The 72,089-nt window shown below is 42.1% G+C and overlaps 1 protein-coding gene across 1 annotated transcript; it reads left to right on the forward strand.

Annotated features, from left to right (window-relative positions):
- Window positions 1-3,383: 3,383 nt before the first annotated feature.
- Window positions 3,384-40,660, forward strand: LOC308313994 (RNA polymerase II elongation factor ELL-like). Its single transcript, XM_080761346.1, has 12 exons — window positions 3,384-3,534; window positions 9,922-9,969; window positions 28,451-28,584; window positions 31,077-31,240; window positions 31,723-31,967; window positions 32,977-33,128; window positions 35,717-35,819; window positions 36,155-36,713; window positions 37,438-37,495; window positions 37,907-38,078; window positions 39,299-39,343; window positions 39,634-40,660. The coding sequence occupies exons 1-12, from the start codon at window positions 3,400-3,402 to the stop codon at window positions 39,742-39,744; spliced, it is 1,926 nt and encodes a 641-aa protein (XP_080617472.1). The 5' UTR covers window positions 3,384-3,399; the 3' UTR covers window positions 39,745-40,660.
- The last annotated feature ends 31,429 nt before the right edge of the window (window positions 40,661-72,089 follow it).

Consider the following 72,089-nt stretch of genomic DNA (forward strand, 5'->3'; position numbering starts at 1 on the left):
TACTAAAATGCACATAGTACAGGACAGAATAAATAAAGAATAAAAGAAATGGGAGAGGAAATTACAGTATAAGCAAAGAAGAGAGACAGAGTTATTAAAATGTGAACAAGACATTGTAACTGTTGTCGTTGATTTGGTCAGTCTATGTCAGTCATCACTGTGTCTTGACAGCAAACAAGTATTTTTTATGCGAGTAGGCTAACGTTTCGTATTGACCTTCATCAGGTAAGGTCAAATAAGCAACATGACGGAATGGAGGGTATGCATGCGTATGCATTGACCTCAATCTCAACTCTACATGCCTTATCCTAACCCTGACCACAACCTAACCCCTAAATGCCTTATCCTAACCCTGACCACAACCTAACCCCTAAATGCCTTATCCTAACCCTGACCACAACCTGAATCTGTTCCTACAGAACTATTTTGAAATATATGATATTGAAACTGAGTTGATGATGCCATCTGATAGTATGATTAGGCTATTATGATTATTACAATTTTATGACTGGGCATTATACTATGCTGGCCCTTCAAAAACGACTGATTCATGAAATCAAGGCATGACATGTAAGGATTCACTGCAGCCACCTGTTCTCTGCTAACCTGCATTAACCAGAGCCCCCCCCCCCCCCCCCCCCCCCCACACACACACACACACACACATCCATCCGTTCTATAGGAGTAGCTTAAGTAGGCTTAACTAGTCAGACACATCTTCGCATTATCTCATACTTATACAGTTCACTTCAGGGGAAAAGGCACGCTCTATACTCAGACAGTTTTATACAGTTTCAGGCGTGTGCTGGGTGCAGATTCCAAAAGAACACATAGAAAATGAATACTTAAATACAAACACTGCAATCGGGCTGTACTAGGAAATACTTTGAGGAAGGTCACCTTTCCTATCACCTTTAAAATAAAATAAAATACTTGAAATGATGATCTGATCTGCTCCAGTGTCCTATATCCTTCTTCACCAAAATATGCTGTTCAGTGGTTCTCAAAATGGGGTCCATTTACAGGCCTGTAACTCTGAGAGAGTCCAAATTGGATTCTTTCCGAGTTATGGGGGTACTTGACATTAAAAAGGTTAGAGAAACACTGGTTTAGTTTAATATCAGATTTCGCTGTCCCAATTCTCAGGAAATATCTTACTTTCAAAGTGTATATCGTTGGGTGGAAGCCTCGTATGTCCAAAACTCGTACTTTTCAGGATTCAAATTAAAAAACAGAAGTACAAAAGTACAAAAGTAGCAGATCTACAAGCTCGAGAACGAGTCGCTTTGCACCGTGTTTTGATCTGGGGGGGATCTGCTACTTTTATATTTTTGTGTGATCATGTTAGTTGTTAGGACACAGACAGTTTGAATATGGAGATGAGAGGTTAGTTTCTGCCCCGACAGCAACGATATGAGATGAGTGTCAGAAAAGTGGATAACTATAATCCCATTAACAATCAGGATAAGTATCTTTGCTCTCTGGGATTATTCTGCTTGTAAACTGACCCACTTTTCCCCCTTGGCATTGCCCTTTAATGTCTGCTTTAATTGACTGTCTCTGTTAACTTATTACCAGGCATTGATTTACTCAACTCACGATGAGATTCGAATCACGGTACTTATAGGTTCATGATACGACTTCTCACGATTCTTTAAACACACAATTATTTTCCAGACAAAAATCCAATATTTTCTTTCTCTTTTAATGTTCTTCTCCTCTTTTCAATACAAAAACTATTTTTTTTTAATTAATTATCTTACAAAAGATCCTGTATTTTCTTCTCTCTTTTTTTAACGTGCCCTCTGCCGTTTGCGATTTAATCGCAATTTAAATTGTCACCCGTTTGAATCGATTTAAGATTTGCATCGTTACATGCCTACTTATTATTGATTAGCATCATAAGCTGCTACTCACATAACATACTGTTGGTGTCTGTCCTCCTCATCAAGTATCCCTTGTATGTTTTATAATGAAACCATGTTGTCAGAAGCCATGTGGTATCTTCACAATGTAGGGTTAGGGTTATGTTTTTAATGAAACCATGGTGTCAGAAGCCATGTGGTATCTTCACAATGTAGGGTTAGGGTTAGGGTTATGTTTTTAATGAAACCATGGTGTCAGAAGCCATGTGGTATCTTCACAATGTAGGGTTAGGGTTAGGGTTATGTTTTTAATGAAACCATGGTGTCAGAAGCCATGTGGTATCTTCACAATGTAGGGTTAGGGTTATGTTTTTAATGAAACCATGGTGTCAGAAGCCATGTGGTATCTTCACAATGTAGGGTTAGGGTTAGGGTTATGTTTTTAATTAAACCATGGTGTCAGAAGCCATGTGGTATCTTCACAATGTAGGACAGTGGCTCTCAAAGTGGGTGGTCCAGGGACCGCCAGGGGTTTCCGACTCCCCAGCTAAATTATAATGTAAAAATCAGTTGCACCACTTTAACCCTAGTAGGTTACATGGAATGACTTGCATCGTTCTCGACATGGTTGGACGACCCCATAGGCCTAGTGGATCCTTGACATTATACAGTTATAGTATTATACAGTACAGTATAGTATTATACAGTACAGTATAGTATTATACAGTACAGTATAGTAGGCCTATTATACAGTACAGTAGGACGAGTGTTTTCAGACCTTTTCATGCCACAGATTGCCAATCACCAAACCTCCTCCATCAGGCCGGGCCCCCCATTTCAAATTATTCTGTCATAGGACATTAAAATATGTTTTTGTTTAAATTACATTGATTTGCAATGAATTGATTCATCAATTCGTGGTGATTTTTTTTTAACATTATTTATACTATGGTGGTTCGGGCATCGGGTGTTATAGGATGCCTCTCGAGCGTCTCCCTGGGGAGGTCCTCAATGCACGCCCGTACTGGGAGGAGACCCCTAGGGAGGTCCTCAATGCACGCCCGTACTGGGAGGAGACCCCCGGGCAGACCAAGGATGAGATGGAGGAATTATATTTCCAAAATCTGCAGGGAACGCCTCAGGATCCCTCAGAATGAAGTTACTATAATGGTGCAGTGGAGAGGTCTGGATCTCTCTGGTGGAGCTGTTGCCCCTGCGACCCGGCTATGGATAAGCGGTTGAAGATGAATGGACTATTGATTTTGAATAGTACACTGACTGCACTCTGGAAACCCTAATGGACCACTTTGGAAACCCTAATGGGGGTTCCCCCTTCCCGGACCGCACTTTGGAAACCTTAATTGGGGTTCCCCTTCCCCGGACCGCACTTTGGAAACCACAGGCAGCTGGGCACGCAGCCCCGCCCACCAGTCCGTGACGTAATGTCGTGGTGTGTCTGAGCAGTGAGCTCTGAGCTGTAGTGTAGTAATCATTAGACGTGGTGGTGGCGGTGAATGAATGGTGATGATGGTGAATGATGGCTTCACTCATACAGCAGCACCGTTATGGCTTAAAGAACAACCTAAACAACGGCCACAGCAACACGCTATTTCACGTCAAACTCACCGACAGCGCCCTGCGCTCCCTGGAAGCCTTCCAGAACCTCAAGGTAAAGAAAGACCCGTATTTTTTGCTTCATATAGGCTTGTTAACGTTTCTTATATGTCTTAGTTGTCAAAGTTGTTGCCCTGTTTTATGTTTTAAGGTTGAATGTAACTTATTATGACGCTGTGTTGTTATCGTGATTGCAGTTTTATTTTTTTATTTTTTTATTGGCGTGCTGCTGTAGCCTGTGTTGAGTTGCTGTCTTGCTGACTGTCGCTCCAACAAGTTTTGCCACAGCAGCTCGATCAGTGCGTTAAGTCCGATCTGCAAGCCCACAGTGGCTCTTCAGTGCGTTAAATCCGATCTGCAAGCCCACAGTGGCTCTTCAGTGCGTTAAATCCGATCTGCAAGCCCACGGCAGCTCTTCATTCCGTTAAATCCGATCTCCAAGCCCACGGCAGCTCTTCAGTGCGTTAAGTCCGATCTGCAAGCCCACAGCAGCCCGATCTGCAAGCCCACATGAGTGGCTTGAAGGAGCCTTTAGTTTTCTGTAAAGTGAAAGAAACGGTTGTGTATTTTAGGCTACAATCTGAATCTATAGGCATTTATAGACGCTCTTGTGACTTGTCCAGAGAAACGTGCACGTGTGAGATCAGAATACTAAGCCGCGAGTGTTTACGGCCTGGCTACGTAAACATAAACGGTAGTCGGTAGCTAGTCCATAATCAACGGTAATTAAAGTTAATTACCTAATTAATTAAAGGTAATTTAAGTGCAGAGACTCTGTTGTCTGTTTGTTTGGACATAGCCTAGCTAATAGCTATAAGAGGCATATGCTACTAAAGTATTACAAATTACGAATTACACTTTTTTTGTATAAGTATATGGTCAATGCTTTGCTGTGTGGAAATGTAGAAAATAGTGAATATCATATCTGCAATTTGGCTCACAATGCGTTAGATCAGCAGCTATCTCACTTTGATATAGGGCTGAAGTGCAAAAAGAAAAAACTAAAAAAATTCAAGTACAGTAGGCTACTTACTAGTTAGTAGTTACACCTAGTATCCTATAGTAGACAGTATTTACCTTGTATCCTATAGTAGACAGTATTTACCTTGTATCCTAGTAGACAGTATTTACCTTGTATCCTATAGTAGACAGTATTTACCTTGTATCCTATAGTAGACAGTATTTACCTTGTATCCTATAGTAGACAGTATTTACCTTGTATCCTATAGTAGACAGTATTTACCTTGTATCCTATAGTAGACAGTATTTACCTTGTATCCTATAGTAGACAGTATTTACCTTGTATCCTAGTAGACAGTATTTACCTTGTATCCTATAGTAGACAGTATTTACCTTGTATCCTATAGTAGACAGTATTTACCTTGTATCCTAGTAGACAGTATTTACCTTGTATCCTATAGTAGACAGTATTTACCTTGTATCCTATAGTAGACAGTATTTACCTTGTATCCTATAGTAGACAGTATTTACCTTGTATCCTATAGTAGACAGTATTTACCTTGTATCCTATAGTAGACAGTATTTACCTTGTATCCTATAGTAGACAGTATTTACCTTGTATCCTAGTAGACAGTATTTACCTTGTATCCTATAGTAGACAGTATTTACCTTGTATCCTAGTAGACAGTATTTACCTTGTATCCTAGTAGACAGTATTTACCTTGTATCCTATAGTAGACAGTATTTACCTTGTATCCTATAGTAGACAGTATTTACCTTGTATCCTATAGTAGACAGTATTTACCTTGTATCCTATAGTAGACAGTATTTACCTTGTATCCTAGTAGACAGTATTTACCTTGTATCCTATAGTAGACAGTATTTACCTTGTATCCTATAGTAGACAGTATTTACCTTGTATCCTATAGTAGACAGTATTTACCTTGTATCCTATAGTAGACAGTATTTACCTTGTATCCTATAGTAGACAGTATTTACCTTGTATCCTATAGTAGACAGTATTTACCTTGTATCCTATAGTAGACAGTATTTACCTTGTATCCTAGTAGACAGTATTTACCTTGTATCCTATAGTAGACAGTATTTACCTTGTATCCTATAGTAGACAGTATTTACCTTGTATCCTATAGTAGACAGTATTTACCTTGTATCCTAGTAGACAGTATTTACCTTGTATCCTAGTAGACAGTATTTACCTTGTATCCTATAGTAGACAGTATTTACCTTGTATCCTATAGTAGACAGTATTTACCTTGTATCCTATAGTAGACAGTATTTACCTTGTATCCTATAGTAGACAGTATTTACCTTGTATCCTATAGTAGACAGTATTTACCTTGTATCCTAGTAGACAGTATTTACCTTGTATCCTAGTAGACAGTATTTACCTTGTATCCTATAGTAGACAGTATTTACCTTGTATCCTATAGTAGACAGTATTTACCTTGTATCCTAGTAGACAGTATTTACCTTGTATCCTATAGTAGACAGTATTTACCTTGTATCCTATAGTAGACAGTATTTACCTTGTATCCTATAGTAGACAGTATTTACCTTGTATCCTATAGTAGACAGTATTTACCTTGTATCCTATAGTAGACAGTATTTACCTTGTATCCTATAGTAGACAGTATTTACCTTGTATCCTATAGTAGACAGTATTTACCTTGTATCCTATAGTAGACAGTATTTACCTTGTATCCTATAGTAGACAGTATTTACCTTGTATCCTATAGTAGACAGTATTTACCTTGTATCCTATAGTAGACAGTATTTACCTTGTATCCTATAGTAGACAGTATTTACCTTGTATCCTATAGTAGACAGTATTTACCTTGTATCCTATAGTAGACAGTATTTACCTTGTATCCTATAGTAGACAGTATTTACCTTGTATCCTATAGTAGACAGTATTTACCTTGTATCCTATAGTAGACAGTATTTACCTTGTATCCTATAGTAGACAGTATTTACCTTGTATCCTATAGTAGACAGTATTTACCTTGTATCCTATAGTAGACAGTATTTACCTTGTATCCTATAGTAGACAGTATTTACCTTGTATCCTAGTAGACAGTATTTACCTTGTATCCTATAGTAGACAGTATTTACCTTGTATCCTAGTAGACAGTATTTACCTTGTATCCTATAGTAGACAGTATTTACCTTGTATCCTAGACAGTATTTACCTTGTATCCTATAGTAGACAGTATTTACCTTGTATCCTATAGTAGACAGTATTTACCTTGTATCCTAGTAGACAGTATTTACCTTGTATCCTAGTAGACAGTATTTACCTTGTATCCTATAGTAGACAGTATTTACCTTGTATCCTATAGTAGACAGTATTTACCTTGTATCCTATAGTAGACAGTATTTACCTTGTATCCTAGACAGTATTTACCTTGTATCCTATAGTAGACAGTATTTACCTTGTATCCTATAGTAGACAGTATTTACCTTGTATCCTATAGTAGACAGTATTTACCTTGTATCCTATAGTAGACAGTATTTACCTTGTATCCTATAGTAGACAGTATTTACCTTGTATCCTATAGTAGACAGTATTTACCTTGTATCCTAGACAGTATTTACCTTGTATCCTATAGTAGACAGTATTTACCTTGTATCCTATAGTAGACAGTATTTACCTTGTATCCTATAGTAGACAGTATTTACCTTGTATCCTAGTAGACAGTATTTACCTTGTATCCTATAGTAGACAGTATTTACCTTGTATCCTATAGTAGACAGTATTTACCTTGTATCCTAGTAGACAGTATTTACCTTGTATCCTAGTAGACAGTATTTACCTTGTATCCTATAGTAGACAGTATTTACCTTGTATCCTATAGTAGACAGTATTTACCTTGTATCCTATAGTAGACAGTATTTACCTTGTATCCTATAGTAGACAGTATTTACCTTGTATCCTATAGTAGACAGTATTTACCTTGTATCCTAGTAGACAGTATTTACCTTGTATCCTATAGTAGACAGTATTTACCTTGTATCCTATAGTAGACAGTATTTACCTTGTATCCTATAGTAGACAGTATTTACCTTGTATCCTATAGTAGACAGTATTTACCTTGTATCCTATAGTAGACAGTATTTACCTTGTATCCTAGTAGACAGTATTTACCTTGTATCCTAGACAGTATTTACCTTGTATCCTAGTAGACAGTATTTACCTTGTATCCTATAGTAGACAGTATTTACCTTGTATCCTATAGTAGACAGTATTTACCTTGTATCCTATAGTAGACAGTATTTACCTTGTATCCTATAGTAGACAGTATTTACCTTGTATCCTATAGTAGACAGTATTTACCTTGTATCCTATAGTAGACAGTATTTACCTTGTATCCTATAGTAGACAGTATTTACCTTGTATCCTAGACAGTATTTACCTTGTATCCTATAGTAGACAGTATTTACCTTGTATCCTAGTAGACAGTATTTACCTTGTATCCTAGACAGTATTTACCTTGTATCCTATAGTAGACAGTATTTACCTTGTATCCTATAGTAGACAGTATTTACCTTGTATCCTATAGTAGACAGTATTTACCTTGTATCCTAGTAGACAGTATTTACCTTGTATCCTATAGTAGACAGTATTTACCTTGTATCCTATAGTAGACAGTATTTACCTTGTATCCTATAGTAGACAGTATTTACCTTGTATCCTATAGTAGACAGTATTTACCTTGTATCCTATAGTAGACAGTATTTACCTTGTATCCTATAGTAGACAGTATTTACCTTGTATCCTATAGTAGACAGTATTTACCTTGTATCCTATAGTAGACAGTATTTACCTTGTATCCTATAGTAGACAGTATTTACCTTGTATCCTATAGTAGACAGTATTTACCTTGTATCCTAGTAGACAGTATTTACCTTGTATCCTAGTAGACAGTATTTACCTTGTATCCTATAGTAGACAGTATTTACCTTGTATCCTATAGTAGACAGTATTTACCTTGTATCCTATAGTAGACAGTATTTACCTTGTATCCTATAGTAGACAGTATTTACCTTGTATCCTATAGTAGACAGTATTTACCTTGTATCCTAGTAGACAGTATTTACCTTGTATCCTATAGTAGACAGTATTTACCTTGTATCCTATAGTAGACAGTATTTACCTTGTATCCTAGTAGACAGTATTTACCTTGTATCCTATAGTAGACAGTATTTACCTTGTATCCTATAGTAGACAGTATTTACCTTGTATCCTATAGTAGACAGTATTTACCTTGTATCCTATAGTAGACAGTATTTACCTTGTATCCTATAGTAGACAGTATTTACCTTGTATCCTATAGTAGACAGTATTTACCTTGTATCCTATAGTAGACAGTATTTACCTTGTATCCTATAGTAGACAGTATTTACCTTGTATCCTATAGTAGACAGTATTTACCTTGTATCCTATAGTAGACAGTATTTACCTTGTATCCTATAGTAGACAGTATTTACCTTGTATCCTAGTAGACAGTATTTACCTTGTATCCTAGTAGACAGTATTTACCTTGTATCCTATAGTAGACAGTATTTACCTTGTATCCTAGTAGACAGTATTTACCTTGTATCCTATAGTAGACAGTATTTACCTTGTATCCTATAGTAGACAGTATTTACCTTGTATCCTATAGTAGACAGTATTTACCTTGTATCCTATAGTAGACAGTATTTACCTTGTATCCTATAGTAGACAGTATTTACTGTCTACTATAGGATACAAGGTAAATATTTTATCCTCATAATCCATATTTCAACTTTCTATGTCTATTGTTTTTCTTAAATGAATAAGTAGACGACCTACAAGCTCTGTTGCAATGCAATGGTTTGAATCCATTTTGACCTGAGATCAGATTCTAAAAATGTCTTCTACATCCTGACAGTTTTCTGAAAAAGCCACAGTATGTTGTCAGTCGTTCTTCGGTTTTTCAAAAATAGCAGACCGCTATAACGAGCTTGTAGATCTGCAATTTTTCTTTTGGCTCAGCGGTAGAGTGACCGGATGGGAACTCATGCAAGGTTCTCAGTTCGAACCCGGGCTCCTCCAGAGTTGGTGTCAAAGTGTCCTTGAGCAAGTCAGTCTGAACCCCTAATTGCTCCCGATGTGCAGGTTGGTGCCTTGCATGGTTTCCTCCGGCATCGGTGTATGAATGAATGGGCGAATGTAATGCACAATCAATCTCTGTGAAGTGCCTTAATTGGATAAAGGCGCTATATACAGTAGATGCACCATTTAAAGTGTGTGTGTTTTTTTTTTACATTTCCTGAAAAGTTCCACCTGACATGCAACAATTTATTCTGCAGCACGCTAGTACCCTCTGCTTCCACATGAAAGATCAAAACTCATGTTTGAAAAGTGGACTTATTTGAGATATGACTATGAATCCTGTGCTGAAACGTGTGTCTCTCTCTTCTTGTCTCGTCTCTGCAGGGATCCTTACCAGGTCAGCCCTCTATCTGTTTCAAAGGAAACCAAGGGGTAAGTTCTAGGGAAAGGGGGTCTTTATTATTGTTTTTTACACAAGTGCTACAACACTGCTGCTACTTGGCTGTGTTTTGACATACTGTACACGGCACATTGTCTTTACTGTCTACTATCCGTCTACTGTATAAAAACGTACAATTTTGTGCAGTTAAAACTTTTTTTTTAAAGCCAATGTTTTGTTGAACCAGCTATCTGTTGAAACTGGACCAGTGGTGTTGACATTAATGCATCCTCTCTGGCACTCCCTCTGAATTGAAGGAGGTATTTTCAGCCCGAGACCCAAAAGAGGTGTTTGTCAAATGTACAAAAATACATTAACCGCTTTATTAATTAAACAATAGTGGAAATAGCCTATCTACAAGCATTCCAATTTTCGAATGTTTTTTTTTTTGTTGTAGGGAAGAAAAAATAAAGATTTGCTACACATAATAATTGCTCAACCGTGCGTGCGTGCGTGCGTGCGTGCGTGCGTGCGTGCGCGTGTGTGTGTGTGTGTGTGCGTGTGTGTGTGTGCGTGCGTGCGTGCGCGTGCGCGCGTGTGTGTGCGTGCGCGCAGGTTAGTGGGTCAGGGTCATCCTGCAGGCTGTGAAGAGGCTTTGTTAGATGAGCGAGCAGCACTGCCTGGGAAAATGAGACTGGAGGGGGCAGGGTGGAGAGAGAGACAGACAGACAGACAGACAGACAGACAGACAGACAGGCTGGTGTCGTCCTATAGAATAGTCTATACTATAGTATCACAGTATGGTGGTGTTTGTGATGTGGAAGCTATACAGTATGTAACCTAATCTGTACAGACATAACCCAGATCATCTGCAAGGCTACAGGCCTGAACAGTCAAATCCAATTGGAATGAGTTCACTTTTGTCTCATATTTTCTGGACAATAATATTCTTGACTGAGTAGAAGCTTTAGGAAGACTGCTGTCGTGTATAGAGTAGTGTTTGTGTTGGGACCCACTGTAAATATATTTATTATTTTCACTATTGTAGGTACAATAATACTTAATAATTCCAATTGGGGTTAGCATTGCATTGCCAACGGTCCCACGGTTCATGAGCTGTTCGCGCTCAAAGTTTGGCATTTTCAATTGAGTGCTATAGCGCCACCCTTTGGCCAATGGTCATGGGCTTCGTATAGTGTATATGTTTCGCGAAAACCGACTGCACGGTTCAGCCAGAACTTCTATTTTTGGCGGAAGAAGGAGGAGAAGAAAATAAAAGACAAAAACAATAAGTGTCAAGTTCCTTCGGGACTTATTGGTCCCTTAATAACTTAACAATAAAAAGAGTACAGTACAGTAACCATCACAATAAAAGTATAGTTGCACCTCTCAGTTCACACAGGTGTGATTTCGGCAATGTTGTTAGTTTTAGTCTGCTACAATAACCCTGTTCAGCGGTGTCACGGTGTGACGCTTCCCCATGTGACATCAGCTACAATAACCCTGTTCAGCGGTGTCACGGTGTGACGCTTCCCCGTGTGACATCAGCTACAATAACCCTGTTCAGCGGTGTCACGGTGTTACGCTTCCCCATGTGACATCAGCTACAATAACCCTGTTCAGCGGTGTCACGGTGTGACGCTTCCCCATGTGACATCAGCTACAATAACCCTGTTCAGCGGTGTCACGGTGTGACGCTTCCCCATGTGACATCGGCTACAATAACACTGTTCAGCGGTGTCACGGTGTTACGCTTCCCCATGTGACATCAGCTACAATAACCCTGTTCAGCGGTGTCACGGTGTGACGCTTCCCCATGTGACATCAGCTACAATAACCCTGTTCAGCGGTGTCACGGTGTGACGCTTCCCCATGTGACATCAGCTACAATAACCCTGTTCAGCGGTGTCACGGTGTGACGCTTCCCCATGTGACATCAGCTACAATAACCCTGTTCAGCGGTGTCACAGTGTTACGCTTCCCCATGTGGCATCAGCTACAATAACCCTGTTCAGCGGTGTGACGCTTCCCCATGTGACCTATTCAACGGTGTCACGGTGTGACGCTTCCCCATGTGACCTATTTATTTATTTATTTGACAGGGACAAAGCTCATTAATCAACATGTCAGTTTTCACATCAATGTAAATGGGCCAGAGTTAGCCGAAGCTAAATTTCATCTGTAGTCCCTGGGCAGGCTCTTAAAAAATGAATGATAAAAAAGAGGAACAAAGTGTAGTGTGCCTGCACACAACACCATGCGTTGATGCCATGTGTGCATATGTGCAAGCACCCAACACTACGTCCATTTAAGATCTTAAAAATGAGGCAGGCATCTGCAAAGTGTTTAAAGCCGTCAAAATTAAATAAGTTGTACTTTTGAACTATATGGCAATGGTGGTAACAACCTATTCAACGGTGTGACGCTTCCCCACGTGACCTGTTCAACGGTGTCACGGTGTGACGCTTCCCCATGTGACCTGTTCAACGGTGTCACGGTGTGACGCTTCCCCATGTGACCTGTTCAACGGTGTCACGGTGTGACGCTTCCCCATGTGACCTGTTCAACGGTGTCACGGTGTGACGCTTCCCCATGTGACTTGTTCAACGGTGTCACGGTGTGACGCTTCCCCATGTGACCTGTTCAACGGTGTCACGGTGTGACGCTTCCCCATGTGACCTGTTCAACGGTGTCACGGTGTGACGCTTCCCCATGTAACCCTGTTCAGCTGTGTCACGGTGTGACGCTTTCCCATGTGACACGAGCTGGCTTCAGTCCAAGCTCAAGCTGTTTTGGAGGTTGTGTGTTTACTTGTATTACTATACTTGTGAGGGCCACACACACACACACACACACACACACACACACACACACACACACACACACACGTATAGTACACAACACAAGTATAGTAGAATTGAAATAGACATTGTGACTTTGTATGGTCAAGACAAGATGTTTAGAGTTCTTACATTTAGGAAACAGGCTAGGATTAGGCATTAGATGTTAGTTTAGGGCCACGTCTAGTTTGTAAATTACAGTGGAAAAACAACAATGAAGACTTATAGCACTTTGAAAGAGAAAAAGAGCTTTGAAAGCATAAAACAGGGCTCAAGTTGTAGATACACACTACACATCATCGTTGTGGAGTGCTCTTTTCTGTCTTTCTAACAACCTTGTGGACAAGAGGTCTTTGTGGTCAAGAGGTCTTCGGACCTCAGTTCTTCTTGACCAAATTACTGTCTAGAGCTATAATTACAGGATTGTGTAATCCTGTGATTACACTATCCTAACTACAGGATACTGTAATCCTCTGATTACAGTATCCTAACTACAGTCTGCACCCAGCAGCAGCTTTCACTGTCTGCCTGACTCATACATATCATATACTGTAGTAACTGTACTGTACTGTACATCTGACCTGCTGCTTCCACATTGTGTGTGCGTGTGGCCGTGTGCGCGTGTACACTTGTATCAATATACTGTACATGTGGCATTGTGAGGAACGATTTCCTGGTCCTCACAAGATAAATGGTTGTTTTTATGGTAAAATATTAGTATTTTCCTGATTTATTATAGGCTGCTCAGTTGCGCACCAATGACGTGCCCTGGAAATAACAGATCTACAAGCTCACTGTGTGCTTGTAGATCTATTTCCGGCTATATCTGGCTATATAAAAAATGGCATTAATGAAATCCAAAGCCACATGCGTGTGGTTGTGTGTGTGTGACTATGTGCATTTAGCCTGCCTGCAGTGTGTGTGTGTGTGTGTGTGTGTGTGTGTGTGTGTGTGTGTGTGTGTGTGTGTGTGTGTGTGTGTGTGTGTGTGTGTGTGTGTGTGTGTGTGTGTGTGTGTGTGTGTGTGTGTGTGTGTGTGTGTGTGTGTGTGTGTGTGTGTGTGCGAGTGCGAGTGTGAGTGTGAGAGAGACTATGTGTATTTAGCCTGCCTGGCAGTGCCTGCTATCTCCCTGCAGTGCTGTGTGTGTCTCTGGCCTGCCCCCGTCATGTCTCCTTTCCACTTCAGGAAGTGTGTGTGTCAGTGGAGCTCCCTCTGCAAGTTGCTGCTGTAGGTAGGCTACTCTATTGTCCACCTCGAGCTCCAACTACCTGCTTGGGCACGCGAGGTCATTCTCCGGCAGCTCTCGTTCGTCTATAGCTCGTTGTTTCTCTATGGCGAATTGGAGAGATTGTGCTCACTGAATCTGTACATAGTGGAGGATCAGTCACAGTGGTGAGGTATTCTGCCACTATGTATTCTCTATTTGTAGGGTCTCTCTATCAAATGAGAAGGAATGGAAGGTGGTTACAGTCTGGGGTTTGATTACATGATGAATGGAAGGTGATTACAGGCTGGGGTTTGATTACATGATGAATGGAAGGTGATTACAGGCTGGGGTTTGATTACATGATGAATGGAAGGTGATTACAGGGCACAGGCTGGGGTTTGATTACATGATGAATGGAAGGTGATTACAGGCTGGGGTTTGATTACATGATGAATGGAAGGTGATTACAGGCTGGGGTTTGATTACATGATGAATGGAAGGTGATTACAGGCTGGGGTTTGATTACATGATGAATGGAAGGTGATTACAGGCTGGGGTTTGATTACATGATGAATGGAAGGTGATTACAGGCTGGGGTTTGATTACATGATGAATGGAAGGTGATTACAGGCTGGGGTTTGATTACATGATGAATGGAAGGTGATTACAGGCTGGGGTTTGATTACATGATGAATGGAAGGTGATTACAGGCTGGGGTTTGATTACATGATGAATGGAAGGTGATTACAGGCTGGGGTTTGATTACATGATGAATGGAAGGTGATTACAGGCTGGGGTTTGATTACATGATGATTGGAAGGTGATTACAGGCTGGGGTTTGATTACATGATGAATGGAAGGTGATTACAGGCTGGGGTTTGATTACATGATGAATGGAAGGTGATTACAGGCTGGGGTTTGATTACATGATGAATGGAAGGTGATTACAGGCTGGGGTTTGATTACATGATGAATGGAAGGTGATTACAGTCTGGGGTTTGATTACATGATGAATGGAAGGTGATTACAGGCTGGGGTTTGATTACATGATGAATGGAAGGTGATTACAGTCTGGGGTTTGATTACATGATGAATGGAAGGTGATTACAGGCTGGGGTTTGATTACATGATGAATGGAAGGTGATTACAGTCTGGGGTTTGATTACATGATGAATGGAAGGTGATTACAGGCTGGGGTTTGATTACATGATGAATGGAAGGTGATTACAGTCTGGGGTTTGATTACATGATGAATGGAAGGTGATTACAGGCTGGGGTTTGATTACATGATGAATGGAAGGTGATTACAGTCTGGGGTTTGATTACATGATGAATAGAAGGTGATTACAGGCTGGGGTTTGATTACATGATGAATAGAAGGTGATTACAGGCTGGGGTTTGATTACATGAAGGAATGGAAGGTGATTACATGAAGGAATGGAAGGTGGTTACAGTCTGGGGTTTGATTACATGATGAATGGAAGGTGATTACATGAAGGAATGGAAGGTGATTACAGGCTGGGGTTTGATTACATGATGAATGGAAGGTGATTACAGGCTGGGGTTTGATTACATGATGAATGGAAGGTGATTACAGGCTGGGGTTTGATTACATGAAGGAATGGAAGGTGATTACAGGCTGGGGTTTGATTACATGAAGGAATGGAAGGTGATTACAGGCTGGGGTTTGATTACATGATGATTGGAAGGTGATTACAGGCTGGGGTTTGATTACATGATGATTGGAAGGTGATTACAGGCTGGGGTTTGATTACATGATGAATGGAAGGTGATTACAGGCTGGGGTTTGATTACATGATGAATGGAAGGTGATTACAGGCTGGGGTTTGATTACATGATGAATGGAAGGTGATTACAGGCTGGGGTTTGATTACATGATGAATGGAAGGTGATTACAGGCTGGGGTTTGATTACATGATGAATGGAAGGTGATTACAGGCTGGGGTTTGATTACATGAAGGAATGGAAGGTGATTACAGTCTGGGGTTTGATTACATGATGAATGGAAGGTGATTACAGTCTGGGGTTTGATTACATGATGAATGGAAGGTGATTACAGTCTGGGGTTTGATTACATGATGAATGGAAGGTGATTACAGGCTGGGGTTTGATTACATGATGAATGGAAGGTGATTACAGCCTGGGGTTTGATTACATGATGAATGGAAGGTGATTACAGGCTGGGGTTTGATTACATGAAGGAATGGAAGGTGATTACAGGGCACAGGCTGGGGTTTGATTACATGATGAATGGAAGGTGATTACAGTCTGGGGTTTGATTACATGATGAATGGAAGGTGATTACAGGCTGGGGTTTGATTACATGATGAATGGAAGGTGATTACAGGCTGGGGTTTGATTACATGATGAATGGAAGGTGATTACAGTCTGGGGTTTGATTACATGATGAATGGAAGGTGATTACAGGCTGGGGTTTGATTACATGATGAATGGAAGGTGATTACAGGCTGGGGTTTGATTACATGATGAATGGAAGGTGATTACAGGCTGGGGTTTGATTACATGATGAATGGAAGGTGATTACAGTCTGGGGTTTGATTACATGATGAATGGAAGGTGATTACAGGCTGGGGTTTGATTACATGATGAATGGAAGGTGATTACAGGCTGGGGTTTGATTACATGATGAATGGAAGGTGATTACAGGCTGGGGTTTGATTACATGATGAATGGAAGGTGATTACAGGCTAGGGTTTGATTACATGATGAATGGAAGGTGATTACAGGCTGGGGTTTGATTACATGATGAATGGAAGGTGATTACAGGCTGGGGTTTGATTACATGATGAATGGAAGGTGATTACAGGCTGGGGTTTGATTACATGATGAATGGAAGGTGATTACAGGCTGGGGTTTGATTACATGATGAATGGAAGGTGATTACAGGCTGGGGTTTGATTACATGATGAATGGAAGGTGATTACAGGCTGGGGTTTGATTACATGATGAATGGAAGGTGATTACAGGCTGGGGTTTGATTACATGAAGGAATGGAAGGTGATTACAGGCTGGGGTTTGATTACATGATGAATGGAAGGTGATTACAGTCTGGGGTTTGATTACATGATGAATGGAAGGTGGTTATATTTTGGCCTTTGTGTGAGCAGCTAATTTCCTGCACCGTTCGACTGAACTGTGTGAAACAGCAGAACCTCAAAATGTTTACAACGGCACATCATTTCTGTGCATTAATAATGTGATAAAGACGTATCTGACTATCTGTCTGATTTAGCATGTTCCATTCTGATTGGCTTCCAAAGTTTGCAGGAGTGAATCGAGTGATGCATAAAATCCAATTTATCAGATCCCATTCCAATTGCCTATGACTGCCTTCCAACGTCTGGCAAGTCCTGGACTAGGCAACCTGGCCTGGCGAAGACGTGTCCTGTGAGGAACATGCCCACCCCCCACCCTCTCTCTCTCTATCTCTCTATCTTCATGTCACTCGGTCACAGACAGACAGACAGACAGACAGACAGACAGACAGACACATTGTGCGTTCCATAGTGGTGGCTGGTGGTTGGGGACACTCCATTGTGGATCAGCTTTTAATGTCATGTTGAGGCCTGGTGGCTCTGGGAACCAACACAGCTCTGTCTGCTTTGGTCTGCCATGATGACACGAAGACAATTACTACTTGGTGTGTTTGTGTGTGTGTGTGTGTGTGTGTGTGCGTGCATGCGTGTGTGTGTGTGTGTGTGTGTGTGTGTGTGTGTGTGTGCCCATGTGTGCGTGCGTGAGTGCGCAGGCAGTTGCACCCAGTTTTAGCCCTTGCCCGCTGCTGAAAGACTTACCGAAAAATAAAATAATAAGGTCTCTGCTGAACGATAGATGGACAGGTCAGCAGATTACCCCCCCCCCCCCCCCAACAACTCCAAATGTCTCCATGCTGTTGGAGCATCACAAACTGCATGCTAAGTTCTCTTGAGAGCTGCCGCGGTGATTAATGGGTCTTTGCTAAACAAAAGATCACTGGGAATGTGGGCAGCAATTAATTCACGCCCTCAACACCACCACCTTCATCAGAATCAGTAGGCTATACAGCTATACACAAACTAAATGAGCCAGTCACCAAAATATAAGTTTCCCCCCCAAAACCTTGTTCTTTCATATTATTCATATATTATTCATATATTATTAATATTATTCATCATATTATCACACTATATACCAAGGACAGATGTGTTAAAGTGTGTTAATTGCTCTTGGACTGTTACGTCTATTGTTTTTGCGCTTTGTGGTTTAGCCTGTTATTGTTCTTTGTACTAGCTGTTACTCTGACATATTTATTTTAGTGAGGCTGTCGGAGAATACTATAGAGAGTTTGCACACGCATGGTTTTCCCATCAGGACACGCCCCCCTCATCTAGACTGAGTGACAAAACATTGAGCAGCATGTTGGAGTGTTGGAGTTGGAAATCACTCGACCGTTATGTCACATAATGCAGGAGGCAGCGAAATGTGTTCTTCCAAACTCTGACACGTGGTGGACTTTTATGAAACAAAAACTTGCAGATAGAAAGAGGATAATTCAAGCTTTTCGTACAGCTGCAATGTTGGTGAGTTTAACCCATTCTGACCGGGCACCCATTTTGGTGTTGGCATCATGTTATGCTTTGGCTATTGAAAAATAGCAGATCTACAAGCTCATAGCGCGCCACCGAGTGGCGCGCTACGAGCTTGTAGGTCTGCTATTTTTTGAAAAATCGAAGAACGACTGACATTTTTAGAATCTGATCTCAGGTCAGAATGGGTTAATCAGACCAGTGTGTGTCCAGTGGAAACCTCGTATGAATCTGATCTCAGGTCAGAATGGGTTAACATTGTTTAATGCAATCAGACAGGACTTTTCTGTTTGGATGAATGGGCTGTCAAAAGGCCTGAAAGTAGTTTTTTGTGGGCGTTCCCGCATAACTTCCAGGTACGATGATGTCACGCGCATACCCTGAATCAAGATGAACAACATTAGACATGCTTGAATCTGGTCGGCACTCACCATGAAGTTAAGCTGCCTTTTTGTGCACCTGCACCTTAATTAGGTGTATATGAAGGAACGTGTGCACTTTTCCCAAGGCTTCCATGGGCCGGTGTTGCGCCCCCCCCTGTGGGGTGGGAGGTGTGTGTGTGGGTCTCAAACAACTGAAGACATTCACTGCATAATGTACGCATGCAGCTTTACATCCTCAGTTTCGCTTTTGTTTTCACTGTGGCAAGCCCGAGGGAATTGAGCATGCCAACATGTTGTTCACGACATCGGCACACTAATGCAATCCCCATGCATAGTGAGTCAGGGGGGTTCAAACTTCAGAGTGACTAGACTCTCAGGGGGGTTCAGAGTGACTATACTCTCAGGGGGGTTCAGAGTGACTAGACTCAGCCCCCCTTAGTGACTCAGGGGGGGTTCAGGGTGACTAGACTAAGCGCCCCCTGTTGTTAGAAGGCAGCGGTGGTGATGACGACAGCCATGGCAGACAGAGCAGGGTGTCATGGCGCTGCTCCGAGGAGAACAAAAGACAGACTGTTTGCCATTTAGTCAGTCTGCTGAGGATGTGGAAAGCATATATGATGCACGACATGTTACACCAGTGTCTCCCAAACAATGGGTCATGAGTATAGTATACATATTTTCAAAAATATATTTTGTTTTATTAGGATTTATTTTTTAAAGATCGTAGATTGTAGCTTGTAGATGGCCTGTTTTGGAAAAATGTGAAAACGTTTGAAATCACAATGACATAATTCATTTCGGCTCAGATTGACCATATAGACCATTTATTGCACAGCTATTGCATGTTAGTATGATCTGTGTCTGATATCACATTTGATATCTCCGATTATCTGTGCACCGAGACACAGCTCTGATATCAACAACCCCCCCCCCCCAGAGCAGAGCCAAAAGATACAATAATCCATGAACAATACACAGTCAGTAATGACACGTCAACACAATGAAACACAACACATGATTCAACAAAATCACAACAATACAATAATATCTAACTAAGGACTATACAGGGAGGAGGCGGGGGACATTTTCACGCAGGCTGCTTGACAGCTCAGCATAGAGAAAGAGAAGTGAGCTGAGGCTGCTTAAGTATTGCACTGTGGGAATGAGGGCGTGGCCTAGAGAGGCATTTAGGATTTAACCCATTCTGAACGGGAACCCATTTTGGGTGTTAGCATCATGTTATGCTTTAGCTATTGAAAAATAGCAGATCTACAAGCTCATAGCGCGCCACCGAGTGGCGCGCTACGAGCTTGTAGGTCTGCTATTTTTAGAAAAATCGAAGAACGACTGACATTATTTTTTAATCTGATCTCAGGTCAGAATGGGTTAATCAGACCAGTGTGTGTGTGTCCAGTGGAAACCTCGTTATGAATCTGATCTCGAGTCAGAATGGGTTAAAGAAGCAGTATAGATCACTATATATACCGGCCGAACCTACAGTGGTTGTCGGGAAGAAACCTTTGTGTCATATGAGGGTTCCACCCAACAGTGACAATTATGGGTTTGGCTTAGACTTAGATAGCGTTTAAAACAGACTTATAGCATGTTATGTAGACAGCACTAGAATTGCATTGTATATAGTCATAGCCCGCCATAGTACATATGTATAGCATAGTAGTATATATGTATAGTTTCTACGTATAAGTTTCATTATATAGATATTCCACTGTTACTTTCTTAGCTTACGCATGTTTCATGATGAATGTTTTTATGTGATGTATTCCCATGCTTTTGTTCTTGCTTAATGTAAGTCGCTCTGGATTAAGAGCGTCTGCTAAATGCCTAAATTGTAAATTGTAAATTGGCTGCTGTTGTAACCAATATTACTAACCCTAACCCTAAAAACAGTACGGGGAATCCAGGGGTGAGTCTTAACCCGCCACGTCAGACTAACCCACCACCCACACTGACGGCATTCTCTCCATTTTTGTTCAATTGCCTTTATGGTTCGATGAAGGTCAGGAAAGTGACCCCTGTGTTCCTCCCTGGCCCGTCTCATAAACGCAGGTATTTATGACATTTTTGGGGGGTGATCCCTGGCTCACCCCACCCCATCCCCCAGGGGGGGGGGTGAGCCAATTTACCATTTATTAAATTGCAGCGATTTTGTGTCAACCTTCCCAGTTCTAGATTCATACCCTCTCTTCTTTGGATTGTCATTGGTTGGTTTTTGGCATCATTACACAGGATATGGCACAAGATGTGGCCTTAATGAGGGAATTAGATCTGAAGGTGTGACTCACTGTGGGTGCGTGTGCATGTGTGTGTGTGTGAATTAGTTTCTTCCTGTCTCCCACAAAGTGACAGTATTAATATCTACTCTCAAACTCAACTGCCACATTTACACCTAAACATTGAATTTTCTTTGTTTATCAGAGGGACACTGTGGAGGTGACATTATGTTACCGGGAATAGTACTGTTTATCAGAGGGACACTGTGGAGGTGACATTATGTTACCGGGAATAGTACTGTTTATCAGAGGGACACTGTGGAGGTGACATTATTATGTTACTGGGAATAGTACTGTTTATCAGAGGGACACTGTGGAGGTGACATTATGTTACCGGGAATAGTACTGTTTATCAGAGGGACACTGTGGAGGTGACATTATGTTACTGGGAATAGTACTGTTTATCAGAGGGACACTGTGGAGGTGACATTATGTTACCGGGAATAGTACTGTTTATCAGAGGGACACTGTGGAGGTGACATTATGTTACTGGGAATAGTACTGTTTATCAGAGGGACACTGTGGAGGTGACATTATGTTACTGGGAATAGTACTGTTTATCAGAGGGACACTGTGGAGGTGACATTATGTTACTGGGAATAGTACTGTTTATCAGAGGGACACTGTGGAGGTGACATTATGTTACTGGGAATAGTACTGTTTATCAGAGGGACACTGTGGAGGTGACATTATGTTACTGGGAATAGTACTGTTTATCAGAGGGACACTGTGGAGGTGACATTATGTTACCGGGAATAGTACTGTTTATCAGAGGGACACTGTGGAGGTGACATTATGTTACCGGGAATAGTACTGTTTATCAGAGGGACACTGTGGAGGTGACGTTATGTTACTGGGAATAGTACTGTTTATCAGAGGGACACTGTGGAGGTGACATTATGTTACTGGGAATAGTACTGTTTATCAGAGGGACACTGTGGAGGTGACATTATGTTACCGGGAATAGTACTGTTTATCAGAGGGACACTGTGGAGGTGACGTTATGTTACTGGGAATAGTACTGTTTATCAGAGGGACACTGTGGAGGTGACGTTATGTTACTGGGAATAGTACTGTTTATCAGAGGGACACTGTGGAGGTGACGTTATGTTACTGGGAATAGTACTGATTCAGTTCTCTGTCTCATGCTGTGGGAGGAGACCTGTAGAGGGCACACACACACTTTACTTTAGCCAGGGCTTAATAGAGACATCAGACTTATAATGAATTGCATTTTAATGGCGCTTTTCTATGCACTACGTGCCTACTCAAAGCGCTTACAATGGTTCATTCATTCATACATTGGGAGGTGAAGCGGCGAACAGTCGACGCCAGCGTCCTCACTTCCTACCCCCAATCCAACCGGCCTGACCTCCAGTGACAGAACCACCAGCCAGGACCGGCCTGACCTCCAGTGACAGAACCACCAGCCAGGACCGGCCTGACCTCCAGAACCACCAGCCAGGACCGGCCTGACCTCCAGTGACAGAACCACCAGCCAGGACCGGCCTGACCTCCAGTGACAATGATTACAATGTGAATGGAGAGCCAGAGAGCGAGACGGGTCCCGTCTGGGAGCGGGTGTGTATTCACTAGTCAGTGTGTGGGCGTAAGAGGGGTCGACGTTTATCTTAAAAGAACAACAAGTCTGCGGTCACCTCCAACTCTGCCTCTTTCAGCTTTACTCCTGACCTCTCTGCGGGGGAGGGAGGGGGGGGGGTTCACTGAGCATTATTGGGAAGAAGCTCTGGTCAAACAGCAGATCTACAAGCTCACCTACAAGCTACAATAAGTGAGCTTGTAGATCGACTAATTTTGTCGAAGACATTTGATGTAGACTCATTTGGTGTAGACTATAGAGTCTCTACAGTAGCATCTCCGGTCCGTTTCACTAAGACTAGAGGGTTGAAGTGGTTAAATAAATATGCGTTTCAAACTATTTAAAAAAAAAAAAATTCATCGCCCATTTTCTTTTTCCAAAATTCCATTCCGAAAATCATCAAAGATCAAAATCGAACCGCAGATTCCCCGAATATTTCACTTGAAAGGCAATAAATGTTTAATTATTCATGGTCAGTTGGATTCTTTTAAGTGCCAAGTCCTTTGTTGAGACTAAGAGCGCCTGGTCGTCTTGCGTTCAGTGTTGTTGTTTCTCTCAGGAGAATCACACTCAGGGGCCCTCAGGGGCCCTCATTGCCGTCCGGGACCCGATGGCTGGGAATGAGTCACGCTTGGAGGCTTTGGGTCTGCTAGGGCCCCCGAAGGCTGGGAATGAGAGAGAGAGAGACAGACAGCCCAGTGGGGGGTCAGCCCTGTGGATGTGGTAGGAAGAGATTAGCCTGGCTATTAAGCCAGACTAATATCGCACAACATTGTCGCGTAATCCGCCGGCAGGCAATTTCTCTTTTGCCAACGGCTGATTCGGTCTGGCTTATTAGCCAGGCTATAGGAAGAGATGACACTGAATGACGGCGAGTCTCCCATCTGGCTTCACTGCATGACCATGATGCCACACCAGTGTTTGTTTAAAAAAACACTTAAAGGTGGTGTCCCCTAGGCTAGATACCCTCACAAAAACATGCAGTAATCCTGGTCTCTAAACTGCCTCCCCCTGGCCAGCCGGGGCGCCTGATGGAGGGGAAAGGAACTGGTTGGAATAACGTGTTCCTTCCACGCGCTACGTCCAACCAGGGAATCTCCCCCCTGTCAGGTGTAAAGGAGCAACTTGGACACTCAAGCATGAAGGAAGCATGAGTTAAGTCTGTTGCTCTCCCCAGGTTGGCGGAGGGTGTGTAGAGCCCAGGATCACATTAGATGATTGACACAGGGGTGAAAAATGGGTTACAAAATCGTGGGATAAAATAATATATTAAAAAAATAAAGGTGGTGTAAGAGACATTATTTTGTTACAATAAGTGCTAAAGCGGCACAATGTAACTTTTTTAAGTGGTGCAACCACTTCCGTAAGTGATTATGTGTGTGTGTGGCTGGGTGTGTGGGTGTGTGTGTGTGTGGGTGTGTGTGTGTGTGGGTGTGTGTGTGTGTGGGTGGGTGTGTGGGTGCGTCTGAGCACGAAAAAAGCATGGTTGTTTTTCACCACCTGTGCGCAACCCTAACACACACACACAAACACACGCACATATTAACTGTATGGTGATTTCGGGTGTGCCGGTACAGTACAGTGACAGTACAGTACAGTGACAGTACAGTACAGTGGAGGGTACAGTAGAGGGACCCCCACACGGTAACTCTGTCATTTCCTAACCGTTTCGGACGCGGGGCAGCTCGCCGGAATCGGGGCCAGCACTGGGTGTGGATCTGGAAGGGTCACTCGCCCCACGGCACCGTCCTGTGAACGGGTCCATCAATCATGCATTGTGCTTCACTGCTCGGTGAAGAGGAAGCAAGTGAAATATGGTGAAATATCTCCTGAATGCTTTTTCATGCCCGACTGAATCCTGTCCTTTGTTGTGTTGTTTTTAAATGGATGCTGCAGGAGGATGATGCCAGCACGTCTACACATCAAATATTTACGTTGGCGTCTTGTCAGCAGAGAGAGAGCGTTCCCCTTTCACAGCTCGTTAAATGTCTCAAATGAACTATTTCATTGAGCCGCTGATTTAAATACAGAAGTTTCTGAATCCGTGTGTGTGTGTGTGTGTGTGTGTGTGTGTGCATGCGTGCGTGCACGCGCACCATAGCATCAGCTATCTACAGTACATGATAATACAGTACCAGCACTTTGTCAGCAGGTTCAACTTCAGAAGTCATTACTGTGGTTTTATAATAAGACCTATTTACTTTTTGAAAGATTTAAAATGTTCTTTTCTATAAGACAAGTTGGATTGATATCGAGAACATACAGGCAGCAGTTATGCTATACCCCAGGTTGGAAAACACTGCGGCAGAGTTGTCAGGATTCCCCGCGTCAGCAGCTCAGCTAGGGGCCCTATGGGGCCCTCAACGCTAAAATGCACTAATGCATCTCCAGCTGAGAGGTGGCCTCATTCTTACAGTTAGTGTAAACTGTGAGGGCCATTTTTTTTCCCTTCATGTTTGCGTTTGAACAAGACCTTTGTAGTTTTATGACGGTGTTGAGTTGGCTCTTAAATGTTTACAGATCAGCTACCATGCTTGGTTGCCGTGAGAATGAGATGGTGTGTGTCATGAGATCACTTGGGTTTTAAGTGAGATGGTGTTAATTAAGTTCAGGTGGCTTTTAAGTGAGAGACACGGCCGCACATTTCCTCTGCTTTTTCCTCAAGAAATATGGACCTTCAAATGGGTCTGATCATTGCTGCTTACCCGCTTAAAGCTCTTTTGTTTGATGTGGGGTCATTTTTTCATATAGACAGATAGATTCTGATTTATTTTTGCAACCCGGTACAGGCTTTGGTTTAGACATACTATTGGTCCGACTGTCATTAGACCGATCAACCTACCTCTCAAACCCTAACCTAACCGCAAGCTCAGGATCACCGCATGTCCGACCGCATGTCCGACTGTTGCTTCCGTTGGTGTGTCTAGTCTGCGTGTGCATCCCTTCGTTTGGAACATATTTTTTAATGGGTGTGGCTAGCGATTCAGGGGCTGAAGCCTAGACTGTCAATGTTGACATTGTTTTTTCAAATGCTTCTGACTAACATTCTGTGCAACGCAAGCAGAGCACTGAAAATTCATAGAACATAAATCAGATGTCCTGTCTCGCCCCCCCCCCCCCCACACACCTCCTTTAAGCCTTTGCAGTCGCATAAATAAGATGTCTACTTTGGAAAGACAAACCAACAACATATTTAACAATGCCGGTTTTATTGCAATTATTTCATTTAGACGGGTCACAAACATGGCCACTTCCCTTACTGAATTGGCAGGGTTGAAAGGCAGTAGACCCTGACTCTCTTATGAGACATCCTACTTTACTCCATAAACAATTTATTCCAAACCTCGGTTTATAGGGAGTGGAGAGAGAATTGAAAGAAAAAAACCTTTTAATAAAAACCATTGGTGCCGGCTTCCAGTTTCATGAGTGTTTGCACAACGAGGAACACGAGATTGCTTTGACAGATTTCGTAGGTGTTTTAAGACGGGTGGCACCAGACGGAAAGGGAAATGTTTTATTTTTTTCAGTGTTCCATTTCTTTTGTCAGAGGGCTTGTTGAAATGTCAATGTTGTGAACCTTGTTTTACAGCCGTTATGCTAAAAGGTTTTAGAATATTCTTTATGGACTGAGCATTGTAGATTAGAAGGCATTGATGTAAAGGACATCTCCAAAGTGTAAAGATTGGAAGCAATAACAGCATGCAGAATCTATCATAATAATAATAATAATAATATAATAACAGCATGCAGAATCTTATCATAATAGCTGATAACTGATAGGAATCTTGGCTGCAATGTTAATGACCAAAATATGTCAGACAAAAATTAAATGAATGTGAATTTGTCCATTTTTAAGGCATGGAACAAACTCCCACTGTACCTTCGTCAGGAAGCCTCTGTAGACATTTTTAAAGCTCAGCTCAAGACCCACTTCTACAACATTGCTTTTAATTGAGTTTTAATTTGCACGTTCCTACCCTGCCCTGACTGATTTGCTGCATGTGGTGTTTTTATTATTATTTTATTTGTTTTTAGTTATTTTTAGTTATTTTATGTTCTTATATTCAATTTTGTTCTTTGCCATTGTTTTATCATTTTAACTACTTATGTTTTATTGTATTCTATTTTTTGCCCTGTGAAGCACTTTGAGCTACATTTATGTATGAAAGGTGCTATACAAATAAAGTTTATTATTATTATTATTATCATTTGTAATTCTGAGAGTGAGTGTACGAATGTAACCAAATGGACCATGAAGGGTCCATTTGGTTACATTTGAACGTGCTCAGAGTCAACACTGAGGATTTCCCTGCAGAAAATCAAGCTGTATTACATAATCATTTTTGGGGTCCTTGACATGAAATATTGAGAACCGTTGATCAGGCCTAAATGGGTTAATGTACCGTTTATTTTTCCCTGTACACCAAGTGTCTTCCCAGAAGATAGGTAATCTACAAGCTCACATGTGTGTTGCGAGTGTGACACGTGTGTGAGATAGACCCTGACGAAGACCTTTTGGTCGAAACGCGTAGGTCCTGTTATTTATTTGCCTTGCTCATCATCAAACAAACTATTACATTTTTCACCAAAGACGGAGTGCTTTGGATTCCCTTCTTTTCTTTTCAAGTCTGCAACTTACACCTTGACAAGCAGTACAACTTGGAGGAAGGATACCTTGGTTTTACCTGTATCACCAAAGAGCACCCGTCTAAGGATACCTTGTCTATATGGTTGTACCTGTATCACCAAAGAGCACCCGTCTAAGGATACCTTGTCTATATGGTTGTACCTGTATCACCAAAGAGCACCCGTCTAAGGATACCTTGTCTATATGGTTGTACCTGTATCACCAAAGAGCACCCATCTAAGGATACCTTGTCTATATGGTTGTACCCGTATCACCAAAGAGCACCCGTCTAAGGATACCTTGTCTATATGGTTGTACCTGTATCACCAAAGGGCACCCGTCTAAGAGCCACTAACGGATCCCTGCAGCGCTTCCATTCCTCTATTTCTAACGTGTGTGCGTGCGTTTGTGTGTGTGTGTGTGTGTGTGTGTGTGTGTGTGTGTGTGTGTGTGTGTGTGTGTGTGTGTGTGTGTGTGTGTGTGTGTGTGTGTGTGTGTGTGTGTGTGTGTGTGCGTGTGTGTGTGTGTGTGCGCGTTTGTGTGTGTGTGTGTGTGTGTGTGGCCGGCCCACTGGTCCTGGAGGTTGTGCCGTGCTCCAGTGTGCCTGCCAGGGGACCTGAGGCACGCCTCACTGGAGCTGCCTCTTCAAAACACTGTTTACCCAGGGGGATTTATTTAAAGATGTGTGTGCGTGTGTGCGCGCGCGAGCGTCTGTGTGCGTCTGTGTGCGTGTGCGAAAGTTCAAAACACACCAGCCTGGTCTCTTTCTCAAGGCCTAACATTAAAATATAAGCAGTATTTCTCAATGTGTGGCTCCCACACTGGGCTATGATCTGCGTTCATGCGTCTTACTTGTTCTTCCTCTTTGTTGTTGTTGGTGTACATAACGCAAAGTAACATTTGAGTGTGTACACACACACGTGTGTGTGTGTGTTTTTAATTTATCTGATAATTAATTGTGTTTGTTTTCCTCTCACAGTACATAAAGATCCCAGTGTCTGCGGGCGCCGCTGATACGTCATCTACTGTACGCGTTGTCTCCTTCTACTTGTCCACTGACAGCAAGGACCAGCCTCAGGCTAGCTTCGACTGTGTCCATCAGCACGTCACCAGGTAAGGACCAGCCTCAGGCTAGCTTCGACTGTGTCCAGCAGCATGTCACCAGGTAAGGACCAGCCTCGGGCTAGCTTCGACTGTGTCCAGCAGCATGTCACCAGGTAAGGACCAGCCTCGGGCTAGCTTCGACTGTGTCCAGCAGCATGTCACCAGGTAAGGACCAGCCTCAGGCTAGCTTCGACTGTGTCCAGCAGCACGTCACCAGGTAAGGACCAGCCTCGGGCTAGCTTCGACTGTGTCCAGCAGCATGTCACCAGGTAAGGACCAGCCTCGGGCTAGCTTCGACTGTGTCCAGCAGCATGTCACCAGGTAAGGACCAGCCTCGGGCTAGCTTCGACTGTGTCCATCAGCACGTCACCAGGTAAGGACCAGCCTCAGGCTAGCTTCGACTGTGTCCATCAGCACGTCACCAGGTAAGGACCAGCCTCGGGCTAGCTTCGACTGTGTCCATCAGCATGTCACCAGGTAAGGACCAGCCTCAGGCTAGCTTCGACTGTGTCCATCAGCACGTCACCAGGTAAGGACCAGCCTCGGGCTAGCTTCGACTGTGTCCATCAGCACGTCACCAGGTAAGGACCAGCCTCGGGCTAGCTTCGACTGTGTCCATCAGCACGTCACCAGGTAAGGACCAGCCTCGGGCTAGCTTCGACTGTGTCCATCAGCATGTCACCAGGTAAGGACCAGCCTCGGGCTAGCTTCGACTGTGTCCAGCAGCACGTCACCAGGTAAGGACCAGCCTCGGGCTAGCTTCGACTGTGTCCAGCAGCATGTCACCAGGTAAGAAGATGACCACTATGTCCAAGGAAGAAAGAGACTTCCACATTCAGATTCAAATACTTTCTAACAGAAAAAAAATAAGGATAAAGTTATTAGGTCAACCATTTCTTTGTATGCTAAAGTTATTTGTCCTTATCTGCCCTGCAGCGGAACCTTTGTGTAGGAAGCCTAAAAAGACATCGACGTCGTCGTCTTCTTGTTTTGTCAGCCTGTAGTCAGGGATCATGTTAATCCCAGTTGGTTTTCAACACATTAAATCCTGCATTGAACCCGTCTAGCGCGAGAGCTATATCGGTACAGTGACATAACATACACACAGGACCACAAAGCCACAGCTATACTGTACATTGAGACGGTTGCACGCTGTCCTCAGCTGGCCCCAGTAAAAGTTGCAATTGGATTGCGTTTTAATCTAGAACTGCATCTATCAAATTTTTTTTTTATTTTTATTCTAACTCAACATTTTCGACTAATCAAATAATCGAAAAGCATTTAAAGCCTTTAAAATACAAAACATGTTATTTATAAACATTTTATAATTATACCAAACATTTATAATAATTAGAACTGCACTCTGTCGAGTGCATACTTGCTTGTTGCACACTAGTAGGCCATATGGCCTACTAGTGCGCAAGCAGAGCGCGCAAGTACTTTCGACCGCTACAAACTGTCAAATCTCAGTAATGACTACTTGTGCCTGATACGGCAGTGGTGCCAGATTACATACATGTAATACATGTATACATAGGAGCATTACCTTTTAATCCTCCCAACACTAAAACATATCGTCATTACGTCATGATCGAAAACCAATTAAACTCTGGCATTGGGTCCTTTAATCCACATCTTTTTTACGTCATCATTGAGAGCTAGTTATACATATACTATGTATATGTATATGTAATTTGTACGTTGATTAGCGGTATACTGCGTTTACTTTGCGCCGTACGCACCGTCCCAGCCGTCCCGCCAATTTTTATGCGTATGCACCGTCCCAGCAAATTGTGCCTGATACGGCAGTGGTGCCAGATTACATACATGTATACACAGGAGCATTACCGTTAATCCTCCCAACACTAAAACATATCGTCATTACGTCACCATCGAAAACCAATTACACTCTGGCATTGGGTCCTTTAACCCACATCTTTATTACCTCATCATTCATTTGAGAGCTAGTTATACATATACTATGTATATATGTATATGTAATTTGTAAGTTGATTACAAACTTTCAGAGCGACGTCAGGCCTAAATGGGTTAACAGTGACGTCACTGACTCCTAGCAGCAGCAGCACATGGCATGTGTTTATTTATTTATTTATTTTTCACGGCTCGTGCCGTGCTACTCAAACACTAGCGGATTATCAATCATTCTTTGTCAACATTCAAGTACCAGAAGTACAACCCATGTAAAATAATGTGTCATTATAAAAAAATATAAATTATGTTTATAGTCCACTTCTTCCTTTTAGTACGAATGGCTTTCACATTGCAGCAAAACGTTTCCGAGACTTGACTGATTGCGATCCCGGGGTATGATTGGGCAATCCATTCCCGGGAACGGTACGCAAGTAGTGGTCCCGAGTGCGCACCCGGTGCGCATCACAGTGTGAATCCCCTTTAAGATACACTTTTATCTGTGTTCAGGAAGTGGAACGACATTTTGCTTTAATTCCTTGGACTGCTTCACCCCTATTTTGTTTTCCCAGCGATGGTCGGGACCGTCTGGAAGGCCAGGGCAGCATCCAGGACAAGATCACAGTGTGCGCCACTGACGACTCCTACCAGATGACCCGGGAGAGGATGAGCCAGGTGGAGAAGGACAGCTGGAGCCGCGCTGCCATTGAGATCAAACCAGGGGCCACGCATCCAAGTAAGGTCAAGGTTGAGAAGCACGGAGTTTGCATGTTCTCCCCGTGTCCCCTAGGGTAGGTACCCTCACAAAAACATGCAGTAATCCTGGTCTCTAAACTGCCTCCCCCTGGCCAGCCGGGGCACCTGATGGAGGGGAAAGGAACTGGTTGGAATAACGTGTTCCTTCCACGCGCTACGTCCAACCAGGGAAACTCTCCCCTGTCAGGTGTAAAGGAGCAACTTGGACACTCAAGCATGAAGGAAGCATGAGTTCAAGTCCGTTGCTCTCCCCAGGTTGGTGGAGGGTGTGTAGAGCCCAGGATCACATTAGATGATTGACACAGGGGTGAAAAATGGGTTACAAAATCATGGGATAAAAAATATATTTAAAAAAAAAGGTTGAGAAGCACTGGCCTAAACTATGCTTCCCTTGATGATATTATGATCCTGTTACTGTGAACGTTGGCCAGAAAATGAATCTATCAATTATCTTTTCTCCAGGTAAATGTGTGAAGCTTCAGAAGAGACCCGGAGCCCTTCTGTCCGACATCTGCGTACAGAAGCACTCGCCCACCACACGGAGGCCCACCCCCCAGGGCTCGCTGGCCAATCCGAGGTCTTTGAGAGAACGCGTCGTCCACCTGCTGGCTGTCAAACCTTACAGGAAAGCAGAGCTTGTGTTGTGGTTGGAGAGAGAGAGAGCCACGCCCAAAGATAAGGCTGACCTGGGATCAGTGCTGGACGAGGTACAAATGCTCTGAAATACATGTTAATCGTTAAAAAACTGTTGCTTTTCAAGTTTTCAGGTGATACATCTTTGAGCGGCACAGCTTTGTGTGTATGCAGTGCTTAACCCATTCTGAACGTGAACCCATTTTGGTGTTGGCATCGTGTTATGCTTTAGCTATTGAAAAATAGCAGATCTACAAGCTCATAGCGCGCCACCGAGTGGCGCGCTACGAGCTTGTAGGTCTGCTATTTTTGAAAAATCGAAGAACGACTGACATTTTTTTAGAATCTGATCTCAGGTCAGAATGGGTTAATCAGACCAGTGTGTGCCCAGTGGAAACCTCGTATGAATCTGATCTCAGGTCAGAATGGGTTAATGCTTGCCGGAGCTCCGCTCCGAAACGTCCCTCCTGTAGGGTGTAGAAGGACTGGAATGGTAGCCTATATCTAGTCTAAAGGGCGTACTGCCTAACCTGACTGAATGGTAGCCTATATCTAGTCTAAAGGGCGTACTGCCTAACCTGACTGAATGGTAGCCTATATCTAGTCTAAAGGGCATACTGCCTAACCTGACTCGGCCAGATGTTGTCCAGCAGGGGGAGTGGTTCTACCAGGCTACGTACCGCCACCCCAAATGCACACAATATACAATTAATCTGTATTATTGCAACTGCAGGTCGCATTTACTATGAAATCGTTCATTTCCTGTCAGTCACTCATTATCCCCATACATTGGAATGCCCCCAAATAAGCCCAGGTCTCGTGACATCACGTGACATCACGTGACAACACGTGACATCACCAGGGATGGAGATAGTAAATGCGACCTGCTGTCGCAATTACAGTAAGCCCATATATGGAGATCCTGTTGTCAATATTGGCCAGCAATTCTACATCTGACCTCAAACCCTTAGATCTCCATATATGGATATATGTCAGAACCTGCAATTGTTTGACAAGTATGATGACAGCCCTGATGATAGGCCTGTGTCAAGTGGTTCTGAAGGTGGGCTGTGTGGCTTTCAGGTGGCCAGGGTGAACGTTAAGGACGGCAGCTACGTGTTGAAGGACGAGTTGCTCAACCAGCTGCAGAGAGACAGGCCTGGATACGCAGAGGAGGAGAGACTGCTGACCAGCAACAAGACGGACGGACAGCTGATGGGCAGGACGCTGACCAGGTGGGTGTCTATGCCCTTTTTAATAACGATGCCATGTTGACACTGTCATTTACCTGCCTATGTATTTTTTTGTTGCTGTTGTTAATGTGTGTGTTAGATCTCTATATCTCATCATAATCACTGCTATAGAAGGTTTGTTCGGTAACAGGTGTCTCTCCAGCTCTTTAGTGAACAGAAAAGGCATTTTCAGGTTGGGGTAATAATTTCATCTAATCAGCAAAGAGAACTCATAACTGGATACAGAACAAGTGAAATGGGGAATAATTAAACAATAAAAGATGTGAAAGGCTCCACCACCTGTGTATAAAGATCTACAAGCTCACACCATGTGCACCACATTGTGAGCATGTACAAAGGTATTATTGTCTCCACCAGGCCGAAGGCATGGGGAGAGAGTATGTTTTATTGTCTCCACCAGGCCGAAGGCATGGGGAGAGAGTATGTTTTATTGTCTCCACCAGGCCGAAGGCATGGGGAGAGAGTATGTTTTATTGTCTCCACCAGGCCGAAGGCATGGGGAGAGAGTATGTTTTATTGTCTCCACCAGGCCGAAGGCATGGGGAGAGAGTATGTTTTATTGTCTCCACCTGGGGAGAGAGTATGTTTTATTGTCTCCACCAGGCCGAAGGCATGGGGAGAGAGTATGTTTTATTGTCTCCACCAGGCCGAAGGCATGGGGAGAGAGTATGTTTTATTGTCTCCACCAGGCCGAAGGCATGGGGAGAGAGTATGTTTTATTGTCTCCACCAGGCCGAAGGCATGGGGAGAGAGTATGTTTTATTGTCTCCACCAGGCCGAAGGCATGGGGAGAGAGTATGTTTTATTGTCTCCACCAGGCCGAAGGCATGGGGAGAGAGTATGTTTTATTGTCTCCACCTGGGGAGAGAGTATGTTCTATTGTCTCCACCAGGCCGAAGGCATGGGGAGAGAGTATGTTTTATTGTCTCCACCTGGGGAGAGAGTATGTTTTATTGTCTCCACCAGGCCGAAGGCATGGGGAGAGAGTATGTTTTATTGTCTCCACCAGGCCGAAGGCCTGGGGAGAGAGTATGTTTTATTGTCTCCACCTGGGGAGAGAGTATGTTTTATTGTCTCCACCTGGGGAGAGAGTATGTTTTATTGTCTCCACCAGGCCGAAGGCATGGGGAGAGAGTATGTTTTTTTGTCTCCACCTGGGGAGAGAGTATGTTTTATTGTCTCCACCAGGCCGAAGGCATGGGGAGAGAGTATGTTTTATCGTCTCCACCAGGCCGAAGGCATGGGGAGAGAGTATGTTTTATCGTCTCCACCAGGCCGAAGGCATGGGGAGAGAGTATGTTTTGCACTCCATGTGTGAATCCGTCCGTCTATCTGTGTGCGTCCGTCCATCTGTTACCAGCTAATCTCCGGCACCGTTAACCCGGTCGGTGCCACATTTTGCACACACACTCCCTGGATGCCAACGATGAACCTCTGGAGGCCGACTTTTGAAAAATACTTTTTTTTATATTACTTCTGTCCAACAATCCCGCAAAAATGTTACACACTATCTCTATAGTCATGTGTTCAAGACGGATCTGTCCGATATTTCATATTCCATCCTAATTGGCTAACATTGCGGCTTTCAAAGTTTGCACGATTGGCCCGTTTTGAACAAAAAGCCTCAAATCACGTGCAATTTAAAAAAATATTTTTTATCCCACGATTTTGTAACCCATTTTTCACCCCTGTGTCAATCATCTAATGTGATCCTGGGCTCTACACACCCTCCACCAACCTAGTCCCCATATATGGGGGACAAGGGGAGAGCAACGGACTTGAACTCATGCTTCCTTCATGCCTGAGTGTCCAAGTTGCTACTTTACACCTGATAGGGGGGAGTTTCCCTGGTTGGACTTGCAAACTCCACACAGAAAGGCCCTTTCGCCAACCCTGCCTTCGGGTATGGGCACTGATGACGCGGAGGAGGAAACACACCGCCAGCGCCCACAGTGTCCCAAGCGGGAATCGAACTCAGGACCTTCTAGCTATGAGGCGACAGCACTACCAACTGTGCCACCGTGCCCCCTTCACGTGCAATTTACGTGAAATCTTTCACAGACTTCCCTACTAGGCTGAGGAATATATCCCCCCCCTTGTCACATTGGCCTGTTATAGCGCCACCAACAGGTGGATTTTTGCAAAAACATTTTTGGAACAAAATTCCTCAAATCATCCAATTGCCATCCTAGGCATGAGAAGAAATGGCACCCTTTTCACATTGGCCTATTATAGCGCCACCAGGAGGCCACAACCTGACCTGCCCCCCTGGTGGAGAGTGGAGACCTGTACCCCGAGGGGCACTTTATCTAGTTAAATCTGCTATTTTAGGGGTGCAACACTGTTGTATTATAGAACAGTGTCCAGGTGTTCCTCAACACAGCGCCTGCCTCAGCCTGCCAGCTGTAGTATAGAGCGTTTAACATTCCTAACCGTTTGGCCCGTTCGACTCTAAAGCAAGCCCCATACGTTATAAACGCTACACTGTTATTTCTTCCATAGTTAAAGTTGAAAACAGCTATTTGCCCAGTAGTCTACTGATTGGCATTTTCTTTCTTTCTGTTTTGCAGGAAGCTGCAGGTTCACAGCAGTAGCGGTCAGTCGCGGGGCGTCCACAACAAGCTGTCAGGGGAATCACCGTCTCATCAGTGCACAGTCAGGAACCCTACCATGGTAGCTATAATTCAACATTTTATGTTTGGTTATTTTTTTGGGGGGGGGCATAAATGAATGGCCTACCTCTTCAGAGAGTGTTGCAAAAGTAGCGAAGTAGCGAAAATAGTCAATCTTGTACTGAGCTTGTATAAATATTGAGCAAGAACTTGTGAATAAATAATAACTACATTTTTTGCATCTTCTAAAAAGTAACAGTTTTTTTTTGTTTTTTTAGTAACTACATACACTCGATATCGTTTTATTTCAAACATGCAACATCTGCTAAAAGTAAACAATTGTAAACAATTGTAATGAAGTTCCACTTTTTCAATTATAATAATGTCATCTCCCAGAAACGGCCAGTGCATTCAGACAGCCTTCAGGACGGCCCGGCCGCTAAGAGACCGCGACCAGCGAACCCGCCCACCAACCAACCGTTGATCTCCGAAGGCGGGCTGGAACCCGCGATTGCCACGCCCATTCCCACTCCCCTCAACCCCAGTTTCCTCACAAACACTGCATTTCAGAGGACCAGTGACCACACTGGCTGCTCCCCACCACATGGGCACAAACTGTCCTGTTCCCCGGACACAGCTCTCTGCGTGCCAGACAGCGCTGGGCGAGGAGGCCCCAAACTGTCCCGTTCCCCGGACACAGCACTCTGCGTGGCAGACAGCGATGGGAGAAGAGGCCCCACCAAACTGTCCTGTTCCCCGGACACAGCACTCTGCGTGGCAGACAGCGATGGGAGAAGAGGCCCCGCCACGGACCGCGCACAGCCGCCGGGCGACTCGGAACCCAGGAAGAGGAAATCCAAAAGGCACAAAGACAAAGAGAGAGAAAGGTTAAAAAACAACGCTGGATGCTCAGAGAGCAGCCCTGAACTTAAGCACAACCCTGACAAACTGGACAGTAAGACTTTTATTTCAAGGACCCCATAACTCAAGTTACAGACCTGTAAGGATCTGTAACTACCAATGTAGCCTGTAACTAAAGTTTTCAAATAATTGTAGTGGAGTAAAAGGTACAATAGTAGGATTGGAGGATAGGAATCGGAAGTAGAAGTACTCAAATTTGTACTCAAGTGTGTGTACATAGTTACCACCTCCCTCCACTGAAAACTCTGCTGTGAAATGACACGCCTGAGTCTCATTGGGCACAAACAATAACACATTACCACAAAATAACACCACAGCTTGTTCTAAGCTGTTGACCAATCAGCTGTATGAGTGGTCTCTGAGTTGAAAACATTCACTCTGAAAGAATATGTATTCCAAATTTGCGACACATTTTCACGATTTTTCAAAAATAGCAGATCTCTTGTAGGTCTGCTATTTTTCAATAGCTAAATAATAACATAATGCTTAAAACACCAAAAAGGGATTCCTGTCCAAAATGGGTTAAATAACACCTCCAGCAGGACATCTAGTATCTAAAGCCTTGTGTTGGTAATGTGAAAATAAAGCTATACTTACTGTAGCTGACAGAGCATTTAGCCTTGTTTTAATAGTGTGGAATTAATATCTTAAGTGAGTGTTTAGTAGATGAAAATAAAGCTATCTTTAGCTAGTCAGACAAAGTGTAATTCGTCATCACTCAGGAGTTAGTTTACATCATTATCTGTGTGTTATTCCAGATCCCAACAACACAAACTGTATGAGCTCACCACTCCAAGGCAAGCCAGATTACCTGCTGTGAGTATAAATAGGATGGATGGATGGATGGATGGTAGCTCTGCATTTAGAACTATGTTACTCTCGACTTCCGCCGCTCGCATGAATGCAGACCAGCCTCTCGTCTTTAGCGTAAATAAAAATAAAGTTGGAAGTTGAGAGTAACATAGCTCTAAATGCAACGCATTAGTGCTATGGATCAGAGCTAGATGGATGGATGGATGGATGTTTCATGTTGTGTCACATTTAATGATGTTGATGATATAGCAAAGCAACACTATACAGGCACCATACTGCCTGTGTTTCATGCCATATACAGGCACTATACTGCCATCTTCAGGATGAAAGGAGAAACAGCCATCAGCCAATAGAATCAGAACTTTCTTGTCACATCATCAGATCATCCATCATGTTCCATGTCGCCCCCTATAGGACATATGTGACCATCACCAGCGCGGAGCAGCGGCAGCACTACCAGGCCGACTTCTCTGCAGAATATGACGAGTACAAAGACCTGCACGGCAGAATCGCCACCGTCACACACCTGTTTGTTCAGCTGGGACACAGAATCCAAACACTGTCCGCGGGAACGCAAGAATATAAGGTACAGTAGAAATAATACTGTATATAACTCATATACTGTCCCCTGTGGACGCAAGAATGTATGGTAGTATGCATGTACACACTATAGAAATAATACATATACTGTCCTCTGAAAACAAGAATATAATATGGTACACACACTAGAAATACATAATACTTACTGTCCTCTGAACACAAGAATATATGGTACACACGTAAGGTCATTTTTACTAGTTGACTAGTTGCCTATAGTTTTCTAGTCGAGTTGTTTAACTACTTATTATGTGTGCATTGGTGACTATAACTATATTCTAGCTGATCTTGAGGCCTACAAAATCGGGGGGGGGGAAAAAAACCTTTTTTCCTAGTCAACTAGTACAACTAGAACAAGGTCGACTAGTTGAATAGTCGACTAGTTGCTTAAAGACCTAACACACGTACATACACAAATATTAAAGGAGAAGTCCATGGCATGCTAGAATGCTTTCTTATCTTTCTTACTTTTCTTTGTAGTTGTTACGTCCCCACCAAAGAGGTCCAGGTGTTTTTTTGTGCAAAAACTCCTTTTTGGCTATTTTCCTTACCATAAGCCCTCAATGAATTGCATTGCATTGAATGGGAATTCAATGGGGCTATGGGGTGTTATGCTAGTTTGCTTATTTCCATGGAAAGAAGTAGTAAAGTGTGCCGCTTGGGATATTATTTACATTATGAAGAGAGGATATATATAAATAAATTATAATTTTGAGCGATGGAAATAAGCGAATTAGCACAACACCCCATAGCCCCATTCAATTCCCATTCAATTCAATGCAATTAATTTAGGGCTTATGGTAGGGGAAATAGCCAATAAGGAGCTTTTGCACAAAATAACACCTGGACCTCTTTGGTGGGGACGTAACAACTACAAAGAAAGGTAAGAAAGCCTTTTAGTATGGAATTCTCCTTTAAGGGCTGTGACTGTCCACAAAAGTGTTCTTTGAGTGTTGAAAGCACCCACTTTGGACATCAGACAGATAGAGCTACACGTGCACTGAGCCAGACGCCTCTGCTCAGTGACTGCGGGCGTGTTTCTCCAACCCATCAAAGTGACATTGATGAGCGGCGCTCCTCTCCCAAAAGTTGCACTGGTTTCAGCTTGAGTGATCCGCAAAGAGCGCTGAGATGCTGATTACGCTGAATCGCGAGAAGCGATTGGAGTGAATAATAACAATTGTTTGTTTAATGTTTTGTGCCATCTAGATACTAGAAGACCAAATACTGGAAAAGTACACAAAGTATAGACAGGTACGTGATGCACACACACACACACACACACACACACACACACACACACACACACACACACACACACACACACACACACACACACACACACACACACACACACACACACACACACACACACACACACACACACACACACACACACACACACACACACACACACACACACACACACACTCACTCACTCACTCACTCACTCACTCACTCACTCACTCACTCACTAGCAGACACACACAAGCACAGAGGGATCAAGTTATGTTGAAAACCTCTGTTTTCCATCATCCGTACAGACGTTCCCAGACGCGCGGGCAGAGAAGAGGCGCTGCGAGTACCTCCACGAAAAGCTGTCCCACATCAAACGCCTCATCACAGAATATGATGTTCTGCACAACGCCTCCTAGCGATGAAAAACGGTCCTGCATCCACATAAAATGTATCATCACTGACTACCCTTACCTCTGGGTGTACAATGGGAGCTAGATGGAGCCTTACGAGTCCATTTGGTGTGATATTCTACTGATACTGCAAAGATTATTTTTTTCTTTTTTTTTTAAGAATACAGAATACTATCGGACCACTGAGTGTGAAGTATAGGCATTGTCTCTAATGAGGGACACAAAATGTTAAAGGGTTGTTCCATTTACTGGGGCCATAGCCTCGGAAACCCATATGTTTTATTTACTGGGGCCATATAGCCTCGGAAACCCAGACGTTTTTATTTACTGGGGCCATAGCCTCGGAAACCCAGACGTTTTTATTTCCAGGGAGAAAATGTTAAAGGGTTATTTCAGTTACTGGGGCCATAGCCTCGAAAACCCATCCATCCATCCATCCATCTTCAACCGCTTATCCGTAGTCGGGTCGCGCGGGCAACAGCTCCACCAGAGTGCTCCAGACTTCCCTCTCCAGAGGAACATTAGTGACTTCCTCCTGGGGGATTCCGAGACGTTCCAAGGCCAGTGAGTCGATGTGACTCGGAAACCCAGACGTTTTTATTTCCAGGGAGAAAAACAAAGTGTGGGGCCGAGTCCACTTCAATTCGGCATACAGTAGCGCAAACATCGCTCACTCTCTGCTGATTTCTGATCGCCTGCACCTTCGTTAAATTGACGAAGACACACACGCCTCTCTCTCTCTCTCTCTGTCGCTGCGTGTAGTTTCTCCCGGCGGATCCTGCCGGGAGCTGCCTATGCCATAGAGCGCCGCAGTCCCTCCCCCTTTCAGAAAAACGAGTGGCCCAGGAAATGAAAACGCAATGCATTCTCCCATCGGCACTTCTAATATAATTTATTTAAAGACGGTTACGCCGCGGACAAAGCCAACTCGGATCGTGACAAATCATGACAATGAACACAATGTTTTGGGCCGATCAAATCATTAGAAAGAAGAAAAGAAAGTCAGGAGACAACACTATTTGTTTTGTTTTTCGTCTTATAAAAGATTACAAAACATTGTGTTCATTGTCATGATTTGTCACGATCCGAGTTGGCTTTGTCCGCGGCGTAACCGTCTTTAAATAAATTATATTAGAAGTGCCGATGGGAGAATGCATTGGGGTTTCATTTCCTGGGCCACTCGTTTTTCTGAAAGGGGGAGGGACTGCGGAGCTCTATAGAAAGCATAGGTCGGGTTCCAGTCTACTGGGGCCATGCCTTGACGCTCCACTCAGCATTGGAGCCAGACCTCGGTTCAGGTTCAGGTCATTCGTTGTTGCAAGTCTTGCATGTCCAAAAGTGTTACTTTTCAGGAAATGTAAAAAAAAGCTCACAGTGCTTGTGGATCATCTATTGTATATATATATATATAATATGTTGGAAGAAGTACTGTAGGTTCGTTGTAGTGCATGAAAGCAGCACTATGTAACTTTATTTTATGAATAAAATGTAATCTTGTCCAATCCGTATTATCGAGTATGGTCATTCAATATAATTGGCGTGGTTGTATTTTGTCTCCCTGCTCTTCTATTGAGACATTTAGATGGTGTCTCATGTCATGTCTCACTTGGATACAGGTTATTTATTTCAAACAGTGCAAACTGCAAACAGTTAAAATATTATTTTATTATATTATCAAGTATCCAATCAATGAATCAATAAAAAAAAACCCTGAGCGCAATGTGTTTCTGCACACATTTCATGAACCAGGTTCAAATCTGAGGTAGAAGAGCAAAGTTACATACATAGTAGTGCAGCTGAGCTTATTAAGTCATGAAAAAACATTACAATGTAAAATATGGAGACACAAGGTTTATCCAACAAGATCAAAGTATGAAAAATTTATAAAATAGACTTGTCCTCTTTATCAAGTTAATAGACACCCAGAAAAAACTCTCATAAGTTCATTATCAACGCCATGCCAAAGGGGGAGAGATGTTTTCACTTTCCACCCGTGCGTAGGGGTCTGTCTTGTCTTCCTGTCCTTGGATAGTCTTGTAAACTGCTGGTAGAAATTTGGAGCTGCTCAGTCAATTATGATTACAATTGTAATGGACCAATCTGCTCCATTTATTTTCTGATATTTTTTCTCCACGTTGCTTTCTACTTTTTTTTTTACTTTCATAATGGAAGACAAATATAATCTGTTATATTGACAAATAAAAGAACAGCGAAATGACACATTTACACCATGAGGCACAGAAATACACAGAAGACAGGGTATTCTTTTCCACACTCCTTTCAACCGAACAATGGGATTTATGACGTAAGCCAAGTAGTAAAGTGTTTTTAAATGCCCTACATTACACTACATTCAAACTTGTTAATGCTTTTTGAACTACTGATGTATTTATTATGAGACATGTCCATTTGTTGCTTTTTCTTTGTCCTCGGCCTGAATTGGGAAAGTGTTTGTAAGCAGGAAGAGATGACAGGTTCCCATTTCCAATAGAGCACGCATGTCTGACACTCCCAACTTCCATGACCCCTGCAGGGTCACGGAGTTGTGTTCCCTATTCTAAATCCTATATAGGTTTTCTTAACATCCATCACATCATATAAGAAGTAAGAACTGTTCCAAAAAATCGTATCATAAAATAAATCGACTACAATTCTCAGGCTTATACATTCTGGCTAGGGAGGGGAGTTTTGCATTAATCTAGAGTGTAGCCCCCTCCGTGGATAGATACGTCACAAGGCGTTCTTTGTATGTACAGACATTTATTTAGCGTATGCTAAATGCCGTGAGAACTGAATAAAAACATAAAAGACAATATACATTCAGTACAATATTCTCATAGAGAACAATAATGAAGAACAACACAGGTTACAAATAAACAAACACAAATGTAACAAATATACCTCATTGGCCGCATTCACTTTGGGGGGAATAAACGGGGGAAATCTTTCAGTATCAGTACATTGGCTTTGACTGATATCAAGGGCTGGAAAACAGCAAATCTACATGTGGCAGCAGCAATGCATTTTAGCTGTTGCACGCTGAAGCTCTCTCTCAGAATGAACTGTCTCTGCCCTGCTCTGCTAATTATGAGGATCCAAAACACCCTTGCTCAATCAGCAGATCAGGCTTCCACTGCTCAGAGGTTTAAGTGACCTTAGTCAATCAATCAAACATAAATTACCTCAAAACACATTGAAAAACAAAGTAGAAACACATAGAAACATGAAATTGACATGAAACAAAAAACATTATGAACTTTAACTTATGTACTTTTATAAATGAACTTTTAATTCTGTAGGCAGCTTTTAATCTTGATGACAGCTACACTCCCACCGAAATCACCTGGATTTCTTTAATTAACTTTTACATTTTTATAATCATCCTTTTAATGTAGAGTGTCATGTAGTGTGCTATGAACACTAGTGTATGGAGTGCATGAGAGGTAGAGGTTGCTTAGTCTGCTTCGTCGGCTTCAAGCAGGGTAACCGTCTTATGGATAGGCCTCTCCAAGTAGATTGGCTTGTTGAGTCTCTTTCCTTGGCCATCCAGTGCTGAACTTCCAATCAGCAATTGCAGCTTCCTCACACATCCATCTTCACCAGGGTGCACATCCGTGACCTTGGCTAGTTTCCACTCATTTCGTGGTGCAGTGTCGTCTTTCACAATCACTATATCGTTGATCTTTGCATTTCTGCGGGTCTTGTGCCATTTCTGCCTCTGTTGCAGGTTCAACAGGTACTCTTTCTTCCACCTAGACCAAAACTCGTTGGCTAGATATTGCACTCTTCGCCATCTTTTGCGTAGATAAACGTCTTCCTTCACAAAGTCTCCTGGTGGAGGCAAGACTATTGAAGACTTCATCGTCAGGATGTGGTTAGGCGTAAGAGGCTGTGGCCCAGCCGGGTCACTGAGTAAGTGTGCTGTTAAAGGCCTGCTGTTGATGATTGCCATGACTTCGTACAGGTAAGTTCGCAAGGATGAACTGTCAAGTCTTTGTGGTGCCTTATCCAGGATGGATGTCAACACACTCCTTATTGTTCTGATTTGCCTTTCCCAGACTCCACCCATATGGCTCGCAGATGGAGGGTTCATGACAAACTCACAGCCTAGTTGCTTTAAGGATTCTTGATCCATGTTCTTCACAGCTTCCAGAAACTCACGTCTTGCACCAACAAAGTTAGTACCTTGGTCTGATTTCAGTTGACGGACGTTTCCACGTAGGGCAATGAAGGAACGGAGTGCATTAATAAATGCATCGGTCGTCATGTCATCAAGGAGTTCAATGTGCACAGCACGAGAGCAAAGACAGGTGAACAGCAGCCCGTAGCGCTTCAGCTCCTTCCTTCCATCCTTGACATGGAACGGCCCAAAGCAGTCCATACCACAATAGGTAAATGGAGGAGTTGCTTCCATTCGCTCACGGGGTAAATCCGCCATCTTTTGTTCCTCTGTACACCTCCTGAACTTCCTACACTTGACACACTTATAGATGTAGGAGGACACAGCTTGACTACATCCAAGGATCCAGATGCCGTTTGATCTCAACTCATTCATTGTTATGCCTCGTCCTTGGTGTTCCACCCTTTGATGGTAGTGGTCGATCAGTAACATTGATACGTGGCTGGTCTTCGGCAAGATGACTGGATGCTTGATGTGCGGATGCAAATCAGCATGTTCTAGTCGTCCTCCCACCCTGAGGATACCTTGTTCGTCCATGAAGGGATTCAGACGGTGCAGTCTGCAGGTCTTATCCGTGCCGATCTCCTTCTTGTGTTGAAGACTCTGGATTTCTTCAGAGAAGGTTGCTCTTTGGACAATACCTATGATGGTAAGTTCAGCATCCTTTCTCTCTTCGAGACTTGTGGCTTCATTGGTTCTTGACGTCAAACCTTTAAGCTCCTTAACACGACGCATGAGTCTTGCAATGGCTTTGACTAAACTTGTCCAGCTGGAGAACTTCAGGAAACGATCAGGCAGTGAAACGTCTGTTGCCAAGGTCTTATGTACGATGGTCTTACGAACTTCTGGGTCTTCAACTGCTATGTCTCCCACCTTAACATCTCTGCTGGGAAGCTCGTCACACCAGAGGAAATCTGGACCAGTAAACCAGTTGGAAGCAATGAGGTCCTTTGCCTTGAGGCCTCTTGACACGTGGTCTGCTGGATTTTCTTCAGAGCGTACATGTCTCCATTGACTTGGATTGGTACTTTCTTTGATTCGTGTAATGCGGTTTGCCACGAAAACATGAAATCGCCTGGCGTTATTGTTGACGTAACCCAGGACGACCTTTGAGTCGGTCCAGAAGAACTCCTGGACATCTTCTATATCCAACTCCTTTCTGAGCAGGTCGCTTGTACGAACAGCAACAACCGCTGCTGACAGCTCAAGTCGTGGGATTGTGGTGATCTTCGTAGGTGCCACTCTGGACTTGCCCATGACTAGAGAACAATGGATTTGGCCTGATGCACTGACTGCTCTTAGGTAAGTGCATTCTCCATACCCTGTGACACTTGCGTCGGAGAAGTGATGGAGTTCATACTTCTTGACTTCTTTGAAACTTGCTGGCAGGTAACATCGCTGTATCTTGACATCAGCTAAGTTCTGCAGGTCCAAGAGCCAGGACTCCCATTTTGGACGTAGTTCTTCAGAGAGTGGCTCATCCCATCCAATCTTGTCTCTGCACATCTGTTGCAGTATTTGCTTCCCAACTAGGATGAAGGGTGCTACAAAGCCAAGTGGATCAAAGATGGACGCTACTGTCGACAGTACTCCTCTTCTAGACAGCGGGTGTTCATTTACTACCACTCTGAACTGAAACTGGTCTGAAACAAGACACCATCGTACACCTAGGGCTCTTTCAAGCTGCGGCTCACCCAAGGCTAGATCTAGATGTCTTACTGTTTCAGCACATTCTTCTTTAGGGATGGATGCAAGCACCTCCTGACTGTTGGAAATGAACTTGTGGATTCGCAGCTTGCCTGCGCTGCAGATCTGCCTTGCTTCACTGACCAACTGTATTGCTTCATCTGCAGTTGCCAGACTTATCAGACCGTCATCCACATAAAAGTTCCTTTCGATGAAAGCGATGGATGCTTCACTGAAGCGGCCTTGTCCTTGTGCAGCAACGTACTTGAGGCCATAGTTTGCACAGCCTGGCGACGAGGCTGCTCCGAACAGGTGCACTCTCATCCTATAGACCGATGGTTCTGATTGAAAGTCTCCATCATCCCACCAGAGAAATCTCAGATAGTCTTGGTCTTCTGCTCTTACGTGGAATTGATGGAACATGCGTTCAATATCGCACATTATTGCTACTGGACCCTTGCGGAACCTACAGAGGACACCTACTAGGGAATTTGTCAGTTCTGGTCCAGTGAGCAGATGATCATTCAACGACATGCCCTGGAACTTCGCAGAGCAGTCGAACACAACCCTTATCTTTCCGGGTTTCTGAGGGTGATAAACCCCATGGTGAGGGATGTACCAGACAGGACCTTTGTTCATTTCTTCAGCTGGAACCTTTTCAGCATCTCCACGCGTGATTGTTCCACTCATGAAGTCAATGTAGTCTTTATGGTACTGCTTGTCTTTCTCGAATCTCCTTTTCAGACACTTGAGGCGGTGATTTGCACACACTCTATTGTCTGGTAGACTTGGTCTGTCTTCCTTAAACGGCAACGGCATTTCACAGTGACCGTTTGCCTTGATCTTGATTCCATCTTCCATCGTTGCGATGAAGCGCAGATCCTCTTGGGAGAAATGAGCATCCTCTGCCGTTCTCTCATTGAAGTCTGATTCAAGCACCCGTATCACGTCTGGTGGAGTGACAACTTCTCTGACTTGTGTTCGGCAGATGTATCGGACTTCACTTGTTTGATTAGCATGCGAGTGAAGATTTGGTGTCACTTCTTTGACAACAATCCTGTGGCTGCTTCCAATTACATCGCCATAGTCGACACAGGGATTGACACAGCCGACTATACTCCAGCCGAGGTCTGTTCTTTGGGCAAAAGGCTCATTGTCTTTGCCTGACACCACTTCTCTGGGTAGCAGGGCATGGGAACAATTATAGCCAATAAGCAGACCAATGTCGCAATCGATTAATGGTGCGATCTCTTCAGCAAGGTACTCCAGGTGAGACCATGCTCTGGCAGTCTTGGGTGTAGGAATATGACCGAGATTGGCAGGAATGAACTCTCTTGTATAAGTGACTGGGAGAGGGATTTTCTTAGATGAGTAAAACCCCCTGACTTGTAGCCCAGTTAACTTCTGACTTGGAATGATCGTGTTCTTGGATGACAATGTAGACAGTTTTAGCTGCACCGGAACCTTCTGTGTGTCCAGAGTGTCAGCTTTCTCTTGCAAGATGAAGGTGGTATCACTTTGGTTGTCCAGAAGTGCATATACAAGAACTTCATTCTCTGGTCTACTTGTAGTGGATAACCACACTGGAACAACTGTGGAAGTGCAAGCGTTGCTCATATGCTGCACTACACGGTGTGATGTTGCTTCACTTGCTGTTTCATCTGTCTTGTCCTTTGACCTTTCTTTGTCCTTTGAGTGCTTCTCACTCTCCTTTTGTTTGTCATCCTTCTGTGGTTTCTTTCCGTCGTCTTTGGTACGGTCTTCGTGTAAACAGGTAGGGTGCTTCCTTTTACATGTGTCACAGACACTCTTGTTGTCACAATTTTTAGACTGGTGACCTGATTTCATGCATCCAAAGCATAATCTGTTGGTCTGCACGAACTTGACTCGTTCTGCGACTGACTTGGCCATGAACTTTCGACATGTGTGAATGCCATGGTTTGACTTCTCACAAAAGACACACCCTTTAGCATCTGGTTTCCCTTCAGATGTGCTTGTAGTTGCTAGTACCTTTGCACCAATACTTCGTGTCTTGGTGTCTTGGTGCTTTGGTGGTGTCTTTGACTTCTCGACATCACACGACTTCAGAGCATAAAGAGAGGTCACTGGATTACAGGCTATCTTGGCTTCCTTTGTGACAAACTTTACAAATTTCCCGAAACTAGGGAATTCCTGCCACTCTTCCAGATTCTCAATGACCTTTCTGTTCCAACTGGCTGTCAGCCAATCAGGAAGCTTGGTAAGTATTCGTTGGTTTTCAGCGCAGTCATTTAAGACTTCTAGGCCTTTAATCTGTGACATCGCTGATTGACAGCCTTGCAGAAAGTCTGCGAACTCTCTCAGTTCCACGCTGTCTCTGGGTCCTATCTTCGGCCACGCGGTAAGTTTATCTCTGAAGGCTTTGGCTATCACAAATGAGCTTCCATATCTCTCTTCAAGTATGTCCCATGCTGAATGATAGGCTGCTTCTGTGCCTAACAGGAAATAACCTTCTATGGCTTTCTTTGCCGGTCCGCCGACGTACTTGCGAAGATAGTATACTTTTTCATTTACTGGAATGTTCTTTCTGCCTATCAACGTTTGAAATGACATCTTCCAGTCTTTGTACCTTAGTGGGTCTCCACTGAAAACTGACGGCTCTGGTACAGGGAGTCGGCTTGCATTGATAGACTCGGCAATTGCTCTGGCGATTGCTGTAGCGCTATCCTCTTGCTGAGCACTAGCAGCAGGTTGGCCTGTGACTGTTTGTGTCATCTGCTGGGCATTAGTAGCAGGCTGGCCCCTTGTGGTTGCTTGGGTTATCATAGCCGATTGTGCTTGTGAGACATGTTGTGGTGATGCCACATATTGCACAGGCAGACGCTTTGACTTAAGTGTGGGTTTCAGTTTCATAGATTTGCTGTCTTCAAGCAACTCCGATATGTCGTCATCTGAGCCCACTTCTTGTTCATACACTTGTAGTCGTGCCTTTGCAGCATTCATCTTTTTGACTGCATCTAAGCGCTCTAATTGCCTGCGCTTCTCTTCTAAAGCACTTTGCCTTGCAGCATTTTCCGCTTCTTGCTGTGCAAGCCTTTGCCTGTTCTCAGCTTCAAGGGTTTCAAGCTGTTGCGTCTCATAGTCCATTACATTTAGGACATCTAAAGTGGCTTGATTTGCAGCTAGATCCGCTGCAGCTTCTTGTTTCTTTGCAGCGGACAGGTTTGAGTGCCTTGATCTTGTGGTTGGTCTACTTGTAGACACTGAAAGTTGGCTGGCACTGAATGTGAACTTCGAGCTAGACTCACTCAAAGCATCTTGATTTCTGTTCTTAAAAGCACGCGTCAGGATCTCTGACACCGCTACACAAGTGTCGACACGACGGCGGGTCTGGCTTTCAGGGGTAATGTGTCGGCGTAAGTCAACATAAGCTTGTGTTACATCTTTCTCAGCACAGCTGACCTTGGTCACAACGCTTTCCAATATGTCATTGGATAGAGCTCCATTGAATGCTTTCTTAGCCTCCTTGGCAAGAGCTTTCCAATTTTCATAGGAAGTTGTGAAGTGATGCTGCATATTTCTTATTCTGTCATCTTCGAGGTTTTGACCCTTTTCAGTAAGCTTTCGGGTTCTCCGGCTTCTTCGCGGTTTATCTGCATCATCTTCACTCTCTTCTGACACATTGTCGGCCCCTTTTAGTACCTCAATTCCCGATTGTGTGTTAGTGTCTAAAGGTGCATTATCAGTACTGCTAGACTGGTGCACTAACGCATCAACTGTAATGGTAACGTTTAAATCTGTTTTACTGGCTTCGTGCTCAGACATCTTTAGAATTGTTTAAATTGACTGTAAGCTATCCTAAATTAGTAGCTTTTAAAGCTTAAACAAACAAAAAACAACAGTTAAATTAACTGGCTTAACCTAAAATAATACTACGATTTTGGAATGTAACACTTGCAAATTAACTTGGATTTTAGTTTGACATAAATGTTTTAGAAAAACCTTAAATGTATCAAACACCCTTAATGAAATTGTTTCACTTGCAAATAATTACCATAAGTATTTTTAACCAAGTATATATTTTTAGACTGACTTAAGTATCATAAATTATGTATAATATACACATGAACTTTAAATTAAATTACCCAATGAAATGGATAACACTTGTTTTAACACTAGTAAACTTATATCACTCTTGGTTGCAATATAGTCACTTCAATTCTTTAGGAGTAAACCACTTAAGATTAAATCAGAAAATGTATAACACCAAAATATTTTCACCCTTAGACTTTAAGTGTCGTTTACACTTGAAACTTGCTTAAAATTAAATGACTGTAGTGAAATCAACAACAACTTGAACATAGAAAGACATGTGCAAAATACTAGAAATGTCCCTTTAAGCAATTTTATAGAGTCCCTTTAAAGCAGTGAGTAGGTTACTCCACTCAACATTTAACTTATTTTAAATGTGTTACTTCTTGTTGGCTTAACCACCCAAAGCTCTCGAACTCCACTTGCTGGGAACCCAAAGTAGTCACAGTCTTATCTGTTGCTGGAAGTCACTGCAGGTGAACCATGGAAACTTGCTTGCAGCACGGTCGACGGTAGGCACAGACAGGCCCCTTCACCTCGTGTCGAGCAGGCTGAGTTCTCACTGTAGCCCCCTCCGTGGATAGATACGTCACAAGGCGTTCTTTGTATGTACAGACATTTATTTAGCGTATGCTAAATGCCGTGAGAACTGAATAAAAACATAAAAGACAATATACATTCAGTACAATATTCTCATAGAGAACAATAATGAAGAACAACACAGGTTACAAATAAACAAACACAAATGTAACAAATATACCTCATTGGCCGCATTCACTTTGGGGGGAATAAACGGGGGAAATCTTTCAGTATCAGTACATTGGCTTTGACTGATATCAAGGGCTGGAAAACAGCAAATCTACATGTGGCAGCAGCAATGCATTTTAGCTGTTGCACGCTGAAGCTCTCTCTCAGAATGAACTGTCTCTGCCCTGCTCTGCTAATTATGAGGATCCAAAACACCCTTGCTCAATCAGCAGATCAGGCTTCCACTGCTCAGAGGTTTAAGTGACCTTAGTCAATCAATCAAACATAAATTACCTCAAAACACATTGAAAAACAAAGTAGAAACACATAGAAACATGAAATTGACATGAAACAAAAAACATTATGAACTTTAACTTATGTACTTTTATAAATGAACTTTTAATTCTGTAGGCAGCTTTTAATCTTGATGACAGCTACATAGAGACTGTTAAAAGAAAAGGCAATGACTACTTAGCCTTACAGATTTGACCTGCTTGCTGATTGTCTACGTGTTCATCAGTTAACGACAGAAGCCATAAAGAGAAGTAAGACTTTTCTAGTTGTGAATTTTTAAGCACTATTTTTGAAAAGTTATGAAAACGTCTGATTTTTTTATTAAGAAACTTTCACTTCAGAATCTGCACTTTAACTCAAGTATTGGGGTTGAGTATACTTTGTCCACCACTGGAGGGGGATTACAGAATGTGGAGACCCAGCAGTGTGTTTAATTATAGTGCCACACAGCAGTTGATTGCATCATGGCTGATAAAAGAACCACTGGTCTTTGAGTCCAATAAAAAGGACAGATCTACAAGTGAAAATCAAAGATTACTACTAATCATTGTATAATAATGATTAATCAAGGATACGAGTCAAGGATCAAGGATACTTATATACTTAAAGTGTAGATTGGGATCCCAGAGATTTGTAGAATACAATCACTATGATTCCAGCCTCCCCAGTGTCTCCCCAGTATTATGGAGTTGTTTACCTTTTATATAATGAGTCACATTTATGTACATAATTATTGTGAACATATAAGTTATTGGAGAAAGTTGGTTGGAAAAATATTCACCAAAAATTACAATTTTCTAAACAGCAGTTTTAAGCAGTTTACTCACACTTGATTTCAGAATATTGAATTGGATTCCCCATATATGAAAACATAAAAAGGGACACGTGACGTCAGTCTATTTTCTACCTTAGTCAAAAATATAGGCGTTTTATGGTTTCAGGCAGCATAGTGACTGGCCGCCGTCTTTAAATGGTCAATTTTGAGGGCTTGGCATGATACAGCAAATTTGGATTCAGCACACCTTAATACCCCTAAAAACATGTATGCCATACATTAACACGATTTTCCCCCTTTTGCACTTTAAATAAGCACATTTTCCCCTGCCTTTACTACGTTATTTTGCCGATGGGATTCTTCCAGGGGAGGATTCTTCTCAGATTTCTGCTGCTCTGCATGAATGACGTGAAGATTCAGATCAGATGACCACTTCCCCATTGAAGCCGCAGATCTCGCGAGATGATATCATTCACCCTCCCGGCCTCCAATGCATTGAGTTGAGTTGACGCACCGGAGTAGACCGACTGACTCTGAAGAGGAGAGGCGGAGCACGACAAACACAAACCACCAGGGAGAAAGCGGCCCTTTGCTGGGATTTACAACCGAGAGAACCTTACCAAAACAACCATCAACTGCACAACATCATGACGAGTGAGTACCATATGTTTTTTATATCGCGAAGAGATTCGCTTGTTGTCGTTTCGTTTTTTTGTAATCGATTTTTATCACCAGATTCACCACCACCGCCTCGGCAGCAGTAGTTAACATGGCGCCCGTCTATTTGCTGGAATGGCAGATCTACAAGCTCACGGTGCGTCACGGTCGCGACGTGCTGTGAACTTGTAGATCGGCTATGTAATGTATATTACCGTCGTACGACGGCCCCTAACTACAAGCAATAATGTATTTATTTTCTTCACTGAACGCACCGTTTAAAAGGCGAGTTCATTGTTTTGATTTGTATCTATTCTAATATAATCGGACATGGTCAAATACATATTTACATAGATTTAAAAAAGAAATAATTGTTTTCACCACTTAAGGCGATATGGTTAAAGACCGTTGTAACGCAGAATGTTACGTGTACGTTACGTAGCCATAGGTATAGTAGCCCACATTTCGGCTTTCTGTACACTGCCCGATTAAAGGGAGACGATGATTAATCTCTCTCTCTCTCTCTCTCTCTCTCTCTCTCTCTCTCTCTCTCTCTCTCTCTCTCTCTCTCTCTCTCTCTCTCTCTCTCTATATATATATATATAATCGCGTGGCATACAGGCGCTGTTGTTCAGTTTGACATGCATTAGTGTTTATTTCGTGCTGTTGAACCGTCCACTCTGCAGTGTTATTGTTTGAGCTGCTCAACAGCGCCCCTCTGCCACGTCCACTGTTGTTGTCACCACCAGTGCTCATCATAAACGTTTAGCATTCTGTCTAAAATATTATGATGAGATGCTAGTATGTAGGTGACTTTAACACCTTATAAGGTATTTGATTGATCACTGGTAGATTATTTTATTTGAATACCTCCAACAGTTTTTGTTGTTTTTTGTAAGTGCTTGCCCTTTTCTTAAAGCTCTATTTAAAAAAACAACAAAAAAAAACAACGTTTACCTGGTATCCTAGGCACTGTGACCACATTGTTCTCGACATTATACGACCCCTACCATTTAGGGATATTAATAGTTTATTGATTTATCACCATTAAGAAATTAGTCGGTTAAACTTAAGTTAATAACTAATCAAATTAATCGAAACGTCTCAGCTTTTGCATGTGACGTGACAGACAAGACAGTGAACTTTACATTTATTCTATTTCTCATACAAAGATGCCATTGCCTGGCCCTGTATCGCAAATGGTCAAATAACTATTTAATTAAGGAATATAATATGCCTTTTGTTACGTTTTGTATTCTTTCTGTATGTCAGCAAAGTCTAGATTTATATGTTGGGCATTGAGGGAAATTAAGATTCTCCTTTTTTTTTTCCTTTTTAAACGCTGCTTATCAACTAACCGGTTAATCAATCGATAATCTTATGAAAACTTATCAATTAACTATTAATGCATGTATCGATAATTCCCATCCCTATTAAACCATTGTTTTACTTGTTTATCGACTCAACTAGTCAAAGTCAGAGTACATTTTTACTTTGCTTCCAATCTCGCCCTTGATAAGTCAAAGCAAAGCAAAGTTCTTTGTTTACCCAGGGAAGTGGACTAAGCTTGAGATGCTTGTTTACAGCCACACCCTGCTCATAGAACATTTGGTTCAATGCCATGCTCAAGGGCACTTCAGCGGTGGTAATTTTAACATGCCGGTCCGGGGATTCGAACTGGCGACCTTCCGGTATCAAGACCGCTCCGCAAACCGTTCGGCCACCGCTGCCCCAAACAGTCCCTGTGGATAAGTGTATAATATTCCTATAGTACGAGTAAGACGCGGGAAGCGAACGCAGCTCGTACATATTTGGGTTTTGGACGTATAGCTGCTTTGGCCTTTTTTAATTGAATAACTTCTCTATTTTAGCTTTGTGTTGTTGGGTCACTTATTGTTTGTGTTGGTGTTGTGTAGGAGGAAACCAGCGTGAACTTGCACGTGCCAAGAATGCCAAGAAACAAGGTGCAGACTCGAGTAAAAAGAAGAAGGAAGAGGACGGCCTGTCCGCTGCTGCTCGTAAAACGAGGTACTGTAGATGTAGAGGAACATGTTATTTATTTGTCAAAGAGACAGTGTGTGGTTCCCAAAGTGGGGTAAACAAAATGTGAAACATTTGACTCAAATTATAGGCAGAGTGACTATTTTACATCATGATGATGTACAATTAGAGCGACCCTCACTTCACATGGGTGTTATTTTTTTTTACTTTCTACTTTCAGGCTTGAGACGTTTCCTTTCCCAGTTGAAAACTATGTTTTTGTTTAAGTTACAAGTCCTGTAAATACTAGCATTTTCCTTTAACAATGAGAACATTAGAGGTAGCTCTCTTAATAGTTCCATTCGGAGGACCCTGAAGGTGCCACTTTCATAGACCTAGAATGCCTGTGATCATTTAATTATACTTCGTAAATTTTCATGTATCTCAGGCATAGATCGCTTGCACCAGATCCTGGTAGATATGAAAATTTGCGGCATGTGATAAATGCTCCGTTTGTACTCCCCCATTAAATAATTCCAAAGACGTGGAGTGAAATATGGTCCTCTAGTTTTATATCCATGTGAAAGTTCTGGCACAAAACGCGTATTTAGTCAATTATCTCCACTTTTTCAAGAGATGCACACGGACATCTTTCTCTCCGGGCGAGGGGGCCGGAACAATCGATGAACTGATTTTACAAATACGTCCTGTTTACCGCAGACGTCATCACCAATTGACCAGGGAAACACAAAAGTTTGCAGTCACACAATTGGCAGGTGGTGTGATTAATTACCCAGCACCTATCGCAAAGCACCTGCCAATTGTGTGACCGCAAACTTTTGTGTTTCCCTGGTCAATTGGTGATGACGTCTGCAGTAAACAGGACGTATTTGTAAAATCAGTTCATCGATTATTCCGGCCCCCCTCGCCCGGAGAGAAAGATGTCCGTGTGCATCTCTTGAAAAAGTGGAGATAATTCACTAAATACACGTTTTGTGCCAGAACTTTCACATGGATATAAAACTAGAGGACCATTTTTCTCTCCATGTCTTTGGAATTATTTAATGGGCGAGTACAAACGGAGCATTTATCACATTTAGGCCGCACATCTTAAAGTTCTACCATTAATCAAGGAGGGTGTACTATGGCTCATGTATGTGAAATACTGTACATACTGTATTTAACAACAAGAGCCGTTCTAGGGCTACCACTTTCACAACCCATGGCGCGCTGCTTACTATCAGCAAGAGATGAGGGCTGAGTCACAACCATTAAACGACAACGTTCTGAAAACAATAATAAGCCAACCAGTGATGGTATTGTTGAGACTTGGCAGCCTGGCAGGCGCTGTATGTTGATGTGTGCACGTTCGTTCTGCCAGATTTACTTTGTGGTTCAACGGTACGTCGATCGACTCGTGTGCCGAAAACAGACGATCCACAAGCTCACGGCGCATCGCCCAAGCGTTCTGAACTTCAGAAGCATGCCACGTTCTGGGCGCAACAACGCCATACGGCACCAAATGGACCCTTATGGGTCTGTAACTCTGAGAGTGTACAAATAGAACGTAACGGCTCCATTTGGTTCCATTTGTACACTCAGAGTTAAATGTACATTGGGGTCCCAGAGATAGAAATGCCATTAAATGGGGCGCCGTAGCCTAATTCAGGTCAACCCGGGGAACCTTGAAATTAAAATGGTTGAACATCACTGCTCGTAAAAACCTTCTCTTATGGGGCTCTTTGGCATATATTTTCAAATGGGGGGTCTGCAGGCTAATGAGTATCATTTTGGGGGTCCTTGACATGAAAAGGTTTGGGAAGCACTTACTGTACAATACATTTATTACACCACAAACAGCTAGGAGTCAACAGGCTCTGTGCATAACTGTAGTCCCGGGTTTCCTGTTCCAGTTCATTTTCCCACGGCTTAATTTGATTGGCTCCGTAGCAGATTTGAACTGGAAACGCATTAATTTGTATTTAAATGAACACAGCATTTTTGCAGTGTCACACTGTGGTTCATTGAATTAATAAGTTTGACAAATGAATTACTTAAATATTTAAGTCTTAAACATTTTTCAGTCCAAGGGCCCTTTACCTGAGAGAGATGAAGCAAGGACCCCCACTACATAGTGTATATAACACCCTGAACTCCCTGGGTTATTTAATCCATTAAATCAGAGGTTATTTAATCCATTAAATCAGAGGTTATTTAATCCATTAAATCAGAGGTTATTTAATCCATTAAATCAGAGGTTATTTAATCCATTAAATCAGAGGTTATTTAATCCATTAAATCAGAGGTTATTTAATCCATTAAATCAGAGGTTATTTAATCCATTAAATCAGAGGTTATTTAATCCATTAAATCAGAGGTTATTTAATCCATTAAATCAGAGGTTATTTAATCCATTAAATCAGAGGTTATTTAATCCATTAAATCAGAGGTTATTTAATCCATTAAATCAGAGGTTATTTAATCCATTAAATCAGAGGTTATTTAATCCATTAAATCAGAGGTTATTTAATCCATTAAATCAGAGGTTATTTAATCCATTAAATCAGAGGTTATTTAATCCATTAAATCAGAGGTTATTTAATCCATTAAATCAGAGGTTATTTAATCCATTAAATCAGAGGTTATTTAATCCATTAAATCAGAGGTTATTTAATCCATTAAATCAGAGGTTATTTAATCCATTAAATCAGAGGTTATTTAATCCATTACATCAGAGGTTATTTAATCCATTAAATCAGAGGTTATTTAATCCATTAAATCAGAGGTTATTTAATCCATTAAATCATAGCACCCAGCGACTTATAGCAGCGGAGCACATTTAGCGACGGACCGGATGTTAGTTAGATGTAGTCAAAAACACACTTGAGGCGATCGACAACAACAGGAGGCAGGGCTCAAGACTAACTTTTTTCACCACCGTCCCGGAACCGTCCCAAAATACAATTTGAACCGTCCCGAAGTAAATGTATACCGTCCCGGGATTTTTTTTTACAAAAAGCACCACTCAAATTGTGAAATTAATAAAATAAAGGTAAACCAAACATACAAGTGTCAAAAATAAGTATATACCAAAGCAAAGTAAATAAAACAAATCAACTTCAAACAAAATAATTGAAGTTAAAACCAACAAGTGTCCCTGGCAGTTACAGTATTCCTATTGTAATAGAAATACAATTAAGCCAAACAAATAATGTACTGCATGTATTGAATACATGCAGTACATTAATTGTTTGGCTTCATGTTTCTTCGATACACTGATTTAGTCAAAATGCTCCCAGATGAAAAATAGGGCTTGGTTAAAAATGTTAATCGAATTAATCAGAGGCTTTGTAATTAATTAATCTAAATTAATCACATTTTAATCGCATATCAATATTCGACCTGAGAACAGTGATTTTTATTTTCAAATGGATTTTGTTATTTTGGTGTAGGCTACTTGATCAAGACCAACAGATAACGTGCAGCAATGCAGGTATATGAATACTCAAATGTCTATTACATGGTTGGCATGAGAAAACAAATAAAAACAACTTTATTAGGGGGAATACTAAGACGAAGGATCAATAAATAATAATAATAAATACAATCAATAAAAACTGTGGAATGAGAGCGTTTTGGTTTTGGGGTGTGCATTCCACAGTGTTGGGGCAGCAATTCCAGAACAATCTGAGCATTAGAAAACATCTGTTGCTTCAGATGATTATATACCAACATATTATTTAATGTCGACGCCAGCTAGCAAGCCTAGCATGGAAGCTAACGTTAAACGTTGGTGTAGTGTAGCCCCATGTTCATATGGAACCTTTCTGTGGCACACAACCATGGTCTTATCCACGCTTCCAACCGATAGTTTTTCAATCTAAATGTCTCATCCACGGGGCAAAAGCAATATAATTCCTATGATTCCGTTGGGTGAATGTAGTGTGTGCCTTGTTGTTGTTGTCAACGGGAGGACAGAGCATTGGTTGACGGCACGGCAAATTCTCATGCTGCTCATCGCTGCACACGAAATGCGCATTTTCAGTGTAAAAACTCCTCTCGTCCCGAAACCGTCCCGGATGAGATACATTTACGTCCCAAATAGATATTTTACAGTCCCCGGGACGTCGGGACGCCGTTAATCTTGAGCCCTGCAGGAGGTATGATTTATTCATGTTTTTTAGATTTTCCATCTCGTCGGCTAAACGGGGTGTGGAACATTTTCACGTTGTTGCGCAACAGACACTCCCAGCCTGTGGAAGCGATGCGATCATTTTGATATCAATAATATCCGTCCTTTTGATCAATCTCCGTCTTGAGCGCTGGGGGCGTTACTAATATTGATAGGGTGGAGAACTCCGTCCTGTGCGCTCAGGGTGATAATTATGTTGCATTTTAAACGGCCTGTATACTATGTTTATTCTGTAGCTCAAAGTGTCCCTTTTCCTGTACGCTTTTTTTTTTTTTTTTAAAGGGATGCAGAGGTGATGCGACAGAAGCAAAAAAAGGCAGGTGACCCCAAGGGCCCAGAGGAGACGACGTCGACGACGACGACAAAATAACATCTGCATCACGGTCCGGTGTACAGCCCTTCGTTCCACATTCTTCTCAATTGTCGGAACTGACCTCCCATTTTTTGTCTAGGCTCAAGAAATCTAGGATTCCCAATGGAAAATGACATTATTTTGAAATTGTGTTATTTTACCTGTTCAGTTTGGGCCCTGCTCATGAGGTGGTGCTAACCACTATACTTTCATTATACTATACTTTCAAAATACTTGCAAAATGTTACTAAAATAGTGAAACTTGCCTATTTACATGCTCACACAATGCGTGTGGTGAGCTTGTAGATTGACTATTTTCACTTTGATGACTTTTCTTTTTTTTATGTCGGGGGGTAGTTCTGGTTAAGGAAACGGGTTCATGTTAAGGACCGTTCTGGATTAGCCCTTCGTAGTCTAAAAATGCCTTCCGAGGAGATTTCAGTGTAGCAGCAGGTCGAAGGTCAGCACAAAACATCTGGTCTAACTATGTAACAATTAAGTATTTTTGTATCAAAGTGTCCCCGCTGGTTGCAAATAAAGTGTATGTTTTTAGTTCATGCTTACTTGATTTATTTTGTATATTGGCCTAGAAATATAATTTCTAATCACCTACCTTGGCCACAGATGATGACAAACGGTTGGCTTTGATTTGTTTTTGTGTGTTTCATGTTAAGTACCAAGTTACATCATGTCATGAAGCCTGAATCGGGGGATGGAGAAATGACTATGTAATAAAACAAGCATTTTCTCAAGGTAGTCTGGACTTTTATGTATAATGATTTTTTTTGTTCATGAGTAAATCAACTTTACACAGGTTGCAGGTGGATTGTTTACCAACCATATTAAGCGACATATGGGGTGGAATCCTTGTGGTCCTATGTCTAAAACCACTGTCTAAAGAAGCATACAAGGAGGAGTCACGTGATGCAGCATAGCTAGACAGACGTGGGGTCCTGGAGCTCCTGAACTTTTCCCGATTTAACTCCTCTTTTGGAATGATGAATACAAACAGTGCTGATTTTTCTATCTAAAGGCACTAGTGTTATGCAAACAAGCTCTATCTCTCAATCAAATATCGTTGGGCAAAATACATTGATATCAATATCAATGTATTGATATCAACTATTGTGCGTTGATTTAATTGAATGGGGCCTAAATGGAAACAAGACTGAGTGTTTGACCGTACTCTGTTGCTGTTTTTACATTGATGTTCAATAAACTATTCAATCAATCAATCACTCAGAACAGCACCCGGTTCAGAAATTGATATCGCTATACTGTAATGCAGCCTTTGAAAGCAAGGGGGGGGGAAACATATTGATGCCACACCGGTTATACGAGGACGTCCACAACCCGTACAGTAACACACCTGGATGTACTCCAACCCGTACAGTAACACACCTGGGTGTACTCCAACCCGTACAGTAACACACCTGGGTGTACTCCAACCCGTACAGTAACACACCTGGGTGTACTCCAACCCGTACAGTAACACACCTGGATGTACTCCAACCCGTACAGTAACACACCTGGATGTACTCCAACCCGTACAGTAACACACCTGGGTGTACTCCAACCCGTACAGTAACACACCTGGATGTACTCCAACCCGTACAGTAACACACCTGGATGTACTCCAACCCGTACAGTAACACACCTGGATGTACTCCAACCCGTACAGTAACACACCTGGATGTACTCCAGCCCGTACAGTAACACACCTGGGTGTACTCCAACCCGTACAGTAACACACCTGGATGTACTCCAACCCGTACAGTAACACACCTGGGTGTACTCCAACCCGTACAGTAACACACCTGGGTGTACTCCAACCCGTACAGTAACACACCTGGGTGTACTCCAACCCGTACAGTAACACACCTGGATGTACTCCAACCCGTACAGTAACACACCTGGATGTACTCCAACCCGTACAGTAAGTAACACACCTGGATGTACTCCAACCCGTACAGTAACACACCTGGATGTACTCCAACCCGTACAGTAACACACCTGGGTGTACTCCAACCCGTACAGTAACACACCTGGGTGTACTCCAACCCGTACAGTAACACACCTGGGTGTACTCCAACCCGTACAGTAACACACCTGGGTGTACTCCAACCCGTACAGTAACACACCTGGGTGTACTCCAACCCGTACAGTAACACACCTGGGTGTACTCCAACCCGTACAGTAACACACCTGGGTGTACTCCAACCCGTACAGTAACACACCTGGATGTACTCCAACCCGTACAGCAACACACCTGGGTGTACTCCAACCCGTACAGTAACACACCTGGATGTACTCCAACCCGTACAGTAACACACCTGGGTGTACTCCAACCCGTACAGTAACACACCTGGATGTACTCCAACCCGTACAGTAACACACCTGGGTGTACTCCAACCCGTACAGTAACACACCTGGATGTACTCCAACCCGTACAGTAACACACCTGGATGTACTCCAACCCGTACAGTAACACACCTGGGTGTACTCCAACCCGTACAGTAACACACCTGGATGTACTCCAACCCGTACAGTAACACACCTGGATGTACTCCAACCCGTACAGTAACACACCTGGATGTACTCCAACCCGTACAGTAACACACCTGGGTGTACTCCAACCCGTACAGTAACACACCTGGATGTACTCCAACCCGTACAGTAACACACCTGGATGTACTCCAACCCGTACAGTAACACACCTGGATGTACTCCAACCCGTACAGCAACACACCTGGATGTACTCCAACCCGTACAGCAACACACCTGGATGTACTCCAACCCGTACAGTAACACACCTGGGTGTACTCCAACCCGTACAGCAACACACCTGGATGTACTCCAACCCGTACAGCAACACACCTGGGTGTACTCCAACCCGTACAGCAACACACCTGGATGTACTCCAACCCGTACAGCAACACACCTGGATGTACTCCAACCCGTACAGTAACACACCTGGGTGTACTCCAACCCGTACAGCAACACACCTGGATGTACTCCAACCCGTACAGTAACACACCTGGATGTACTCCAACCCGTACAGTAACACACCTGGGTGTACTCCAACCCGTACAGTAACACACCTGGGTGTACTCCAACCCGTACAGTAACACACCTGGATGTACTCCAACCCGTACAGTAACACACCTGGATGTACTCCAACCCGTACAGTAACACACCTGGATGTACTCCAACCCGTACAGCAACACACCTGGATGTACTCCAACCCGTACAGCAACACACCTGGATGTACTCCAGAAAGACGCAGGAACACAAAGCATCAACGAGCTGGCCAGATATGGAGAACCAGAATGACGGTCTGGAAGCGACGATGGAGGGCTTGACTATACTATATATATTGATATATTGCCCTTATGTTGGGTGAGTCTAATATTTTGAGGACATAATTTTGGTAAAGAGATATCTCTGCATGCTTACCAAAAACGTGTCCCCAAAATATTGAACTGAAACATCCCTATATCTAGATTCTCCTTTAACACGTAAGCAGTATAAGGGTGTTTGAAAGGTGTTGTAACTTTTAAAGGGTGCTTATAACTTTTTTCACTGCAATTTATCAAACAGCAAGATGGAAAATGGCTCTTAGCATAGTCCTTGATAAAAATAATAATTGAGCATATAAAAGTGTCATTGTCGCTACTGGATATTTGCCAAGGAAGAGAACATTTCAGAGGGCATTTTCTGAGTTGGAACAATCAACCGTTGCCACTCAAGCCAAGGTGATCATGTCCTGTCCCCACAGAGCCTTTTGGGTGTACTGATTTATTGCTTTTTCTTCTTTTCTTAGTTGTTTCCCTCCATTTTGCTTCAGAAATAGCTGTATAATTCAAAACTCACATGGAGCGACAGTGACTCATGGGTATTTGTTCAGGAGTCACTATAGCTGCATTGGCACACTTGACAAAAATCAAGTCAAATCACAACAATATAATCCACTACACTGACTCATATTAACTAAAGAAAATACAAAACTGAAATATAAAAATACTTTTCTTCTCACTCTAATACGAAAAATGCATTCACATTGCAATTTCCGCAATTTCCAATTTCCGTTTTTCATCATTTTTGATGATTTGACAAAAATGAAAAGAAAAAAAAAACGATGGGTTATAGCCCATGTTTTTTGACACTTTGAAAAAAAAAGTTAGCCTCGTTTCTCATCATTTTGGACCGTGGGCTATAGCCCATATCGTACGGCATACTATAGCGCGCAGTTTTTCATCATTTTTGAAGATTTGAAAAAAATGACGAAATGACAAAAACGATGGGTTATAGCCCATGTTTTTTTAAATTTTGAAAAAAAAAGTTATCCTCGTTTCTCATCATTTTGGACCATGGGCTATAGCCCATATCGTACGGCATACTATAGCGCGCCGTTTTTCATCATTTTTGAAGATTTGAAAAAAATGACGAAATGACAAAAACGATGGGTTATACCCATGTTTTTTGAAATTTTGAAAAAAAAAGTTAGCCTCGTTTCTCATCATTTTGGACCATGGGCTATAGCCCATATCGTACGGCATACTATAGCGCGCCTTTTTTCATCATTTTTGAAGATTTGAAAAAAATGACGAAATGACAAAAACGATGGGTTATAGCCCATGTTTTTTGAAATTTTGAAAAAAAAAGTTAGCCTCGTTTCTCATCATTTTGGACCATGGGCTATAGCCCATATCGTACGGCATACTATAGCGCGCCGTTTTTCATCATTTTTGATGATTTGACAAAAATGAAAAAAACGATGGGTTATAGCCCATGTTTTTTGACACTTTGAAAAAAAAAGTTAGCCTTGTTTCTCATCATTTTGGACCGTGGGCTATAGCCCATATCGTACGGCATACTATAGCGCGCAGTTTTTCATCATTTTTGAAGATTTGAAAAAAATGACGAAATGACAAAAACGATGGGTTATAGCCCATGTTTTTTTAAATTTTGAAAAAAAAAGTTATCCTCGTTTCTCATCATTTTGGACCATGGGCTATAGCCCATATCGTACGGCATACTATAGCGTGCCGTTTTTCATCATTTTTGAAGATTTAAAAAAAATGACGAAATGACAAAAACGATGGGTTATAACCCATGTTTTTTGAAATTTTGGAAAAAAAAGTTAGCCTCGTTTCTCATCATTTTGGACCATGGGCTATAGCCCATATCGTACGGCATACTATAGCGCGCCGTTTTTCATCATTTTTGAAGATTTGAAAAAAATGACGAAATGACAAAAACGATGGGTTATAGCCCATGTTTTTTGAAATTTTGAAAAAAAAAGTTAGCCTCGTTTCTCATCATTTTGGACCATGGGCTATAGCCCATATCGTACGGCATACTATAGCGCGCCGTTTTTCATCATTTTTGAAGATTTGAAAAAAATGACGAAATGACAAAAACGATGGGTTATAGCCCATGTTTTTTGAAATTTTGAAAAAAAAAGTTAGCCTCGTTTCTCATCATTTTGGACCATGGGCTATAGCCCATATCGTACGGCATACTATAGCGCGCCGTTTTTCATCATTTTTTATGATTTGACAAAAATGACGAAATGACAAAAACGATGGGTTATAGCCCATGTTTTTTGAAATTTTGAAAAAAAAAGTTAGCCTCGTTTCTCATCATTTTGGACCATGGGCTATAGCCCATATCGTACGGCATACTATAGCGTGCCGTTTTTCATCATTTTTGAAGATTTGAAAAAAATGACGAAAACAATGGGTTATAGCCCATGTTTTTTGAAATTTTGGAAAAAAAAGTTAGCCTCGTTTCTCATCATTTTGGACCATGGGCTATAGCCCATATCGTACGGCATACTATAGCGCGCCGTTTTTCATCATTTTTGAAGATTTGAAAAAAATGACGAAATGACTAAAACGATGGGTTATAGCCCATGTTTTTTGAAATTTTGAAAAAAAAAGTTAGCCTCGTTTCTCATCATTTTGGACCATGGGCTATAGCCCATATCGTACGGCATACTATAGCGCGCCGTTTTTCATCATTTTTGAAGATTTGAAAAAAATGACGAAATGACAAAAACGATGGGTTATAGCCCATGTTTTTTGAAATTTTGAAAAAAAAAGTTAGCCTCGTTTCTCATCATTTTGGACCATGGGCTATAGCCCATATCGTACGGCATACTATAGCGCGCCGTTTTTCATCATTTTTGATGATTTGACAAAAATGACGAAATGACAAAAACGATGGGTTATAGCCCATGTTTTTTGAAATTTTGAAAAAAAAAGTTAGCCTCGTTTCTCATCATTTTGGACCATGGGCTATAGCCCATATCGTACGGCATACTATAGCGCGCCGTTTTTCATCATTTTTGAGGATTTGAAAAAATGAAAAAAAAAATCCGCAATTTCCATTTCCACAATTTCCGCAATTACCATTTCCGCAATTTGCGCAATTCCGCAATTTGACAAAAACGATGATTTGCACGAAAAAGGCCATAGACGTCATCACAAAATTGAGGTCAGCTCATTTGAGCACATTTGGGCAAGTGTCTATGGCTGTTTTTTAGCCCACAGAGTTTTTCGTGCAAAACAAATGCTTGGAATGGATTCAGAATGATGAAAACCACCTAGCTTGACACGTCACATGCTACTTAAAAAGCATAATGAAATTTAGAACATTTTGCCTTATATTGGTTGTTGATGGTACCCCAACTTTCAGCAGCTGTCAAAAATTCCCCTTGGGTTGGTTGAATATAAACCAATGTGGGATATGTTAGTAGACACCTTTACAAACACATTGGTGAGGAAAGTTCTTGGTAAGAAATGTATTCCCAGATTTGACTGGTAATACTGATAATATATTCCCTGACTATAAAGGCATAAAAAGCCCAAAATAAATCTTAAAATAATATATAAAAATTACCTGCTCCACATCTTCTTTCATACAGTAGTATTTTGACATTTCACGTTTCATAAACAGTAAATAAATCCCAAACACGAGCAATTGATGTGAAATGCGTAGCCTACAGGTTAGTGTAGACCGCTTACAGAGTGAAGAATGCATGTAGCCTAAACCGTTTTAACGAGGTGTCAAAAAACTGATTTTAGGGATAGTTGGAAAATATAATATCGTGTTTTCCTGATACTGTAAAGGCATCCAGGCCATTTTTAACCCACTTTGTTCTACATGGAACTCTCTCTCTCTCTCTCTCTCTCTCTCTCTCTGCATTTAAGTGAAACAACTGTAAGTAATATATATATTTTGGAAAGGGGTTCTAGTAAAGTGAACAACACCCTAGCCTAAACCCCTCTGTTCACTGTTACGTTTGAATAACAGCACTCAAAAAATGCAATGCAATCAGTCATTGCAACTGACAAAACAATATGCACTTATAAGCAAAGAGGCTACGAGATGTGTGTGTGCTGGTGAATGTCTACCAGAGTGACATAAAGAGGAACCAGTGAGAGAATGCTAATTCTTAAATTGTAAAGACAGTGTCTGCTACCATGCTACTGTATGTTTTTGCAGGGTACAACCTAAGGCAAATAATGTATAGCACCTTTGTCATCTGTGCAGATGGTAGAGGGGTACAGTGTATTAACCCTTTTTCTTTTTCTGAAATAGGCCTACCTATGTTTCTGTATCAGCGGTGCTCAATATTTCATGTCAAGGACCCCAAAAATGATCTGTGTTTGGCCACCGACCCCCATCTGAAAATGTTGTTCCAGGAACATGTTTCAGGCACATTTTCACGATTTTTCAAAAATAGCAGACCTACAAGTTCATAGCGCGCCACTCAGTGGCGCGCTATGAGCTTGTAGATCTGTTATTTTTTTTGGCCATCTGTTTTTTTTTCAAAAGGTAAATTATAACAATGTTTAAAACACCAAAAGGGGTTCCCACCCAAAATGGGTAAAAAAAATGATTTTAATATTTTTTTACTTTGCATGCCTGATGTAGCCACCATATTTAATGAATACAATGTTTGGTTCCAGGGATTCCGGAACTCAGGAGGTTGGAATGTGATCAGGTCTGCAGAGCCAACCAGCCGAGAGACGCCGCTGCCTTCCTCGCGATGCCCCAACGAGGCTGATTTCTGTCCCTTTGAAGTTGATGTGCAAAATCAATTGAACATGTTGGGGAATTTAATTAACTGGTTCGGAGCTTAATTTCCGAATGGCTGAAAGCATTTTCTCTAAAGTATTTCTGAGAGCATTCCTCTATAGTTCTAGGTAGTTTATGCCATTTAGACCTGAGGACGATTCTACAAATGTCTTCTAAATCATGAGAGTTTTCTGTTTCTATAATAAGTGGTTCTCAAACTATTTCATGTCAAGGAGCCCCAGAGTTTTCTGTATTTGGCCGCCGACCCCCATCTGAAAAGATTTGAGTTGAAAACGTTCGCTCTGAAAGAATATAATTATATTCCAAGATTTGCGACACATCTTCACAATTTTTGGGTTATTTTTCATGTATCACTAGATATATGGACATACAGTATGATTGTTTTTATTGAGTCTGTAAATATCTTCTGTCATATACTCATATTGTATCTTGGATCAGCCGGCCCTGTCCAGCTGCTACAGATTGATCTATATGTAGCCCAGTGGCATATATGCCTGTAGTTCTATGTAAATCCACCAGGTGGCACTGTCACTTTAGGAGTGCCATGTTCTGGGGGTCAAGGGTTACACTGAAAAACGTCTTGAATAATAATAAGAAGCAACCTGTGTTTGTGGGGTTTCTTTGAGAAGATCTTGATGATTGTAAACAAGAGGTGAAAGCTGAACTGGTAACTAGTAACTCAACTTGGTTGAGTTTCTGTGTCTTTGTACTGTCTTGGAAAGGGGTGAAGCTTGGGGGACCAGTGTTTGCTCAGTGTGTGAGTTGGCCCTTCCTCATACACTGTTTGTGATAGAGCCACTACCGTATTTTGTTTAGGTTAATTTTTTGTTACAGGCTTGCATGCCATATTTGCCAAACTGTGGCATTCTTTACACCAATAAGATACGCCAACACCAACTTCTTGGGAAATAAAGAACCCCAATATATGTCTGTGTCCTGTGCCCTATTTGCCAGGTTACATATAAGGCTATTATGGGCCATTAGATTGTTTTATTACTGGAAGTATATCAGTTACCTTATCCCTCTTCGCTATACCAACATTTCATTGCATATTCCATAGGATAATGTTAATTAAAATGACTCCTATATCTCTAGACTTTCCATCTACATCCCTCTCCACGACTATTAATAGACTACCTGTGTGTGTGTGTGTGTGTGTGTGTGTGTGGTGCACACAGCTGTGATGATCAACAGTGGATGACCTAATCACTTATCACTCTGACCAACAGACCAATGACGGACGGACTAGTTGAACAGGTGACCGGATCCAGTGGGCGTGGCTTTGGATTTAAATAGGAGCGGCCATGTTGTTTCCCAGCATGCAGTTTGGTTTGGGAGCCACTGAGCCAGGCTGCATGCTGTCTGCAGGGAGCCATGCTGTTTGTTCTAAGGTAAGGAGCGTTTGTTTGAGAAACATGGTTTTAATCCTTGAACACTGTTGTATAGACATTAGAGGATTGAACACTGTTGTATAGACATTAGAGGATTTATAGGACTGTTTATTGTGACACTAAATGGACAATGTCAGGAATATTTGTCCTTTTTCATACAAACAACACTGTCTGTGTTTGAAGGCTGCCTCAATGCTTTTCCAATGGGAGGCTCATGGTTTGTCCAAACACTTGTGTTTCTTTGCCCCCCTCCATCAAACACAAATGTTTGGTCAAACCATGTGCCTCCCATTGGCAAGGCATTGAGGTGGCCATCAAACGCATGCAGAGCACAGAACATGTGTTGTGTGAATGAGGCATTGGGCCTCTATCTCACAAAAAAAAATCTTGTCTGTATTTAATGGCCGCCCCAATGCATTTCCAATGGGAGGCACATGGTTTGACCAAACATTTGTGTTTGATAGTAGTGTTCTGTCCCCCTCCCCTCCATGAAACACAAATGTTTGGTCAAACCATGTGCCTCCCATTGGAAATGCATTGGGGCGGCCATTAAATACAGGCAGAGCACAGAACATACGTTTGTGTGAAACATTTGTCTCGTCTGTTTTTAATGGCCGCCTCAATGCTTTTCCAATGGAAGTCACACGGTTTGACCAAACATTTGTTTGCTGGAGGGGAGGGGGACAGACACAGCCATCAAACAAATGTTTGCTCAAACCATGTGAAAAGCATTGATGATCGAGGCCTTAGAGAAGGAACAATCGCAAACAAACAAACCATGGTTCCCAACAGTAGTGGAAATTAAATCATTATACCTTTACTCAAGTGTAGTGTAGAAAATATACTCTATTTGGAAATGTTTAACTACTAGTTACTTTGTAGATTTGTATTATTACTAAACGTACTAGCCTACATTGTTCATTTACCACTACAGCCATATTTTGGCCATTTGGCTGATCTACAAGCTCACAATGCATTGTGATGTGACACATTGTGAGCTTTTAGATCTGTTATTTTCAAAAGGCCTCAGTAGAGGATAAAGTGAAATATCCCTTTATTATATTAATTTTACAATGTATGAAATCTGGATAAAGAGTCTAATGTTTTTTTTTTTATGTGTCTTACAGGTTAATCATGTGACCTTGGTGTCATGTGTGACCTTGGATGGGGTCATCAGGAGATGGCTGGTATTGGTAATAGAGTGTCTACTCGGTTGAGCTGAAACTTCTAACGGTGTCAACGAACGCTCTTCCTGAGATTACGAGGCGAACGGTGACGATCGGGACGTATTGTGCCATACAACCTTCGCGGCTCTATTAATACCGGCTATCTTCAACCGAGCGACGGAAGCCTCCCCATGGTACGTACCGGGATTGCATGTGGCTGTAGTAGAAACTAGGGCTGTGTCAAATCTTATTTTAATTATTTTTGGGAGATAAACACTTTACTGATGTTTTTAATGCGTCTTTAGTATTTCAAAGTGTCCATGATGTCATGGACACTTCCTACCCAGACTACAATTCCCATAATGCTTTGGTGCACTGATCCTTGTGGATAGGGTGAGGGCTGTCTTACGGAGACAACATGTAGTCCAGGAAGGAAGTGAGCCCAGTGTCCATGACATGTCATGGAGCCCATGGACACTTTTGTAAAAACAACTATTGCCCACATAAAAAACCCAGGAAAGTGTTTCTTGTCTCCCAAACATAATTGAAATAAGCTCTGTTTGCAAAAGGGGTGAAGTCTCCCTTTAATGGGTTGAATCGTTAAAGCTGCTATAAGCAACATGTCAAATGTAATTTAATTTTTTGGTATTCAGACAGCAATGGGGAAAACTAAAACACAATTTTGTCTCTGACACATCTAGGGGCCACAATTTGCATTCAAAGATTTTCCTAGATTTGTCATTGGTCGATTTCCCTGTCTACTTCCTGATTGGTTAGTCATTTTGACCGGGTTTTATTTTCTTCGACCAATGACAAAGCTTTTAGGAACATCTTTGACTGCAGATTATGGCCCCTAGATGTGTCACAGAGACTAAATAATTTGTGGTAGTGTTTTACTCATTGCTGGCTGTCTGAATGAAATAAAAATCATTATAATTGACATTATTGCTTATAGCTGCTTTAATCACACTTTTGTGACTATATTAAAGTAAAATATTGGTGACACATGTAGCCCTGTCAGTGACTGTTGTTAATGCAGTAAAAAGAATTGTGACACAGCCCTGTCAGTGACTGTTATGACTTCCAAATTGTCATCCTGTAGGCCGACAACTAATGTTTCCTATTTTCCCTGTCATTTCAGAACGTGAAGCTGACAAGGCGACGTCTGTATTGAAGGTACAAACTCTATGCTGTTGCCGCTGCTGGGTGCTGTTAGCAGTGGAGGTACAGTAATGAACCTTTTGATTCCTGCTGCTTGTGTAAGTGGGCTACATGCTACCGTAGGCTACTGTAGGTTGTCATTTGCACCGTGTATCGTTTCACATTTGTGTATAATGCCACTCTACATCACATGCCGCTATGTGATGTTTGTGTAGGCATGTGATTTATTTATCGTTTAACATAATTTACGGGTAAAGCTTTCACGTCACATCACGGATGTATGTTCTGTTCTAGTGTCTCCTTTCTCTTCTTTGCTTTTAATAAAGTTATTTGTTTTGGTCGTCTCAGAAAAAAAAGCACTTATTTCTTTCTCCTTTCCTATCTATTGCCCTAGTTCTTCACTAGTGGACTGTACAAATGTGATGTGACTTATGTCCGGTAGCATGTAGCCTGCTTAACACTGTTTACAGCCTTCTATGCTGTAGATCTGTCCACACTAACGGGAAGAAAATTATGGCAGATTTTCTTCCTTCGTTAGTGTGTTTTGTTTAGTGCTGATATTTAAGGTAAGTGGGCGTAGTTTATTATCTTTGGCTGTCGGGCAGAAACCTTGTATAATCATAGTTCAACCTTTTGTAAATTAATTTCCATACTTGGTCATGCTACAGTGTCACACACTAAAGTAGCAAATGGCTGATCTACAAGCTCAGGGTGCAAAGATCATCCATTATTGAATATAACCTATTGTATTGTTTTAATGTATCGAACCGTTTAAGTATAAACAAGAGCTTGTGGCTAAATGATAACATTGGAACACAGATTATTATATTAATAATAAATATCATCGTATCACAGGTTATATTTTTTTGGTCCAGAAAAGTAATTGTTTTGGACGTGCACGGTTTCTACCCGACCTTTCATCTCCTCTTCTATTCTTTGCTTTAATAAACGTATTGGTTTTTCTGGTCTCAGAGTTTTTAATCGCATTTTGCTTCATATTTTAAAGTAAGTTATTTCTTTCCTACTGTATCTATCACTAGTTCTTCACTAGTGTATGTGGTGCGTGTGTCGGGTCGTGTCTCGCGTACAGTTTCTAATCATTTGATTGGAGCTGTGTGTCGTTTCACGTCATTTGCGTTTGCGTCATTTGCCGGTAAAGCGCCATCACGTCAATTCACATCAGATATGAACACACCCTGTATGTGATGTGCATTTATGTGATATTTTTGTGATTTATTTTCACAGTAATTGCGGATAGCTCGTCTGTGTCGTCGCACGCCATACAAATTTTGTTCATTGCTGTTGTGTTCTAATGTCATTCGTAGTGTTGTTGTGGTCTCATGTTCATAGTGTTGCTGCATTGCTGACAAATACTGGGGTCCAAAGAATGCTTCTGCCATTGCATAATTTGCACCTCGTATAATTTATGTCAAACGTCCACAAATGGCATAAATTGTAATATATATTTTTTAAATGTAGGCAATTATTTTGAAAACGCTAAATATTAATTTTAAAATAAAAATGTAGGAAACGAGGGACAACTGGCTAGAAAATCTTGCACCACAAAAACCTACGGCCAACTGCTTGGGC

This window comes from Protomyctophum bolini (assembly GCF_963924005.1).
Source record: "Protomyctophum bolini genome assembly, chromosome: 1".
In the NCBI taxonomy this organism is placed as follows: Eukaryota; Metazoa; Chordata; class Actinopteri; order Myctophiformes; family Myctophidae; genus Protomyctophum; species Protomyctophum bolini.

Bases quoted from the DNA above. Each gene is read 5' to 3' on its own strand.
- LOC308313994 (XM_080761346.1), top strand. From the start codon at position 3,400: ATGATGGCTTCACTCATACAGCAGCACCGTTATGGCTTAAAGAACAAC. The intron at 31,968-32,976 runs GTACAAATGCTC...TGTGGCTTTCAG, and splicing joins TGGGATCAGTGCTGGACGAG to GTGGCCAGGGTGAACGTTAA. The intron at 35,820-36,154 runs GTAGCTATAATT...GTCATCTCCCAG, and splicing joins CAGTCAGGAACCCTACCATG to AAACGGCCAGTGCATTCAGA.